Below are 72,089 nucleotides of genomic sequence, written 5' to 3'. Positions count from 1 at the left end.
CACAGATTCACTCTCTGATACGTCCCCCTGATGAGCACTGCCGTGCCCTCCGGGCACACGGCCTACTTGGGGGGCCATGCGAGTTTGGAATACCGTACACACCCCACCCGTTGAGCAATACTCCTGTTATCTGATGAACTCATTGTACCCGTTGTCAGCTCCACGTGCGTGCGTCGTGTTTTTGCTTTGTGCCGCTGCTTTCGTTCGCTGCAGCTTCCCTCACCCATTAGCACAGATCCCGTACTATCTGTTCCATTGTACACCCTGCCACTTACCTGTATATTGGCTAAGTGGCACAAATGGGACTCAAAGCTCATCCAGTCAGTGAGGCCGCCGGGTCAGGTGCGTCCTCTGCAGACCCACAGACAGACAGATACAGATAAACGTGCTTTTTCGTTTCTCGAAAACCGTTGATCTGATCAAATTGCCAATTGATAGATAGGTGAGACGGTGATCCACTCTGAATCATTATTTGAGTGGTATCAGACAGCATGAGATTGAGGATGTGAACAGACTATATGCACATGGTTGGGGGACTGCGATGTGAGCATCGCATAGAAGCTTCCGTACTGGTGCGCCTGTATGTTTGAAGCTCCATTTGTGGCATTTCCAATACGCAAGCTTGCTTGTGTCCAGTTTCAAATGCTCAAGGACCCCTGTCAGCAACTTCACAAAGGACTGTCCAGTGCACAGTTTTCCAGAATTTGTGTAGTGTGTAACTTCGATTTTTTGGTAATCCTTTTGGTGACACCTCTGGAAGCTACATGGTCCATTCAAATCGAGACCTTGGAAGCCAGTGGTGGACTGATCTGTTGACACAGTGGTCATATGCCCGGTGGGGTGACCAATAAATGGGCCGGTGGCCGACACATAAAAATAAAACACGTCGGATCCCTGTCTTAGGTTCATTACAGCAATTTGCGGCCCGCACTGGTAATTACGGTAATCGGCTTCGTTCCCCTTTTGGGGCTGGGCGGCCTACAAACTAAAGAGAACTCATCTCATTGTCCCACTGGCTTGTCTATCATCTGAATACCGGCCATAGTGGCCCAATCACAGGCTACAGTGGCCTGGAGGTTCGTGAGCAGAGAGAAAGAGAGAGAGTGAGGGAGAAACAGCGTCTGACGCTATAGCTCACACTTGTACTTGTAGGGGGGAAAGTTAACCCCCATGTGAAGGTGCCAAAGAGGTGATGTGGTAAGCAAGCACAACAGAAGGACTGCATGTCTTAATTCCTTATCCAACATCTAGCATGGATAAGCATGCTAGATAAAAAATGGTTTCTATCATAAAAGGGTTCAGAATGGTTGCGTAGCTATCTGAAGAACGTTCAGCCCTGCTGGAAGCACCGCCACACAACAAACAAAGCATGATAAAGAGAGCGGAGAATATTTTGGACAACATTAAAAAAAACATAAATGTACGGTTCCAAACCACTTTCTGCCAGGACCTGCGTCATTTTGGCGCAGGTGTCAGGATTATACCGACTCACGAGTAAACATTATTTAGAGAAAGTGGTAGAAAAGAATAAAACATAATAATAATAATATCTCAAATTTATATAGCGCTTTTCTGAGAACCCAAAGACGCTTCACATGGGGGGCATGAGAAAACAACAAATAAAAACAACTTTATTAGGGGGAAAAAAACACTAAGACTAAGGAATAAAATCAGTAAAAACAGTGGAATGAAGAGGGGGGGGGCTAGCTGGGGTAAGCGATATTGAAGAGGTGGGTTTTGAAGGTTCTGAGGGTGGGGGCATCTCTGAGAGTTTGTAAAACATGTTTTATGTGGAATGGTTATTGTGAACAAAAACAAAACAATTGTCCATGTTCGATGCCATCATGGTCCAAGGTATATACACAGCCTCCTCCTGTATGTATAGGCCCCTCTTCCCTAGAACCCTTACGACCTCCACTACCCATTCCACAACCTGACACCTTCTTGACCTGATCCCTGTGCGCTGTCAGCTGTCTGCCGAGCCCCCCCCACCCCCCACCCCCCCCAGCAGCTTGTTGATGTCAGCTTTTGAGCGGTTTCAAAAACAATCTTCGGCACAACTTCTGTGTCAAATTTAGAATGTTTAATCGTAATGTGTTTTATGTTTTTGTAATTGTACTTACGTAATTATATTGGCAACATGACGTGTCCAAGGTGTGTCGGCTCACCGGAAAAATTCCCGGTATACCAGATCAGCAATTTATTGCTGATCTGGAGGCGGTGTGGCTCGTTAATTACTTCACCGTGATCCTTCAGCAGTGAGCTAAATGCCTCATCTTTAATACTGGTACAGGGAGCATGGTTATACTGAGTTCAAGCAGGAGACAATAAATGACTAAACCTACATATATACTGTATATGTATATCTCCTTCTAACCCCCCAAAAAAGATTGCAAAGAAGTCTGCGTTTGTGGGATATACAGCCAAAGACATCATATCATTGATGGCGGGGCAGAAACCTCTTCTCTCCGTATTGTAACTTTTTGTGTTTTTTCGTAAATCAACACCCTACTTGAAAAGCAGCAGATCCGCAAGCTCGAAACGCGGTGCGAAGCGACGCGTTTTGAGCTTACAGATCTGCTACTTTTACTATTTTTGAATGTATGAATCCTGAAAAGTAACAGTTTTGGACATATGAGGTTTCCACCTCGAGTCAATATCGGTCCAAAATACTATCTCGGTGTAAAATGCTTTAGGCTCTCCCCAAACTCCCATGCAAGCGCTCAAAAAGACATTGGAAGGAATGAGAAAATGACACCTGCGAAAACATTCCGCGAGGGGACCCGGGCTCATGCTCGGGCTAGCGTCCGCGGCATTCTTTGCACGTCTGATGAAGCTGTACGAGGGCAGATTAGCATTTTAGTGACATGGGGAGGTAACGGGACACGGGGCTGCGCCTGTGCATCTGTAACCAGAGTTGGTAAACATTTATTCCTCCGGCATTCTCGTGCCACTGCCAGAGATGGGGCGATATGCTGCGCGGCTCCTTGGGGCCTCTCTCCAAGGATAGTGTGGCAGCCGAGTGCCAGCGCTGGCACGACCTGCGGCGTTGTGTGTGTGTGTGTGTGTGTGTGTGTGTGTGTGTGTGTGTGTGTGTGTGTGTGTGTGTGTGTGTGTGTGTGCGTGTGTGTGTGTGTGTGTGTGTGTGTGTGTGTGTGTGTGTGTGTGTGTGTGTGTGTGTGTGTGTGTGTGTGTGTGTGTGTGTGTGTGTGTGTGTGTGTGTGTGAGTAGAGAACTGTATGTGCTCTTGAAAAAAAAGAAAAAAGAAAAGAACAATCAACATAATATTTTGCAAATTGTCTCTGTTGGAGTGGAAAAACCTCATATGTCGAAAACTGTTACTTTTCAGGATTCAAATAAAAATAAAAATTGCTATTGTAGCAGATTTGACAACCTCAAAATAGTATACTGTAGGGGCTCAAGTGGTTCATAATGTACTTTTTCCCTTACTACAAATATAGTGGAGTCACGTCATATCCAAAAATATAAATGCTCAAAATATGTACTTAAGTACAGTACTCAAGTAAATGTACGTCGTTACACTGTCCAATACTGTTTGTAAGACTTTAGGAAAATTGATATCAAGGACCCATGTGGGTTCTTTGTACTGAGTCAAGTAGACACAAGTTACTCTGTGACCTGTGAAGTCAGCAGGTTTAGATTCCTAATGGTTTTGTTGTGTGGGAAGGAACCATAGTCACTTCAATTTGTATACTCTCAGTGTTAAACACTGAGGATTGTGTAGATTGATTGTGTGGATTGATGTCCCAGAAACACAAATCGTATGGAATGGGGGTCCTTGGCTTAACCCTTTAAGACCTGGAACGCATCTCTGTCATTTTAGATTTCTTTGGCTATTCAAAAATAGCAGATATACAAGCTCGTAGCGCGGCACCGAGTGCCGCGCTACGAGCTTGTAGATCTGCTATTTTTGAAAAATCGAGAGCAAATCTTTCAATATATATAAAAACTGTTTTAGAAGACATTTTGTAGAATCGGAACCTCAGGCCTTAAGCATATCAAACTGGGGGAACTTGAAATTAAAATAAAAAGTTGAGAATCACTGAAATGTAGTATATTTCATGTAAAAAAAAAAAAAACGTCAACATTGGGGAGTGCAAGTTGATTACTGGTTAGTGGCCAACCATGCAATAATGTCCCAGATTGGATTCCATTGGGAAGGGATGGTTATAGACAACAGCTCTTTTGGTTTTGTTTACCACCAGTGACAAGCAGCAGAATGCTACTCAGTACATCTTTAAAAAAAAAAAAAATACTCCAATATTGCCAACGTTTTGGACACAAAGAACTGACACGCATTCAAGAGGAGAAGAAAAAAGGAGATCAATGTGTGTCGACGGGGTATCAGTTCTTCTTGCCTTTTTGGCAGGCTTCACCGAGTACTTTAGCCCTGGTATCTCTGCCATGCTCCAGGGCCTCTGTCAGCTCTGCGGCCCCCCAAAACATTCCAGCCCCCTTCTCCGTCCCCCCCCCCCCCATCCCACCCCAGCCACCCACCCACCCATCCACCCACCTTACTGTGCCCCTGATGGAGTGCTTTATCTGTAATACTGTAGCACTTAACCCAGTTGTTTTGGTTGAGATTTGAGATATTAGAAACCAAATATGTTGCCATTTGTTAGCAACACTGGAGTGTAAACACACTCTGTCGCCTTGGGCAATTATCTCGGTACCTATTTAAAAAGGAAAAAAAAAATCTTCTTCGGGCCTGTTCCAAGTTTATGACAATACCCCTCACTGAGGTAGATAAATAGGTATGTTTTCTGGCAGCGCTCTGTTTATCTACCTACATTGTGCCACAGTAAAACAGCTTATTGCTCTGGGCCCAGCACTGCCGTTCGGTCTGAAACCACCCAGTGCATATAGTCGCTGTCGATATACGCTGTCGGGGCAGAAACCTCTTATCTCCATATTTTAAAGGTTTCATGACATTCCGTTTTCAGGTTTCAGACTTTTAACACATTAAAAGTCTTTGTCATGATCCTTCAAATGTGTAGAAAAAGTTTTAACTGACAATTCCACTCCAGTGAGCCATTGCAGGTGTTTTTCTCTCACATTTCTAAAGCCTTTTATTAAAAAAAAAAAACAGACCACAGAAAATCCACTGAATGTTCAGTTTTTTGGGTGTAATTGAGGTCATAAAACCCTCGAAAAAAAAAAAAAAAGTGAAAATGAATGTCATAGAACCTTTAAGTTTATAGTTTTTTCTTGAATGTATGCCCTACTTGATCATACTACAGCGTCACTCAAAAGCATCATAAGTAGCAGATCCACAAGCTCGAACTGCGGCGCGAAGCGGCGCGCTTCAAGCATGTAGATCTGCTACTTTTGATGCTTTTGAGTTTGAATCCTGAAAAGTAACAGTTTTGGACATGAGGTTTCCACCGCACAGAGACGATATTATGTTCACATGCAGTGGTGTGAAGTATCTTACTCAAGTACTGTACTTTAAGTACGCTGTTGTTGAGGTTCTTCTACTTCACTTACCGGTATTTCCATTTTTCAGTACTTTATACTTCTACTCCATCTATGCATCTCAGGGGCAAATATTGTACTTTTTTACTCCACTACAATTAATTGACAGGCTTAGTTACGAGTTACTTTGTAGATTTAGATTTATGAATACAAAACATACCAATTTAGCCCTATTTTTGAAAAGGCGACCCCCCCAAAACAATGTTGCACATTAAGCTAATCTTCTGGGGACCCCCCAAATCATTTGGGACCCCACCCTGGCGGTCCCGATCCCTAGTTTGGGAACCACTGAACTAGGGCATTATTAAAGGGATAGTTCATCCCCAAAATGACTTTTTTCCTATCGATTAGTCACCCCATGGAGACTTGAATTCATGGATATTCTTTTGTTTTTGTCGCATTCCTAAGCCAATCATTTGAGTTCCCTTTGTGTCTCCTACCGGAACCGCTGCCTATACCGGTTCGCTGGTCATCAAATAATTGGTTTAGGAATGTGACAAAAACAAAAAAATATCCATGAATTCAAGTCTCCATGGGATGACTAATCGATAGAATTTTTTGGGTGAACTATCCCTTTAATTTACAATAAAACACCAAAAAGTTAAAATTTTAAGAGCGGTATCTGCCCGACAACGACGATTATATTCACGCGCACATTTCTCAAGACTGTTTAAATGACGCAATGCCAAAAACACTCCATGCAGGCTCCTCCATTACCCCGGCCCCTATCCTATCCACCACACTACATGCTTGCATGGCCTTACTCATGTACAGTATTGTACATCACATTTTCCTTGCAGCGGGGGTGGGTGCAATAACATTTAATAGCATGGGAGCGGGACGCTCTCCAAAAAAAATCCTGTGCGGTGAAGTTTGAGGGACGGCTTGCGCAGGGTGTCATACGTCTAGCCTAGCGAGTTTGATGCACAGGGGCCACGATCCCGGGGCCCCACGCGTGACAGCTTTCTCATCAATCATTCCCCTATACTCTTAAGTAAACTTTTGACTCATAATCTCCGCCCCTGCCTTTTTGCCGTTGCTATCTCTTTTTTTTTTTTCTCCCGTGTGTCGAAACATGTTTGCGTTTCTTCCTCCCCTTTCAGGCGGCTTTGTCACGTTTCAGCCGTTTACGGAGGAGTCACATAGGTCCGCTGCCTCCTCTTGATGGAAGAAGCCGGTTCGAGGCTTTTCTTGCTACTCCTCTGCAGCTGGCCCATTGTTCTTCGACAGAGGCTGGAGGTTTTAAGTGGGAGGGCTTCGCCTTTTGTTTTTGGTTCCGCGTTGGCTCACAGGAATGGGAGAGCACTCTGATCAAGCTGAATGGTTTTTGCAGTTTTCCAACCAAAAGGGCCTGACGCTTTGTTTCCGAGCAGCCGTTCTCGCCACACCTCACCCCCCCCCCCGCCCCCCCCCCCCCCCCCACACACACACACACACACACACACACACACACACACAGACACACAACACACACACAACACACACACACACACACACACACACACACACACACACACACACACACCTCAGCACACCTTTCCCTTCCTTTGTTCCAGGTACCAACACCACCACCAAGGACCCCTCGTCCGTCTACATGGGAGTATCAGTCGGTGGCTATAGCAGTGGTGGACGCAGAGCCGTCTGGGAGAAATGCGGGGCCCGGTGCGGAGTTGGCGGCGCGTGCGTGCGTGGAGTACCCGCGCGCGCGATTTTTTTGCGGTTTCTGTTGGATATATCCGAGTTTTGGGTGGTTATTTGCGGTTATTTTTGCCCTCAAAACATTAAGTTGGGTGTCATGTTGGGTGTCATGTTTAAAAAAAAATGTTCCCGTTTTTTTGCGAGGCCCCCCGTAGCGCGGGGCCCGGTGCGGCCGCACCGTTCGCACCACCCTTCCTGCGGCTCTGGGTGGACGTGGTATTATACCTTTACCTGAGTACTGCACTTTAGTACATTGTTTGAGTATCTGAACTTTACTTGAGTTATTGAGTTTTGTTGGAAACGTATATGACTTTCAGTCTACTGGGCTACGTTTCAAAGACAAATATTGTACTTTGGGGGCGACCAAAACTTTTTTCAGAAGCGGTGACATTAGCCGATCTACAAGCTGTGAGCTTGTAGATCTGCTATTTTCACTATTTTTTTAAAAGTCTGACATTGTTTAGCATTTTTAGAAAACTTCAATACAGCAGTGCATTGATATCAGTGACCACATTTGACTGAGAGACAGCCATTTAGTATTTTTTTCATTTAATTTCTTCATGTCATCTGAAAGCAGGGAATCATAACAAAATAATGATATACATTATTGGTTAATAAGATTGAGTGATTTGTTTTGAAACTACAGCTTATAGAACTGAGGTCAAGTTAAAACTCTTAAGTAGAGAAAACACCACTTGCATTAGAGGTTGCTAGCCATAACCTTATATCTTAGCTACATGTTTGTGCATTTATTTCAAATGTACATGTCGATTTAAGCTCTGACATTTATGTCAGACATACTCTAGTATGTGAAGAGTCTAACTGGGCTATTAACTCATTTTAGAAAAAATCCTGAAGAATGGGCAAAAGCGAGATGATTGTCTCCCAGACAAAAACAGTCACTGTACTTTGTACTTTGAATTTCTCAATACTAAAATATTTTTAAAAGCAATTTCTCCAGTACTTTAACTCAAGTGCAAATATTGACCGAAAAACTTTCGCTTGTACTTGAGTAATATTAATGTCCACCAGGAGTATCCATATACTTCTAGTCTCAAGTACTGACCTTGGACACTTTGTCCACTGGTGGTTATAGACAGACAGATGGATATTGTGACTCTGACCTTAGCCCATCCTATCTCATCCTTGGATTTGAGTGGGTGAAATCAATGGGGCTTTCTCCCCCCCCCCCTCTCCCCTCCCCTCCAGGGTTGCCAGATTCTGTGAGAGAAACAAGCAACCAGGTCTAGGAAAACCAGCCCAAAAGAAGCGACTAGGGACCACATAAGCACTGTAACATATACATCAGCTATTTGTCGCGATGCGACGCATTGTGAGCTTGTAGATCGGCTATTTTCAAATAAAATCGTGCAGGGAAATTATAATAAGCAAGGCTTATAAGGCTTATAAGGCAACCCTGCTCCCCTCCCCTCCCCTCTGCCGATGACCTCACGGCACAGAGATGCCATGACGTCATGGTGGGAGCTTCCCCCGGACTGCATGGAGGGAGAAATCCCTACAGGTTTCTGATTGACGCTTGCCAGGTTTCGATCAAGGAGGTTCCATCTCCCCGCCCTGGTGTCCGTTGAGACAAGAGACTGACTAATAAAAATAGCTTGGCTGCTCTGTTTACTCTGAGTGGGGTATTATGTTATGTTCCCTGCCTACGGTATCGATCTATGTATCTATGGGTCTGTCTGTCTGTCTGTCTGTCTGTCTGTCTGTCTGTCTACAGTATTTATCTACAGTATCGATCTATCGATCGATCGATCTATCTATCAAGAAAGAATCACTTTATTTGTCAATGTACTTACATACACAAAGAATATGAAATACCATTCCCCCTCAGCGTCTTGATATACATAAAACATCAAACCTATCTAAGAAACATAAAAAGACCGAAACTAAAACACAACATAAACAAACATTTTAGCCCATTTAGACCTGGAACGCATCTGTGTCGCTTTTTCATTTGAGCTAAAAAGCATTATTTTACACTTTGGCTATTCAAAAATAGCAGATCTACAAGATTCATTGAAAAATCATGAAAATGTGTGCAAATCTTTGAATATATATTGTTTAAAGCGAACATTTTTAACTCTATTCTTTGCTTCTGGGGGTCCCTGGAACAAAATATTTTGAGATGGGGGTCGGCGGCCAAACACATATACATTTTGGGGGTCCTTGACACGAAAAAGTTTGAGAACCACTGATATAGAAACATACGTTTTTCAGGAAACTGTTAGGATTTAGAAGACATTTGTAGAATCGGCTTCAGGTCTTAATGGGTTAAAAAAATCTCTCCCTCTCTCTGTTTGTCTGTCTGTTTATAGTTACAGCTGTAGTGTATGTATCCAGTAGCAGCACTGGATGTACTGTTCAACTATGTTGAACAGTACATCCCAGATCCCATCTATCCATCCATCCATCTTCACCCACGCATTGGCTCTTAATGTCTCTCCATCTCCATCTCATTGCACATGTCCCAACTCTCTTGTTGCTGCACCCATCCCTCCGATCATCCCCCAACCCTCCTCTCTCTCTCTCTCTCTCTCTCTCTCTCTCACGTACGTTGGAGGTGAAGAGAACACACACAGAACCTCCCTTTGGAAAAAATCTTTATGAGCTGCAGCTCAAGGCAAATCCATCACGGTTCAGGATCATGGAGAAACTAAAGAAAAGCCGGGATCTTGTGGATTAAGATATCTGGTCTTGGGAGAAAGAGAGTCACCGGTTTGTGCGTGACTCCCATATTCTCTGTGAATAGAAATATCAGCAAACTATCCCTGACATAATCCCTTTACTAGATGTCAACATTTAGCCACTAAGAGCTCTGTTTTCTAGGAGCTTATAACCGATTTGGCTCCACTGGCGGCCTAGCATGGTGTGTCTTATGTTTATGTGTGTCTGAACCATTGGTTCTCAAAGTGGGGTCCGGGGACCCCTAGGGGTCCTTGGGGGGGCGGAGTACCAGGGGGTTCTCAGCAACATTTGTTGAAATAGCGTCACAATCATTTTAACCACTTTAACCATATTTTATACTTTGCCGTTTCAAAAATAGCAGATATACAACTTAAGCTCATGGTGCGTCACTTCATGCCACTTCATGTTCTGCTATTTTTGAAAAATCGCGAACGTTTGTGAAAATCTTTATATTGATATATTTTAAGCTCAAAGCTCAAATTTTTGCTTCTTGAGATCCTGGCAAAACATATTAGGGATATCCAATATTATCGGCCTCCCAATGTTATTGGACGATATTAGCATAAAAATGTTATATCGGAAAATATTGTTGTTTGGGACGGGAGGGCGAGGGCTAGTGAAAGTTACAGGAGTTCTTACTGTATGTGTGTGTGTGATATGAAATGTGAGTTTACCATAATCACAGTAATCATTAATCATATTCCATCATATTCAAGGGCTTTTGGAGAGAAATGAGACAGATTCCAGTCACTTTCAAATTAGAGCACTGCAGAGGGCAGGTGTGTGTGTCTGTGTCCAGCTGATGCTTGTTGATGCTCGTTAATGTTATATGCATCAAGGCAGTTATGCTTCTGCACTGTCAAATAGGCCAACATCTAAGATTAGTGGGACTCATTGAAATTACCACCAGTTGAAAGCCTAACAACATCACTGTATTACTGTATATTACATTTATTAGATATTTATCAGATATTATATTGATAATATAGCCAATTTATTTTATTAGATATGTGATGTTGTTACCTGACAATTAGTTGACTTTTGGTGAAAAAGACGGCGCATATCGGTATCGGAAAATATGAGTCGGACAATATCGGAATATCGGATCTCGGTAAAAAAGCCAATATCGGACATCCCTAGTTTGAGATGGAGGGGTCCGCAGCCAAATATATATCAATTTGGGCGTCCTTGGCATGAAAAACGTTTGAGAACCACTGGTCTGAAAACCTGTGAACTGTTGAACAAAGGGCCGGTGTGTTAGCGATCGGGCCAAAGGCTCAGAGAGCAGCGCAGAACAACGAGAGCCAGATGGCCGCATCATACGGCAGCTCTCTCTCCATGATCAATCCCTTGCTCCTTTCTCCCTCAGAATGGACGGGGAAGATGGGCCCTAAACATCAGGGCGGACCAATAAACGTCAGCTTGAGGAGGAAAATTATAGGCGGCAGGTGGGAGTTTCGCGGAGGTGTGGATGATGCTTTTGTTCTGCTAAAAAACGCAAAGAGACAGACACAAGGGCGTCACTGACTCTGCATCTTCTGGCGAACACGTGGCACGCTCAGAATGTTAACCCTTTAAGAACGCGAACGCATCGGTGTCACTTTTTGATTTGAGCTAAAAAAGCATTATTTTACACGTTGGCTAATAGCAGATATGCAAGCTCATAGCGCCGCACCGAGTGCCGCGCTACGAGCTTGTAGATCTGCTATTCATGAAAAATCGTGAACATGTGTGCAAAACATGTGTGCAAATCTTTGAATATATATTATTATTAACTCAAATCTTTGCTTCTGGGGGTCCCTGGAACTGAATATTTTGAGATGGGGTCGGCGGCCAAACACATATCATTTTGGGGGTCCTTGACATGAAAAGGTTCGAGCACCGCTGATATAGAAACATACGTTTTTCAGAAAAGTGTTGAGATTTAGAAGACATTTGTAGAATCGGCTTCAGGTCTTAATGGGTTAACGTGGGCTTTGCTTTGTTCAGAGAGAAGGCCTTTGACTTACGGGGTGATAAAACTGGATGCTTTTTCGTCTTCCATTTATCATGAGTGCTAGGCTTCCATTCTCTATAGCTCAGGAGTTGGGTGGTTCCGTGTTTGTTCAAGTGTCAAGGCTATGAACGTTCTCGGTTTAATGTGGGAAGTTACAGTGAAATAATGTCAAATCAAAGCATTACTTGTCAGATAAACTTAAAGTCATAGGCTGCAAGAATGTTGTGATGTGAGAGACTAAGATATGATGATGTCTGTTGTGGCAGCCCCACTCTTCATTAATTAATAAACCCTTCCATAAGTACAACATTTGAAATGGAACATTAGCAGACACATCATGTAGGACATAATGAAATGACATAATGATGAAAAACGCACACACGCGCGTGTGCGTGCGTGCGCAGCACATTTGATATTTTAACTCAAATGATTGTGAAATTCACTTTACAGCAGCATTTTATCATTGTCGCCACGTTGTAACTGTCCATGTTCAGTTGTAATTATTCCTGTGAGAACACTGGGAACCAAAGCATTCTGTCTCTTTAGCAGAGAATTGATGCACATCTGGCGGGGTGTGAATTGTGCCATTAACCTCTGTCTTTGGTTTTCTTTAGTACCCCCTAAAAAAGCAGCGTGCTACTGCAGCGATAGTGACAGACACCAGAGAGAGATTGGCCTGAGATCAGCTCATACAGCTACATGGGCTAATAAATCGTTGCTGTCGGACAGAAACCTCTTATCTCCGTATTTTAACTTTTTTTGGTGTTTTTTCGTAAATTAAACGCCGTACTTGATCATACTACAGCGTCACACAAAAAGCATCAAAAGTATATTATTTTATGTGCTAAAACAAACACATAAATATGAATAACAGTGCATGACGTGAAGCCATTACATCCCCACCCTCTCTCCTCTCGTCCTCCCTTTTGGTTGTGTGGGTTTGTGTCCCACTGGTGCAATTGTAATTAACACTGTACGCTTGTAAGGCCTGCCACTAATTCCACATCTGGGGACCCGCTACCCCGGAGTTTCTTTCATCTCCCACTTCGTAGTTCCATGGACTGTCACTACGGACCCCCAGCTGCAGATCAAGAGTGTGACTGCGGACCGGGCCTCTCCATGGAGCACGACCGTGGATTTACACTGTTATATTTGCTTCTATTGTTATTGTTACTACTTGTATCTCTCTCTGTCTCTCCTCTGTCTTTCCCTCTCTCTCTCTCTTCTTTCCCCCCGACACGGTCGAGGCAGAAGGCCGCCCACCATAGAGCCTAGGTGGGCCAGTTAAGGGGGAGTTGCCACTGTCGCAAAATTGCTTGCTCAGGCTGGGACTGTCGGGTCTCTGCTACATGTAAAGTGTCTTGAGACAACTTGTTGTGATTTGACACTTTCATGAAATTGAATTGAATTGAATCTGCTCTGCTCTGCTACTTTTCATGCTTTTTATCCTGAAAAGTAACAGTTTTTTGGACGTGAGGTTTCCACCCGACAGAGATGAAATGGTAGTGAACATTTCCCATGCTGGATTGGACACCTTCGCCGGGCCGGATTTGGCTCGCTGGCCCGCCGGTTTCGAGACCCCTGGTTTAGTGGAAAGGGTATAGTACTAGTATAGGGGTTCATCCTCATTTAATTGCACCCCGCCCGTAAGATTTTTTTTTAAAAACTATCTTGTGTGCAAGTAGTGTCCATTTTGGCCTATGGGTGTCACTAAGGTAAAGGCCATGTGGTCACCAAACTCAGTTTGGGTTCACCCTCTGAGGACAATGAAGGCACACAGCAAATCCCAGGGCAATCCAGCTCAGCGTTTTCCAATTTTTCTGGTTTGGGACCAAAGCATTGGACGGACAGACAGACATGTGACAGACAGACAGACCGACAGACAGACAGACAGACAGATGGACGGACTAACCTCAACATTGCCATATTTAGGCCCCGCCTCTAAGTGGGCTAAAACAAACACATAAATATGAATAACAGTGCATGACGTGAAGCCATAAACAGCCAAAAGCTTAGGAACCGGTTGACTGGATGGATGGTGCCAAGTACACTCTATGTTTCTCACTCCCCTGATGTTCTTGGAAAAGTGTCAAGCCATCAGCGTTTGAAACACTAAGGAAACACACCCGAAGGGATGCATCATATAAGTTGAATGGACAACAGAGGCCGTGCTGTGGAAGCTGTAAATTCAATCCACTAACCAACATCTGTCCACTTGCCAAAGCTGCCCCCAGAGCGCCTCTGGACAGATGTTTGGACAGCTACACCTCGGTAGTATAGCCATCTAGGCTCAGTTGGTTGGGGCGGTATGAGCGCGTGCCTCGATGGGTTAACGTGGACTTATTCATAGGGCATTAGTAAGATTACATTGTGTACCTTCAGCATCCTTTGCAGTTCAAGGTTCTCTAGTTCAAAAGCATTGAAAAATAATCGACCAAAGTGTTTTTTAAGATGCAAACAAGCATATAATCACAAAAGGGCTTGATGTCTTTGGATTGGCTCGCTCCATACAATTACGTCAGAGATCAGAAATTGAGCTTGATAAATGCTTTTTTTTTCTTTCTTTTTTTCCTCGTGTGTAAATTTGGGAACAAAGCTGTTTGTCTGTGCTGATGGTGTGGAGAAAGGGCGCTATTGTCAAGGCAATTCTTGATCATGGGCCAAATCAAATAGTGTATGCTTCTCGTCATCGGTATGCTCCTTGGCAAATGCACTTGTCTTTACTCTATGTGTGTGTGTGTGTGTGTGTGTGTGGGGGTGTGTGTGCGTATTATCACATATGTTCTCCCCATTGTACGTGGGGCACACGTGTTCATGGGGCGACTAGCTTGCATTGTAGCCTATTCTCTCCCTTCAAACATCTTCCACACGTCGTGACCCCCGACCCCAAAGAAGATCAAATAAAAGACTGCACACACACACACACACACACACACACACACACACACACACACACACACACACACACACACACACACACACACACACACACACACACACACACACACTCTGCAACGAAACCGAATGACTCAGCTCATTATTTACATCTGATCCACAACATTGTACTGTACTATGCAACGTAATGGAATACTCCTCCTAAACTGACACAGCCCAATATTGTTCTATTTACTCTGTGAGCCATGCCAGCGCGCACACACACACACACACACACGCAAACTTTTGACTGGAATCCAATCAGTCATTCAAACGAGGGCGCCAGCCAAGAACCTGTCCGCACTGGAACAACCGTCTTTCTTTGGGAGTGCAGGACCTTGTCGTAATGTTTACATGCTCTGTCTTTGGCTTGCTAAGTCAAGTTTTCAACACACCCCAAAACGCGTTATCATTGTAAAAACCAGAAGGTTCTCAAACTTTGCTCATGTACTCTGTTTTTAGACCCCTATCTAAAAAAATGTTTTGTGCCCGGAACCCCCAGAAGAGAAGATTTGTGTAAATGTATAATAATCTAAGTTATTCAAAAATATTCCAAACATTTTCAATATTTTTTTCAAATATTTTCCATTTTTGAATAGTCAACACATAAATGGATACACATGAAAATTATTGTTTTTGACAATCTACAAGCACACAACGCGTCGCGATGCGACGCGTTGTGAGCTTGTAGATCTGCTATTTTCAAATATTTAGCACTTTTACTTTTGGTACTTTAAGTACATTTTGATGCCAATACTTTTGTACTTTTACTCAAGTAGATTTTGAATTACGGACTTTTACTTGTAACGGAGTACTTCTACATTGCATTATTGGTACTTTTACTTAAGTAAAGAATTTGAGTACTTTTTCCACCACCGCTGGGTTGGGATGCTGTCCGGTTCGGGGTTCGTGTTAGCATGTAGCATCCTAGAGGAGATTGTTGGATGTGTTGTGTGTAAAAATATTTTTTAGCTTGTCTGCGTGTAATCATTGGGTCTGTATCTGCACCGGCACGGCACTAGCCACATTTTAATGCCGGTGTCCCTGTTTTTGACAGATTTTCAAACTTTCTAAATATTCCCTTTCTAATCATGAAAATAGCAGATCTAGAAGCTCTCTCACAATGCGTGAGCTTATGTAGACAAACTATTTTGCCATTCGTCATATGATTAAGTATATATAGGGCTTAAGTGGTAAATTGATTTATAACTCCCCCAAAGTGTACAAATGAAATCAAACGGACCCTTATTCACGGGTTCACCTCTCGGCGTTACAATTCACACTGAGAATTGTGTTGTGTGGTCTCTCCCACACAAATCTTGATTTTTTTGCTTCATGGAATTCATTACGTTTTGGTCTCTGTGCCCTAAGCCACGTGGTGCAGAAGGCACCCAAACGCTGTGTGTTTGAAAGAGAGCGAGAGAGAGAGAGACACACACACACACACACACACACACACACACACACACACACACACACACACACACACACACACACACACACACACATACACACACACAGTGGTGGAAAAAGTACCTTTTTTACTTAGTAAAAGTATCAATACTGCAATGCAGAAATACTCTGTTACAAGTAAGTACCAGTATTCAAATTTTACTTGAGTAAAAGTACAAAAGTGTTGGTATCAAAATACACTTAAGTACTAAAAGTAAAAGTAGGCCTACTCATTATGCACAATGTCCCATTTCACAAGTTTACAAATGTATGAAATCCTTTGAAAATAGCAGATCAACAAGCTCACAATGCGTTGCATATGTGAGCAAATGTAAATAGGGCTGAAGTGGTTAATGTACGTTTTGTAATAATACAAATCTACAAACTAGTAAAGTTTTTAAATAATTGTAGTGGAGTAAAAGTATAATATTTGCCTCTGAGATGTAGTGGAGTAGAAGTAAAAGTACTGAAAATTGGAAATACTCCCGTAAAGTAAAAATACCTCAAAATTGTACTTGTACCTGACTGACAGACAGACAGACAGACAGACAGACATGCGTAATGCTTGTCATCAAAGAAGAAATGTGTGGATGGGTTCACACACAGACTGAAAGGCATAGCTGAAACGCAGAATTCCTCACGCTCGTCGTTCTATATTAGGCAACCCTGTGGCAAGGGCACAGTGACAACAAGAGCTAGAAGAGGCAACCACCGTCCCGGATCAATGCGAGAACACACTACCCGTCTTCAGTGAGATCAAACATGCACATCGAAACCACGGAAATAGCCCCACAAAATTCTGTGTTTTCCATTTAGAGCTGCCCTGGCAGGTCAGAGAAAACCTCACCGGGGTTGGGAGAGGTGGTGATGACACGGTACCGAAGTACTGTTTGTTTGGACTTCCCCCCCTGTAAACATCCTGTTGAAAGTTGAGCGACAGAATAAAGTCACATCCTCTCCTATGATCACATTTACCGGACACGACGGTATAACGGTCAAGGCTGTGAACTTCAAATAAACAGGGGATTCTTCAGAAAACCGTGAAAAAGCTTTCCCCCTTGTGAAAATCTAATTTAAGGGAATGCTTACGCAAGCCTCGGGTGTCACCAACCTGAGCAGCCAGAAACTGTGGCTGTGTTATTTTAATACACCCCCCCCCCCCCCCCACACACACACACACACACACACACACACACACACGAGCGCACACGCACATGCACACGCGCGCACACTTCTGATCCAGTTGAAGTATTTATAGAATGAAAACAAAGAGCTGTCGGGGAGTGTCAACATATCGCCTACGAGAGAGCAGGTGAACTTAAAGTTGAGTCAATAAAGTGTCAACCAAACACAATGGTTCAAACCTGAAAGCTCAGTGCTTTGCCATCATACTCAACGCCCGAACCGCTTCCTAAAACATACGTGCAGTCAGGCAAAGTGAATTCATGGCTGGCATGGCTGGGTAGGCTATAACTTGTTTCTTTTTTTTTATAAACAAATATTACAAAGAAAATAATACATCCACAGAGATTTTTAAAATATACAACATTTTTGCCGGTCTGGCAAAACTCCATTATCTATGTTTGCTTCTGTTTTTGATGGGCACGGCAGTTTCCCCATCCCTCATCCCATTACGATGTTTGTGAATTACCTCATTACTGCCTTATAGACATGACGACGGGCGAAATAACGTACCTCATGCAGTGGTGTTGTAAAAGTGTGACATCTACTGCTGTATGTTGTCTATTGCTCCTTAAAATGCGGTTGCCCATGATCAGCACTCACAGTAAACATCTTCAACCTCTATTCTGCTATATGCTCACTCACACCATGCATTCCTGTGCCCTGCTGCCACTCATGCTAACTTTATACTCTGTTGTACCATGGTGTCGTGCACCAAAAGTACAGCTGTTTTGGACACTAATTCTGCTTTAGAATTGTCGGGCAGAAACCTCTTATGTCCATATTTTAGCGTTGTTTTTTTTGTAAATTAACGCCCTACTTGATCACACTACAGCGCCACACAAAAGCATTAAAAGTAGCAGATCCACAAAACGCGTCGCTTCACGCCGCGTTTTGAGCTTGTGTCCAAACATCATGATTTGCATGATGTTTGGACACAATTTGTAGGAGTAATATAAAAAAGAAACATCGGCCTCCTGGTGGCGCTATAATAGGGCAATGTTAAAAGGGTGGCGTTTGTTCTTCAACGTTGTGCGAATGTGCATGCAAAGTTCCACCACAATTGGACGCTGTGTTCATGATTTGCGGCATTTTGTTCAAAACGGGCCACTCCTGCAAACTTTAGATGTCAATGTTAGCCAATCAGGATGGAATATGAAAAATCAAACAGATGCATCTTGATCACATGACTATAGAGATCATGTGTACCGATTTGCGTGAAATTTGGATAAAATGTGAGGGCTTAATCTAAAAAAAAAAGTTGTACATAAGTCGGCCTCTTGGTGGCGCTATAAAAGGCTAATGTGAAAAATGCAGGGCAGATGTTTTTCCTTGGCCTCTAGGGAGTACAGTATGTGTGCAAAGTTTCACGCAGATCGGTGCAGTTATAGTTAAAAACACAAATCGGCCTTTTATAGCGCCACCATGAGGCTGATTTGAACATTTTCAAGTGGCATTTCTTCCGCGGCCTAGTGGGAACGTGCGTGTTAAATTTCACATAAATCGCAAGCTGCGTTCATTATTTGAGGCATTTAGTTCAAAACGGACCAATCCTGCAAACTTTGGAAGCCAACCTTAGCCAATCAGGATGGAATATGGAGAATCAGACAGATCCGTGTTGATCACATGACTATAGAGATACTGTGCACCGATTTGCGCGATGTTTGGATAAAATCTGTAGGAGTACTGTAAAAAAATATGTTTTGCACAAATCGGCCTCCTGGTGGCGCTATAACAGGCCCATGTGAAAGATTTGGGGCAGAGGTTCTGAATTGGCATCCAGGGAGTGTGTGTGCACAGTTTCGCTGCGATCCACCAAACGGTGCGGGAGATTAGCTGTTCACAGACGGACGGACATACACACACACACACACACACACACACACACACACACACACACACACACACACACACACACACACACACACACATAACACGGACAAACGGACGGACGGACAGAGGGTAAAACATACTCTCTCGCCATGCCTTCGGCCTGGCAGAGACAATAACTGCTCATAATGTAATACATTTACAGTAATAAAAGCTCATAATGTAATAAACTAAATGTAATAAAGCTCATAATGTAATAATCAGCTCATAATGTAATTGTTGTTTTTATTACATTATGAGCTAATTATTACATTATGAGCTTTTATTACTGTAAATTTATTACATTATGAGCCGTTATTACATTTTGAGTTGAGCCGTTATTACATTATGAGTTGCTACAGCAACTCATAATGTAATAACGGCTCATAATGTAATAAACTAAATGTAATAAAAGCTCATAATGTAATAAACTAAATGTAATAAAAGCTCATAATGTAATAATCAGCTCATAATGTAATAAAATCATGAGCCCATAATGTAATAATGTGTTACATTAAGAACCTTGCGTAGCCACTCATAATGTAATAACACTGCATAATGTAACTAGAAAAAGTGCTCCTCGGAGCACAGGTCTCCGCCAGGTCAGGTAGGTTATTGTGGCCTCCTGGTGGCGCTATAATAGGCCAATGTGAAAAGGGCGCCATTTCTTCTTAGGCCTTTCAATCGGACACTGCATTCATGATTTGAGGCATTTTGTACCAAAAATGTGTTTTGCTAAATTAGACCTGCTAAATTAGACCAAAACAACCACTTCATGAAAAATCTGCCAAAGACTCCTCTTATGCAGTACTCTCTCCCCAGGCAAAATGTGCAAACTGAAAATGTACAGCTTCATGAGAAAAATAATGTTCAAGGTCATGTCACTCACACTACACCCCCTGCAGGTGATATTTGTAATGTGCTACGAAGACAGAATGAAAAAACTGCTTTACTGGTTAAGCAAAATCTGTATTCCACTTTATCACCAAGAGACATTCCAGTTTATGATGGTGACCCATTGCAATATGAAATGTGTATCAGGGAATTTGAGAGAGGAGTGGAGAAAAAGACTGACGATTACAGTGACTGCTTACATTACTTTGAACAATATACAAAAGGCCATCCAAAAGACCTGATTCAAAGCTGCCAACAATATGCCTCCATCTCAGGGCTATCAAAGAGCAAAAGAGCTGCTCAAAGAGCATTTTGGGAATGAGCACAAGATAGCAACGGCATATATGGAAAAGGATTCTGCCTGGGCAGCTATCAAAATGGGAGGATGTGAAAGGATTGCAGGCATTTTCTCTCTTCCTCAGAGGCTGCTGCAATGTGATGGAAAATAAGGCTTATATGGAGGAGATGAACGTTGTTTCAAATATGGGGACCATTCTCATGAAGCTGCCATACAAGCTCAGATAAACCTGGAGGAACAAGGCATACGAGCTACAGGAGAGGCATGGACATCGTGCTAAGCTTTCTGACCTTGTATAGAGAGACAGGTAAAAATACTGTCTGACCCGCTGTTTGGAAACATCCAAGATGCTAAGCAAACTACAACTGTCAAAACCTCAACCATCATCAAACCAAGAGACACAAGAGACATTCCAAGAAGAAGCAGTTTTGCCACAACAGTAACACCCATAGAAACGGCAGTGCAGTCAAATGGAGTGGAAAGAAGTGTATTCATCAGCTATCATAATTATTGTCTTTTCTGCGATAAAGGTGGTCACACATTGGAGCGGTGTCCACAGATGAAAGAGAGAAGACACAGAGAGAAGATGGACTACTTAAAGGAAAAGGGAGTCTGTTTTGGCTGTTTGAAAAGAGGACACTTAAGCAGAGACTGCACAAGTCGTTTAACCTGTGATACGTGTGAACAAAACCATCCTGATATACTCCACATTGAAGAAACAGAAAAGAAATCAATAGGAAACAATGCTGTCGCCTCACCTCACACATGTGGTCATATTGGGGCCGGTGATGAAACCTCCATCTTCTCCATAGTACCCGTTCAAGTGAAGAGCCACAGGGAGACAGTGTTGCAAACATATGCATTTTTGGACCATGGAAGCACATCCACATTCTGCACTGAAAACTTAATGAGAAGGCTAAACATTACCGGACAAAAAACAAATATTCTTCTCCGCACAATGAACCAAGTGAAGCCTGAGACCAGTCACCATATCTCAGGTTTAGAAATAGCCAAGTTGGACAAAAAATATTTCATACAACTCCCTAATGTGTTCACTCATTAAACCATGCCTGTTTCACAACACACTATTCCAAAAACAACAGGGCTTGTCACCATGGCCTTATTTGAAATACATCAAATTGCAAGAAAAAGACTCTGGTGTTGACCTACTGATCGGCAGAAATGCTTCAAAGTTATTGGAACCTTTGGAGGTGGTTAACAGCCAGGCAGATGGACCATATGCTTTGATGACCCTATTGGGGTGGGTCATCTATGGTCCCTTGATAGGAGACAACAATGTCAGGGATGAGACTGGTTGCACTGCTGTGGCTGTCAATCATATCATATATCCAGAAAAACAATCAGGACTTCAGTGAAAGAACAAGCAAGGATGAAACGGATCTGTTCCGCAAGGTGGCTTGCCTCCCACAAGAAACGTTGGTGGTTATGTCCTCATACCCTTTCGCCATGGTCTAGAACAGCAATATTAAAGGTTACATTTTCTTTTTCTTTCTGCTAGTTCCCATCACGGCTGCACCTTCCTCGATCATCACCTGCTTGTCTCTCTCAGCACACCCTAAATCTGCTATTTGTCTTGCGTTTCAGCATCCTTCTCCCAATGTCACCTCCCTCCGCGGCAGATAAACCATCTCTACCTCACCTCTCGCTTTATCCACCTCTCTTGCTTTATCGTCTAACCTTCTAACCTGGGCTTATACTCAAATGTAGTCATTTCAGTTATCATCCCTCCAGGTTGCTTCTAATGAGAATAGCATTTTCAATCCGGCCGCCTCTAGTTCTTTGCCCTCTACTAACATGACCACTTGCCCGGTGATTTATTGACTATGGTTCACGCAATTTATTTTCTGATATTGCATTAACATGTTTGTGCTGTCTTTTTCAGGTCATGTATGCCAGGGATGTGTGGTTGGAGGATGGAAAGGAGACAGAGGGTACAATTCCTAATAATTGGATCGACAGGGGTAAGGGAACCATTAGATGGCCAAATGCCAAACAAACACAACTTACAAGATGAGAAAGGACCCCCAGGAGGACTGGCTGACGTTCCAGTTAGTCAATATAAAGATGACTTCAGGCAGGTTTTGTTTTTGGATCATTTACTCAATAACTCAAGTACAAATAGTTGAATCAATGTTTACAGTTGAATTGTATAACTTCTAGTTAAGCTTGTGAATGTGACAACCTGACCAGCCAAGCAGAGGAGGAAGAGGCGGATGTGGATGTGGTGATAAGAGGGAAGAGGAAACCTGTTAAAAGACAAGATGATGACTGATGTAGAGTTCATATGTTTCTCAAGTAACTTCTAAATATGAAATGTGTTAACAGAAACTGGGCCTCACATTGTAGACCATTCATGTTTTATATGACTTTTTGTACTTTAACAGAATCTGATGATGATCCGGGGGAGGCGAGCATTATGGGTAACTTTCTTCTATAATCAATCCAAGTCCAATGTCAAAAATGACAATCAAATGCTTAATAAGGCTGTCTATTTTAGATATGGATATGTTTATTTTTAGCGGTGCCAACCGCTCTAAGCTTGACTTTGTCCGTATGTCCGTCCGTCCGTATCAGCACGGGATGATGAGCACGGGATTTTACACAGCTATAACTCCAGTTTGCAGCATGCCACCAAGTCCAAATATGGCATATGGACTTAGATCACCAATAGAGACGAGCATGAATTGCTGAAGTTATCAAAGAGGAATCCAGGGACCCCCAGCGTATGTTATGTCCGTCCGTCCGTGGAAGCACGGGATGCGCATGGGATTTCAAACAGCTATAACTCCAGTTTGCAGCATTCCACCAAGTCCAAATATGGTATGTGGACTTAGACCACCAATAGGGACGAGCATGAATTGCTGAAGATAGCAAAGAGCGGTCCAGGGACCCCCAGCGTATGTTATGTTTGTCCGTCCGTGGAAGCACGGGATGAGCACGGGATTTCAAACAGCTATAACTCAAGTTTGCAGCATGCCACCAAGTCCAAATATGGCATATGGACTTAGACCACCAATAGGGACGAGCATGAATTGCTGAAGTTATCAAAGAGGAGTCCAGGGACCCCCAGTGTATGTTATGTCCGTCCGTCCGTGGAAGCACGGGATGAGCACGGGATTTCAAACAGCTATAACTCCAGTTTGCAGCATGCCACCAAGTCCAAATATGGTATGTGGACTTAGACCACCAATAGGGACGAGCATGAATTGCTGAAGTTATCAAAGAGGGGTCCAGGGACCCCCAAGCACGGGATGAGCACGGGATTTTAAACAGCTATAACTCCAGTTTGCAGCATGCCACCAAGTCCAAATCTGGTATGTGGACTTAGACCACCAATAGGGACGAGCATGAATTGCTGAAGCCCCGCCCCGTCTGTCTTCCCATTGGCTGGCCTTTAAACAGGCATAACTCAAGTTCACAGCATGCTAGGGAGTACAAATTTTGTACATGGACTAAAACCACCAATAGGGCCCCAAAGGCACCGCTTCCTTCACACAGGGTGTGATTTTTACTTATATATTGCAGCCGTATAGGTGCCCTCCTTTCCTATCGCACCAAGAAAGTTGCAGTCCAGCCAGGACAACAATGTGTTACTCAATGCTTGTTGAGTATTGATGTCAATTTATGAAATATGATAATGATGTATTGGGTACACACAACATGAAATCAGTTACAAGCTGATTGTTATGTTTCAGACTCTGAAAATCAAGCCCTGGATGACCTGGTGGATGTCGTGGTGGACACCATGTCTGTCGAGTTGGAGCATGCTGAGGGGTCTTGGCACAGGGAAAAGTCTACACACAGTGAGTATGCATCACATTTAAGCAGTCACCTTTTGTTTACAAATCAATATTTGGTATCTAAGAAAATTCTTTGTCTTTTCCAGGCTCCCGACATGCAAGTGTAGCACCTCGGAGCAGAGAAATGTCCACACCCTGTGAGTATTCACTTTCTCCATTGCACCAACAAATTTAAAGTACAGTCAGTACAAGGTGTTGCATGTTGTGCATACTAAAGAAATCATTACCATACCTAATTCATAAGCAATGAGTAAGTAGTTACAGGCTCAATGTGTTGAACTATGTGTATCAGAGGAGATGTTTGATTGTCAACATCTAAGACCAACCAGTAGGGGTAGTCTTTTTCAGTGTGACATGGTATTGTAGTAGTAGTATTACGTCCAAGTATTAAGTCTTTAGTGATGGCTCCAGCCATCAGGCACAGTGATGGCTCCAGACACAGTGTCAGATACCGGCACAGCATCAGGTCCAGGACCAGCCACGACTCCAGGTACAGCAACAGCTCGGAGGCACTCTGTCAGGTCCAGACATGATGACAGGTCCCACCGCAGTGATGGATCGAGGGACGCGGTCAGGTCCAGACATGACAGATCCAGGGACACCGTCAGGCATGGTGAGTTGTCCAAAGGCCCCAAGTAACCAAAACCTTTACAATTCAGCAAGTAGTAGCGTGCACCCCTAATTGTTACAATATGACACATTTATTATTTCTCATCTAATGTATAGTCATCTGCATTAAATTAAAGTTAAAGTTTTAATGCAAACATATCACTTTGTAATTTCTAAAATGTACTTTTGTTCTTCTTACAGGTGCTATGCAGTGACTGAGAGGCCAACATGGGCAACACAAGGTAAGTTCTGAGCTATTTCAATGAAGACAGGACACTGGCCAAGAAAACTGGGGGACACTTAATTTGCAACCCTTCTCTCTTCTGCCCTTTCTCTCCTTTCTTCCTTTACTGTTCTCTCTCTCTCCTCTCCTATCGGGACACAAACACTGCTCTTCAATTATAGCAGTGTTTTGTATCATTGTAGGGTGGTGTCATTTATTTCAGTTAATTCGTTGTCTTGACATATCCCAGTGAGCCATAGTCGGTTATTAGACCTCCGTCTAAAACCGGGTTATAAATGGTCTAACAGTGAGGCCTCACCCCAGATGTTTAAAAGGACCTCAATCTCAAGCAAAAACAACTTTGTTCACACAGGTGCAAAGCCGGATCATTTTCAACAAACAAAGGAACAAACAAGCTAAACTGTGCAAATAAGCTCAGTGGGAAATAACAATTTTATGTATTCAAACGCAATCAAAAAGGGAACATTTGCAATTTCAATATGGCAAATTTTGATGGAAACTTGCGGGACTTTGATGAAATGGAAACTCAACACCCGTGTTGGTGTCAAACCCACCACCCTCAAACAAATCACCACCACCCTCAAACAAATCAGCCTCAAACAATGTCAACTCAAGCTAACCAGCCTCAAATACATGAACCGGATGGCAATGCACCTGCAATAAGTGAAATAAATGAGATCAATGAACCGGATGGACATTCAAGTGCAATGAGTGAAATAATTCAAATTAATTAACAGGATGGACATTCAACTGCAATGAGTGAAATAATTCAAATCAATGAACCGGATCAAATCCACGAGCCAGATGGACAATCAATCAATTACAGTATAATTGATATGGACATTTGCGGCAATGTCACACCCGACCTTGCGGCCGACCTCTTTTATAGCACCGGGACCCACATTGGTGGAACTGCCCACATTGGTGGAACTGGCTGATGCTATGGAAGGAATGCGTATTGCCCATCACCACCTGGAAACAATGGTCAAAATTTCCAACAAATAAAGAGATAGCGAGTCACTGAGAGATGTCAAGTACAGCCTCACTCACACATTACAATCACTGAGTTCTCAAAATCTCACCAAAATGCAGGATGAAATGAGAGCATTTAAGGACACCATGGTACACACAATAACCACAACAGTGGAACGAGGTCCACCAGACTGCATAAAGAAATGACTACTGTAGAGTTCATCTGTTTCTCAAGTCATTTCTATGTGTTAACAGAAACTGTGAAATGTGTTAACAGAAACTGGGCCTCACATTGTAGACCATGTGTTGTACTTTAACAGAATCTGATGTTGATCTGTACCTTTTTTCAATAATCAATTTATAAATCCAATGTCAATCAAATGCTTTAAGGCTGTCTATTTTTGATATGTTTATTTTTACTTTATAGTGCATCCGTATAGGTGATCTCCTTTCCTATTGCACCATGGAAGTTGCAGTCCAGCCAGGACAACAATGTGTTACTCAACGCTTGTTGAGTATTGATGTCAATTTATGAAATATGATACTGATGTATTGGGTCCACACAACAATGAAATCAGTTATAAGCTGATTGTTTTGTTTCAGACTCTAAAAATCAAGCCCTGGTGGATGTCGTGGTGGACACCATGTCTGTCGAGTCTACACACAGTGAGTATGCATCACATTTAAATAGGCTCCAGGCTCCAGACATGCAAGTTTAGCACCTCGGAGCAGAGAAATGTCTACGACCCTTTCTCCATTGCACCAACACATTTAAAGTAATTCAGTACAAGGTGTTACATGTTGTGTATACTAAAAAAAAGCATTACCATACCTAATTCACAAGCAGTGAGTAAGTAGTTACAGGCTCAATCACGTGTTTCAGACTTGCCTCTCCCGGTGGAGCGTGCTGAGGGATCGCGGTGCAGGGAAATGTCTACACACAGTGAGTATGCATCACATTTAAACGTTTACCTTTTTGTTTACAAATCAATATTTGGAATCTAAGCATATTTTTTGTCTTTTCCAGCCTCTGGACATGCAAGCCTAGCACCTCGGACCAGAGAAACGTCCTCCACACCCAGTGAGTATTCGTCACATTTTAAAAGGTCACCTTTTTACTTACTAACGGAGCCATGTTAAATCTAAGAACATGTGTGTTCTTCAAGAGCTCAACAAGCAAACCAAAAAGCAGCTAGAGGTCCTCCAAGGCATGGCTATCGCTCCAGGTAAGTTTAGGGCACAGCATCAGTAGCGACTGACTTCTACTGGTTTGTCTCCAGCCCTTATCGCTGACCTAGTGATTTCCTACAGCTTGGTCTAGGCCACCTGTCAGCAGAGGACATGTGTGATTGTCAACATCTAAGACCAACCAGTAGGGGTGAGTCTCTTTCAGTGTAACATGGTATTGTAGTGGTATGTCCAAAAATGAAATGGCCACAAATGTTCTAGGTCCAGTGATAGATCCATCATCAGGTCCAGGCACGGTGATGGCTTCAGACACAGTGTCAGATACCGGCACAGCATCAGGTCCAGGACCAGCCACGACTCCAGGTACAGCAACAGCAGTGGCTCGAGGCACTCTGTCAGGTCCAGACAGGATGACCGGCCCCAAGTAATGAAGACATTTATAATTCAACAAGTAGTATTGTGCACCCCTAATTGTTACAATATGACAGATTTATTATTTCTCCTGGGTACGATTTATAGTCATCTGTCTTGGAAAGTTGTAATGCTAAAAATATCGCTTTGTAATTTCTAAGACATACTTTTTGTTCTTATTACAGGTGCTATGCAGAGACTGAGAGGCCAACATGGGCATTGCCAACACAAGGTAAGTTCTGAGCTATTTCAATGAAGACAGGACACTGGCCAAGAAAACTGGGGGACACTTTTAATTTGCAACCCTTCTCTCTTCTGCCCTTTCTCTCCTTTCTTCCTTTACTGTTCTCTCTGTCCTTGTCTCCTCTCCTATCGGGACACAAAAACTGCTCTTCAATTGTAGCAGTGTTTTGTATTATTGTAGGGTGGTGTCTATAATGTCAGATAACATTTATTTGTGTTAATATACACTTACTTATGTTTCAGTATACCAGAAGAAAGTCCTAACCATATTAATAAACATTAAAGAACCTGCCTCTTCAGCGGCCAGTCTCCAGAGAGAGGAGCAACTCCTCAGTGATGTCCAAGCTTTTAATACCCTGGTAGGCTTTACAAAAGTCTGGAAGTAATGAACAGCATAAGATGCACACTTTTTATGTTCTTCTGGGGTATGTCAGTGAAAGTTTTCATGGACTTCCAACAGGTGCTGCAACTTTCCCGTAATGGAGGGAAGGACATTAAGGACTGTGTCCACAAAGTTATTGACCGGTATGTTTCAACATGCACTATGAATTAACCCCTGTGTGATGTTTGGGTGCGCTATGGTTTTCAATGTCTGAACACTTATTTGGTTAATTCTTCTAGATGAGGGCCTGACTGCATGTTTCTATTAATTTGCCTTTTGTTTAGCTTAACACCTGAACCCTCTGTTATGTCATGTCAATGACATAATGGTTGAACATTAAGTTAAAATTAGTAGTATAAACGGTTTATACCATGTTTTACAATAAATCCTAGTCCTACTACATTATTAACATAAATGTCATTTGTTTTTCTTTTTCTTTCTTTTTCATCAGGCTCTTCAGTAACAGCCTGATGGCACAGTTGAACATGAAGGGGAAGGGGAAAAAAGAGAAGACTGCTTTGGAGAAGACTAAGAGGACCTTTTAGAGCAATACAAGGTAAGCCCATATTTCATGTTGACCAAGGACAGACAAGTGGCACCCGCCAATCTCTAAATTTAATTGGGTAAAACATGTCCTTCCATGTTGACATAAAAAAATACAATGCCAACTGTCTACCGTTACCTTTGCTATCATAATATTTTAAATAACTGTGGTGGTTAGGTGTAGAAGGGAGATGGCTTTGTATTAAACTAGTTGTGGATGTACAAGCATTTTTGCATGTCAATATGGAGACTCACAATCAGTTTTATTGTCACTTCCACAATACACACTAGGCAAACAGGGGAGCAAAATACCATTCTCCACAACTCATGGTGCACATTAAAAAGAGGCAAACATTAAAAAGTAAAGAGCAGACAACATTGGTAAAAAGTGCTGATGCATTCCATCTTTCAAGATGTTGGTTTTGGGGGCAATATATGGCGAGCATGGGTTCAGGGTTCTGATGGTTTGGGGCAGCTGTTGGATGACCTGCTGGTGCTTCCCCCTGAGCTCTTGAACCTCCTACCAGATGGCAGGAGTTCAATCGAGCTGTGTATTATGTCAGATAGGGACTAGGACAGCATGTTGCCGTTGCACATTTTTTATTGTCTTTTTCTACTATGCAGATGCAGTCATGAAATTCGACCCAGAAGCCACAGAGGACCTCATAAGGCAGCATGCCGCAGACTACCTCAAGCATGCTCCAGCGAGAAGGGGAGGCGGAGGACACACAGCAGGCACTCAGGACTGATTTAACTTGAACTTTCACTGTCCATTGTGGGGGATCTTAGTGTCACAGTATTGTACAGTATTGTGTAATTTGAACTTGTGTTCTGTTCAACGAAGTAGCTCTGGTTGGACCGAACCCTGGTAGCTCACTGGCTATTCAGTACAGCACTTGTTTAATATTTTTCAGTTGTTGTGGAACCGGCCCAAGCAAAAAGGGTGTCCCTGCAAAGTAGGCTGTGCTATTATGTTTTATTATTATTTTATTTTCATTCGACTAGTGACGTGTAAAAAAAAAAGAAAAGATAAGTTAACTGTTCTGTTCTGGATCAAGCTTAATCAGCCCAGTGTGTGTGTGTGTGTGTGTGTGTGTGTGTGTGTGTGTGTGTGTGTGTGTGTGTGTGTGTCCTTCTGTATGACCTTCTGTATTCAGTCTTGAAGTAGACTGCATGGAACAACATTGTGGGAGTTAAGTGTCTGTCCCGCTTCTGTTCTGTCAAAAATAATTCAAAGCTGGCTTGATCTGCTGTTTGTTTGAATACTTAATTAATCAGAAAGGTAAACGTCATGAGGTACGTTAAGGCTAAAAGGATAACACAAGTCCTGGGGACTTGTTTCCATTGTGGTCCTATGAACTAGATTCCCTTTCAGGGGGTCTAGTTCCAGTCCACAAATATTCCACAATCATATGGAATATTTGTGGAATACTGTAATTGTGGAACATTTGCAAGAAAAATAAAGAGATAATAAGGAAATAAGTGTGTATTGAATTGTGATTTATTTGTAAACCTCTGTGTACTGTATTCCCAGTTTTCAGAAGGTGGCATAACCATTTGATCCTGTTCATTTTCCTGTAGCTTTGTTTGATTAGCTTAGCAGCATGTTAACTACTAACTATGTTAAAGCTACAGGAACATGAACAGGAAATGGGGATTACAGTTATGCACCGAGCCTAGAAAAAGTGTACAAAAGATGTCTATAATTAGTCTAAATTTGACGTAGAAAAGATGACCACATTTGGACTAGAATAAGCCCTTATGTAGAGGTTTGGACGTTCAGAAGACGTCAGACAAAGACGCAATAAAAACTTTCATTCTGCACCCTCCAGGGACCAAAATGGGACGTTCAAAAATGACCTCTCATTGCACAGTGGGAATAAAATAATATACTGTATATGTGAAAACATCTGTTCCATTCCTGTTGTCCCCTGAAGATGAAAAGGTCGAGCTTGTTTCCCTGACCCCTAATTGTTATAATCGATCGAGTTTTTAAATTGCCTGAAACGTACTCCTAACAGTGTTTTGGGGGGACGATTTTGGCCTCCACACTTAGTGATTTTTTCGGATTTAACTTTCGTTTCTGTAAAATAAATTTTACCGAAACGAAAATTACCAATCGACTCTAAATTGCCTGAAACGTACTCCTAACAGGTTTTTGGGGGGACGATTTTGGCCTCCACACTTAGTGATTTTTTCGGATTTAACTTTCGTTTCGGTGGTGACCAACTTTCGTTTCGGTAGTTTGACTACAAAATGTAAGTTGTGTAAAAAAAAAAGTCTGACTATACTAAGTTGTTATTTGTTTGTTTAAGTCAGAGTCATAAGTTTACAAAATGTACTAAAGTACAGTGAACGTCTTTGCGGTTTGTCTTCATCACTGAAAACAACGTACATGTAAACAGATATAAAACTGCTGTCATGTGCAGTTGGGGTGAAGAAACACAACCATTTCACTCCTAATAGTACCTATTTGATTTGACATCCTGAACTTGCTGCTGTGGCTGAGGCTTGAACCTGTTTCCTGCGGCTCACTAGTCAGTGACTCTATCCATTCATCTACAGCTGTTTCCTTGGAATCCGTGGTTCTAAAATGTTTTGTTGTCAACCCCCCAAATTGACATGTATTTGGGCAGTGGACCCCAATGTGAAAAGATGTAGTGTCAGGGCCCCCCATGAAAAAGATTTATATTTATGCTGTAACACATTTTTTTAAAGTTATTTGTCTTGTTTGTTATTCAAGTCAAAGGACCAGGAAGGCTGTACTTGTCAGCCATCTGTTAGCTCAATGGGTTGAGACGCAGTACTCATGATCCAGAGGCCATGAGTTCAAATCCCATTGATGTCTTTCCTATGAGTCTTTCCTTTGCAGACTGGCTTCCAGAAGATCAACTGAAAACCACCAGGAAGGCTGTATTTGTCATCCAACTGTTAGCTCAATGGGTTGAGACGCAGTATACATGATCCAGAGGCCATGAGTTCAAATCCCACTGGTGTCTTTACTGTGATGCTTTCCTTTGCAGACTAACTTCTAGAAAAACAACTTAATTCTAAAAAGAAAAAAAAAAAAAGTTATAACCACCAGGAAACCTGTAACTCTCAGCCAACAGCATAGCTCAACTGGTAGAGCGTCTGTCCAATAACATGACTTGACTTGACTGGGTTCGATTCCCACTGGAGTCAAGTGTCCCCGGTAACTTGGGGCAACGGATAAATTGACTGATATCCTTAGTGATGCTTCCCTTTGCAGACTAACTTCTAGAAAAACAACTTAATTCTAAAAAAAACAAAACAAGTTATAACCACCAGGAAACCTGTGACTCTTAGCCAACAGCATAGCTCAACTGGTAGAGCGTCTGTCCAATAACATGACTTGACTTGACTTGACTGGGTTCGATTCCCACTGGAGTCAAGTGTCCCCGGTAACTTGGGGCAACGGATAAATTGACTGATATCCTTAGTGATGCTTCCCTTTCCAGACTAACTTCTAGAAAAACAACTTAATTCTAAAAAAAACAAAAAACAAGTTATAACCACGAGGAAACCTGTAACTCTCAGCCAACAGCATAGCTCAACTGGTAGAGCGTCTGTCCAATAACATGACTTGACTTGACTTGACTGGGTTCGATTCCCACTGGAGTCAAGTGTCCCCGGTAACTTGGGGCAACGGATAAATTGACTGATATCCTTAGTGATGCTTCCCTTTGCAGACTAACTTCTAGAAAAACAACTTAATTCTAAAAAAAAAAAAAAAAGTTATAACCACCAGGAAACCTGTGACTCTTAGCCAACAGCATAGCTCAACTGGTAGAGCGTCTGTCCAATAACATGACTTGACTTGACTTGACTGGGTTCGATTCCCACTGGAGTCAAGTGTCCCCGGTAACTTGGGGCAACGGATAAATTGACTGATATCCTTAGTGATGCTTCCCTTTGCAGACTAACTTCTAGAAAAACAACTTAATTCTAAAAAAAACAAAACAAGTTATAACCACCAGGAAACCTGTGACTCTTAGCCAACAGCATAGCTCAACTGGTAGAGCGTCTGTCCAATAACATGACTTGACTTGACTTGACTGGGTTCGATTCCCACTGGAGTCAAGTGTCCCCGGTAACTTGGGGCAACGGATAAATTGACTGATATCCTTAGTGATGCTTCCCTTTGCAGACTAACTTCTAGAAAAACAACTTAATTCTAAAAAAAACAAAAAACAAGTTATAACCACCAGGAAACCTGTAACTCTCAGCCAACAGCATAGCTCAACTGGTAGAGCGTCTGTCCAATAACATGACTTGACTTGACTGGGTTCGATTCCCACTGGAGTCAAGTGTCCCCGGTAAGTTGGGGCAACGGGAAGCATCACTAAGGATATCAGTCAATTTATCCGTTGCCCCAAGTTACCGGGGACACTTGACTCCAGTGGGAATCGAACCCAGTCAAGTCAAGTCAAGTCATGTTATTGGACAGACGCTCTACCAGTTGAGCTATGCTGTTGGCTGAGAGTTACAGGTTTCCTGGTGGTTATAACTTGTTTTTTGTTTTTTTTAGAATTAAGTTGTTTTTCTAGAAGTTAGTCTGGAAAGGGAAGCATCACTAAGGATATCAGTCAATTTATCCGTTGCCCCAAGTTACCGGGGACACTTGACTCCAGTGGGAATCGAACCCAGTCAAGTCAAGTCAAGTCATGTTATTGGACAGACGCTCTACCAGTTGAGCTATGCTGTTGGCTGAGAGTTACAGGTTTCCTGGTGGTTATAACTTTTTTTTGGTTTTTTTTAGAATTAAGTTGTTTTTCTAGAAGTTAGTCTGCAAAGGGAAGCATCACTAAGGATATCAGTCAATTTATCCGTTGCCCCAAGTTACCGGGGACACTTGACTCCAGTGGGAATCGAACCCAGTCAAGTCAAGTCAAGTCATGTTATTGGACAGACGCTCTACCAGTTGAGCTATGCTGTTGGCTAAGAGTCACAGGTTTCCTGGTGGTTATAACTTGTTTTGTTTTTTTTAGAATTAAGTTGTTTTTCTAGAAGTTAGTCTGCAAAGGGAAGCATCACTAAGGATATCAGTCAATTTATCCGTTGCCCCAAGTTACCGGGGACACTTGACTCCAGTGGGAATCGAACCCAGTCAAGTCAAGTCATGTTATTGGACAGACGCTCTACCAGTTGAGCTATGCTGTTGGCTGAGAGTTACAGGTTTCCTGGTGGTTATAACTTTTTTTTTTTTTTTTTTTAGAATTAAGTTGTTTTTCTAGAAGTTAGTCTGCAAAGGAAAGCATCACAGTAAAGACACCAGTGGGATTTGAACTCATGGCCTCTGGATCATGTATACTGCGTCTCAACCCATTGAGCTAACAGTTGGATGACAAATACAGCCTTCCTGGTGGTTTTCAGTTGATCTTCTGGAAGCCAGTCTGCAAAGGAAAGACTCATAGGAAAGACATCAATGGGATTTGTACTCATGGCCTCTGGATCATGAGTACTGCGTCTCAACCCATTGAGCTAACAGATGGCTGACAAGTACAGCCTTCCTGGTCCTTTGACTTGAACAACAAACAAGACAAATAACTTTAAAAAAATGTGTTACAGCATAAATATAAATCTATTTCATGGGGGGCCCTGACACTACATCTTTTCACATTGGGGTCCACTGCCCAAATACATGTCAATTTGGGGGGTTGACAACAAAACATTTTAGAACCACGGATTCCAAGGAAACAGCTGTAGATGAATGGATAGAGTCACTGACTAGTGAGCCGCAGGAAACAGGTTCAAGCCTCAGCCACAGCAGCAAGTTCAGGATGTCAAATCAAATAGGTACTATTAGGAGTGAAATGGTTGTGTTTCTTCACCCCAACTGCACATGACAGCAGTTTTATATCTGTTTACATGTACGTTGTTTTCAGTGATGAAGACAAACCGCAAAGACGTTCACTGTACTTTAGTACATTTTGTAAACTTATGACTCTGACTTAAACAAACAAATAACAACTTAGTATAGTCAGACTTTTTTTTTTACACAACTTACATTTTGTAGTCAAACTACCGAAACGAAAGTTGGTCACCACCGAAACGAAAGTTAAAACCGAAAAAATCACTAAGTGTGGAGGCCAAAATCGTCCCCCCAAAAACCTGTTAGGAGTACGTTTCAGGCAATTTAGAGTCGATTGGTAATTTTCGTTTCGGTAAAATTTATTTTACAGAAACGAAAGTTAAATCCGAAAAAATCACTAAGTGTGGAGGCCAAAATCGTCCCCCCAAAACACTGTTAGGAGTACGTTTCAGGCAATTTAAAAACTCGATCGATTATAACAATTAGGGGTCAGGGAAACAAGCTCGACCTTTTCATCTTCAGGGGACAACAGGAATGGAACAGATGTTTTCACATATACAGTATATTATTTTATTCCCACTGTGCAATGAGAGGTCATTTTTGAACGTCCCATTTTGGTCCCTGGAGGGTGCAGAATGAAAGTTTTTATTGCGTCTTTGTCTGACGTCTTCTGAACGTCCAAACCTCTACATAAGGGCTTATTCTAGTCCAAATGTGGTCATCTTTTCTACGTCAAATTTAGACTAATTATAGACATCTTTTGTACACTTTTTCTAGGCTCGGTGCATAACTGTAATCCCCATTTCCTGTTCATGTTCCTGTAGCTTTAACATAGTTAGTAGTTAACATGCTGCTAAGCTAATCAAACAAAGCTACAGGAAAATGAACAGGATCAAATGGTTATGCCACCTTCTGAAAACTGGGAATACAGTACACAGAGGTTTACAAATAAATCACAATTCAATACACACTTATTTCCTTATTATCTCTTTATTTTTCTTGCAAATGTTCCACAATTACAGTATTCCACAAATATTCCATATGATTGTGGAATATTTGTGGACTGGAACTAGACCCCCTGAAAGGGAATCTAGTTCATAGGACCACAATGGAAACAAGTCCCCAGGACTTGTGTTATCCTTTTAGCCTTAACGTACCTCATGACGTTTACCTTTCTGATTAATTAAGTATTCAAACAAACAGCAGATCAAGCCAGCTTTGAATTATTTTTGACAGAACAGAAGCGGGACAGACACTTAACTCCCACAATGTTGTTCCATGCAGTCTACTTCAAGACTGAATACAGAAGGTCATACAGAAGGACACACACACACACACACACACACACACACACACACACACACACACACACACACACACACACACACACACACACACACACACACACACACACTGGGCTGATTAAGCTTGATCCAGAACAGAACAGTTAACTTATCTTTTCTTTTTTTTTTACACGTCACTAGTCGAATGAAAATAAAATAATAATAAAACATAATAGCACAGCCTACTTTGCAGGGACACCCTTTTTGCTTGGGCCGGTTCCACAACAACTGAAAAATATTAAACAAGTGCTGTACTGAATAGCCAGTGAGCTACCAGGGTTCGGTCCAACCAGAGCTACTTCGTTGAACAGAACACAAGTTCAAATTACACAATACTGTACAATACTGTGACACTAAGATCCCCCACAATGGACAGTGAAAGTTCAAGTTAAATCAGTCCTGAGTGCCTGCTGTGTGTCCTCCGCCTCCCCTTCTCGCTGGAGCATGCTTGAGGTGGTCTGCGGCATGCTGCCTTATGAGGTCCTCTGTGGCTTCTGGGTCGAATTTCATGACTGCATCTGCATAGTAGAAAAAGACAATAACAAATGTGCAACGGCAACATGCTGTCCTAGTCCCTATCTGACATAATACACAGCTCGATTGAACTCCTGCCATCTGGTAGGAGGTTCAAGAGCTCAGGGGGAAGCACCAGCAGGTCATCCAACAGCTGCCCCAAACCATCAGAACCCTGAACCCATGCTCGCCATATATTGCCCCCAAAACCAACATCTTGAAAGATGGATTGCACTTTGAATGCATCAGCACTTTTTTTTACCAATGTTGTCTGCTCTTTACTTTTTAATGTTTGCCTCTTTTTAATGTGCACCATGAGTTGTGGAGAATGGTATTTTGCTCCCCTGTTTGCCTAGTGTGTATTGTGGAAGTGACAATAAAACTGATCTCCCTTCTACACCTAACCACCAGTTATTTAAAATGTTATGATAGCAACGGTAACGGTAGACAGTTGGCATTGTATTTTTTTATGTCAACAGGGAAGGACATGTTTTACCCAATTACATTTAGATTTGTCCTCGGTCAACATGAAATATGGGCTTACCTTGTATTGCGCTGAAAGTCGCAGTCTTCTTTTTCCCCCTTCATGTTCAACTGTGCCATCAGACTGTTACTGAAGAGCCTTAAGAAAAACAAATTACATTTAATAATGTAGTAGGATTAGGATTTATTGCAAAACATGGTATAAACCCTTTATACTACTAATTTTCACTTAACACATCGGGTGCCAGCATTCTCCCCATTGACTGCGCTTTGCTGTTTAAAGCTTCCGTGTGCGTTACAAGCAAATCCACGCAAAAAAAAGCATCGATTCATGTTGTGCCATGAGTCTGGCTACAGCCTGGAACCATAACATTCCCCTCGGAGTTACAAGGGGGGGGGGGATCGCGCATCGCGCATGACCGGTTTTCCCCCACAGGAAACAGATTCGGAGATATAGGCGTTTCAAAGTAGGAAATAGTCAGGAAGCGGATGGGGAAAAAAAATGTGTTTCCGGTGAGCGATCTGGCACTTCCTTCGCAGGATTACAATGGGTGCTCCCAGAACTGCTCTAGCCCCGCCCGCGCGGAGAAAAACGAAAAAAACAAAAAGACTAAACTCACGGTTCAGACCGTGTTCGGCACCGAAGCAGCGGAACCGCCACTATGTAAACACACGGTTCAGTTGTTTGGCACCCGATGTGTTAATGTTCAACCATTATGTCATTGACATGACATAACAGAGGATTCAGGTGTTAAGCTAAAAAAAAAAAGGCAAATTAATGGAAACATGCAGTCAGGCGCTCATCTAGAAGAATTAACCAAATAAGTGTTCACGCATTGAAAACCACAGCGCACCCAAACATCACACAGGGGTAAATTCATAGTGTATGTTGAAACATACCTGTCAAGAACTTTGTGGACACAGTCCTTAACGTCCTTCCCTCTATAACGGGAAAGTTGCAGCACCTGTTGGAATAAGTCCATGAAAACTTTCACGGACATATCCCAGAGCAACGTAAAAAGTGTGCGAGTGCATCTTATACTGTTCATTACTTCCAGACTCTTGAAAATCCTACCAGGGTATTAAAAGCTTGGACATCACTGAGGAGTTGCTCCTCTCTCTGGAAGTCCTCCATTCTCTCAACATGTCTGGCCGCTGAAGAGGCAGGTTCTTTAATGAATATTGATATGGTCAGGACTTTCTTCTGGTATACTGAAAAATAAGTAAGTGTACATTAACACAGAAAATTTTTATAGACACCATCCTACAATGATAAAAAACACTGATATAATTGAAGAGCAGTTTTTGTGTCCCGATAGGAGACAGAGAGAACAGTAAAGGAAGAAAGGAGAGAATGGGCAGAAGAGAGAAGGGTTGTAAATTAAGTGTCCCCCAGTTTTTTGGGGGTCTTCATTGAAATAGCTCAGAACTTACCTTGTGTTGGCAATGGGAATGCCCATGTTGGCCTCTCAGTCACTGCATAGCACCTGTAATAAGAACAAAAGTACATTTTAGAAATTACAAAGTGATATCTTTGCATTAAAACTTTCCAAGACAGATGACTATACATTAGATGAGAAATAATAAATATGTCATATTGTAACAATTAGGGGTGCACGATACTACTTGCTGAATTGTAAAAGTTTTGATTACTTGGGGCCTTTGGACAACTCACCATGCCTGACCGTGTCCCTGGATCTGTCATGTCTGGACCTGACCGTGTTCCTCGACCCATCACTGCGGTGGGACCTGTCATCATGTCTGGACCTGACAGAGTGCCTCCGAGCTGTTGCTGTACCTGGAGTCGTGGCTGGTCCTGGACCTGATGCTGTGCCGGTATCTGACACTGTGTCTGGAGCCATCACTGTGCCTGATGGCTGGAGCCATCACTAAAGACTTAATACTTGGACATAATACTACTACTACAATACCATGTCACACTGAAAAAGTGAATTAGGTATGGTAATGATTTCTTTAGTATGCACAACATGTAACACCTTGTACTGACTGTACTTAAAATGTGTTGGTGCAATGGAGAAAGTGAATACTCACGGGGTGTGGACATTTCTCTGCTCCGAGGTGCTACACTTGCATGTCGGGAGCCTGGAAAAGACAAAGAATGTTCTTAGATACCAAATATTGATTTGTAAACAAAAGGTGACTGCTTAAATGTGATTCATACTCACTGTGTGTAGACATTTCCCTGTGCCAAGACCCCTCAGCATGCTCCAACTCGACAGACATGGTGTCCACCACGACATCCACCAGGCCATCCAGGGCTTGATTTTCAGAGTCTGAAACATAACAATCAGCTTGTAACTGATTTCATGTTGTGTGTACCCAATACATCATTATCATATTTCATAAATTGACATCAATACTCAACAAGCATTGAGTAACACATTGTTGTCCTGGCTGGACTGCAACTTCCTTGGTGCGATAGGAAAGGAGGGCACCTATACGACTGCAATATAAAGTAAAAATAAACAAATCCATATCTAATAGACAGCCTTATTAAAGCATTTGATTGTCATTTTTGACATTGGACTTATAAATTGATTATAGAAGAAAGTTACCCATAATGCTCCAAAACGTCATATAAAGCATGAATGGTCTACAATGTGAGGCCCAGTTTCTGTTAACACATTTCATATTTAGAAGTTACTTGAGAAACATATGAACTCTACATCAGTCATCATCTTGTCTTTTAACAGGTTTCCTCTTCCCTCTTATCACCACATCCACATCCTCCTCTTCCTCCTCTGCTTGGCTGGTCAGGTTGTAGTTGTCACATTCACAAGCTTTAACTAGAAGTTATACAATTCAACTGTAAACATTGATTCAACTATTTGTACTTGAATTATTGAGTAAATGATCCAAAACCTGCCTGAAGTCATCTTTATCTTGACTAACTGGGACGTCAGCCAGTCCTCCTGGGGGTCCTTTCTCATCTTGTAAGTTGTGTTTGTTTGGCATTTGGCCATCTAATGGTTCCCTTACCCCTGTCGATCCAATTATTAGGAATTGTACCCTCTGTCTCCTTTCCATCCTCCAACCACACATCCCTGGCATACATGACCTGAAAAAGACAGCACAAACATGTTAGTGCAATATCAGAAAATAAATTATGTGAACCATAGTCAATAAATCACCGGGCATGTTTGTAGAGGGCAAAGAACTAGAGGCGGCCGGATTGAAAATGCTACGATTCTCATTAGAAGCAACATGGAGGGATGAGAACAGAAATGACTACATTTGAGTATAAGCCCAGGTTAGAAGGTTAGACGATAAAGCAAGAGAGGTGGATAAAGCGAGAGGTGAGGTAGAGATGGTTTATCTGCGGCGGAGGGAGAAGGATGCTGAAACGCAAGAAAAATAGCAAATTTAGGGTGTGCTGAGAGAGACAAGCAGGTGATGATCGAGGAAGGTGCAGCCGTGCCGGGAACTAGCTGAAAGAAAAAGAAAATGTAACCTTTAATATTGCTGTTCCAGACCATGGCGAAAGGGTATGAGGACATAACCACCAACGTTTCTTGTGGGAGGCAAGGCAACTTGCGGAACAGATCCGTTTCACACAGTAGTCCATCTTTCATCCTACCGTGACTTGGCTTCCATTTCCTTGCTTGTTCTTTCACTGAAGTCCTGATTGTTTTTCTGGATACGTATATGATATGATTGACAGCCGCAGCAGTGCAGCCAGTCTCATCCCTGACATTGTTGTCTCTTATCAAGGGACCATAGATGACCCACCCCAATAGGGTCCTCACAGCATATGGTCCATCTACCTGGCTGTTAACCACCTCCAAAGGTTCCAATAACTTTGAAGCATTTCTGCCAATCAGTAGGTCAACACCAGAGTCTATTTCTTGCAGTTTGATGTGTTTCAAATAAGGCCATGGTGACAAGCCCTGTTGTTTTTGGAATATTGTGTTGTGAGACAGGCATGGTTTTATGAGTGAACACATTAGGGAGTTGTATGAAATCATTTTTGTCCAACTTGGCTATTTCCAAACCTGAGATATGGTGACTGGTCTCAGGCTTCACTTGGTTCATTGTGCGGAGAAGAATATTTGTTTTTTGTCCGGTAATGTTTAGCCTTCTCATTAAGTTTTCAGTGCAGAATGTGGATGTGCTTCCATGGTCCAAAAATGCATATGTTTGCAACACTGTCTCCCTGTGGCTCTTCACTTGAACGGGTACTATGGAGAAGATGGAGGTTTCATCACCGGCCCCAATATGACCACATGTGTGAGGTGAGACGACAGCATTGTTTCCTATTGATTTCTTTTCTGTTTCTTCAATGTGGAGTATATCAGGATGGTTTTGTTCACACGTATCACAGGTTAAACGACTTGTGCAGTCCCTGCTTAAGTGTCCTCTTTTCAAACAGCCAAAACAGACTCCCTTTTCCTTTAAGTAGTCCATCTTCTCTCTGTGTCTTCTCTCTTTCATCTGTGGACACCGCTCCAATGTGTGACCACTTTTATTGCAGAAAAGACAATAATTATGATAGCTGATGAATACACTTCTTTCCACTCCATTTGACTGCACTGCTGTTTCTATGGGTGTTACTGTTGTGGCAAAACTGCTTCTTGGAATGTCTCTTGGTTTGATGATGGTTGAGGTTTTGACAGTTGTAGTTTGCTTAGCATCTTTCCATGTTTCCAAACAGTGGGTCAGACAGTATTTTTACCTGTCTCTCTATGAATTGTACAAGGTCAGAAAGCTTAGCACGATGTCCATGCCTCTCCTGTAGCTTGCATGCCTTGTTCCTCCAGGTTTATCTGAGCTTGTATGGATGGCCTTTTGTATTACATTTAGTTTATTACATTATGAGCTTTTATTACTGTAAATGTATTACATTATGAGCAGTTATTACATTATGAGTTGCTACAGCAACTCATAATGTAATAATGAGTTGAGATGCACAGTTTCGCAGCGGCCGGGCTAACGGTGCCGGAGAGGAGATTAGCTGTTCACAGACAGACACACGGACGGACGGATGGACGGACAGGGGTAAAACATACTCTCTCGCCAGGCCGAAAGGAGACAATAACGGCTCAAATTGTTGTTTCCTGGCAAGTATGATGGTCAGTATCATGGTCGGTATAATGTCAGTATCTGCTGGTGACGAAAAAATGCTGGTGACGAAAAATGACGAAAAATGCTGGTGACGAAAAAATGCTGGTGACGAAAAATGAAGAAAAATGCTGGTGACGAAAAAATGCTGGTGACGAAAAAATGCTGGTGACGAAAAATGACAAAAAATGCTGGTGACGAAAAAATGCTGGTGACGAAAAAATGCTGGTGACGAAAAATGACAGAAAAATGACGAAAAATGACAGAAAATGCTGGTGACGAAAAATGCTGGTGACAAAAAAATGCTGGTGACGAAAAATGACAAAAAATGCTGGTGACGAAAAATGACGAAAAATGCTGGTGACGAAAAAATGCTGGTGACGAAAAATGACAAAAAAATGCTGGTGACGAAAAAATGCTGGTGACAAAAAAATGCTGGTGACGAAAAATGACGAAAAATTCTGGTGACGAAAAATGACGAAAAATGACAAAAAATACTGGTGACGAAAAATGACGAAAAATGCTGGTGACGAAAAATGACGAAAAATGCTGGTGACGAAAAAATGCTGGTGACGAAAAATGCTGGTGACGAAAAATGACGAAAAATGCTGGTGACGAAAAAATGCTGGTGACGAAAAATGACAAAAAATGCTGGTGACGAAAAATGCTGGTGACGAAAATTGACGAAAAATGCTGGTGACGAAAAAATGCTGGTGACGAAAAATGCTGGTGACGAAAAAATGCTGGTGTGCTGGTGACGAATTTTTCGTCACCAGCATTTTTCGTCATTTTTCGTCACCAGCATTTTTCGTCACCAGCATTTTTTCGTCACCAGCATTTTTTCGTCACCAGTATTTTTTGTCATTTTTCGTCACCAGAATTTTTCGTAATTTTTCGTCACCAGCATTTTTTTGTCATTTTTCGTCACCAGCATTTTTTTGTCATTTTTCGTCACCAGCATTTTTTCGTCACCAGCATTTTTCGTCATTTTTCGTCTGGTGACGAAAAATGACGAAAAATGCTGGTGACGAAAAAATGCTGGTGACGAAAAATGCTGGTGACGAAAAATGACGAAAAATGCTGGTGACGAAAAAATGCTGGTGACGAAAAATGACAAAAAATGACGAAAAATGCTGGTGACGAAAAAATGCTGGTGACGAAAAATGCTGGTGACGAAAAATGACGAAAAATGCTGGTGACGAAAAAATGCTGGTGACGAAAAATGACAAAAAATGCTGGTGACGAAAAATGCTGGTGACGAATGACGAAAAATGCTGGTGACGAAAAAATGCTGGTGACGAAAAATGCTGGTGACGAAAAATGACGAAAAATGCTGGTGACGAAAAAATGCTGGTGACGAAAAATGACAAAAAATGCTGGTGACGAAAAATGCTGGTGACGAAAAATGACGAAAAATGCTGGTGACGAAAAAATGCTGGTGACGAAAAATGACGAAAAATGCTGGTGACGAAAAAATGCTGGTGACGAAAAATGACAAAAAATGCTGGTGACGAAAAATGACGAAAAATGCTGGTGACGAAAAAATGCTGGTGACGAAAAATGACGAAAAATGCTGGTGACGAAAAATGACAAAAAATGCTGGTGACGAAAAAATGCTGGCGACAAAAAATGCTGGTGACGAAAAATGCTAGTGACGAAAAATGACGAAAAATGCTGGTGACGAAAAAATGCTACTGACAAAAAATGACGAAAAATGCTGGTGACGAAAAAATGCTGGTGACGAAAAATGACAAAAAAATGCTGGTGACGAAAAAATGCTGGTGACAAAAAAATGCTGGTGACGAAAAATGACGAAAAATTCTGGTGACGAAAAATGACGAAAAATGACAAAAAATACTGGTGACGAAAAATGACGAAAAATGCTGGTGACGAAAAATGACGAAAAATGCTGGTGACGAAAAAATGCTGGTGACGAAAAATGCTGGTGACGAAAAATGACGAAAAATGCTGGTGACGAAAAAATGCTGGTGACGAAAAATGACAAAAAATGCTGGTGACGAAAAATGCTGGTGACGAAAATTGACGAAAAATGCTGGTGACGAAAAAATGCTGGTGACGAAAAATGCTGGTGACGAAAAAATGCTGGTGTGCTGGTGACGAATTTTTCGTCACCAGCATTTTTCGTCATTTTTCGTCACCAGCATTTTTCGTCACCAGCATTTTTTCGTCACCAGCATTTTTTCGTCACCAGTATTTTTTGTCATTTTTCGTCACCAGAATTTTTCGTAATTTTTCGTCACCAGCATTTTTTTGTCATTTTTCGTCACCAGCATTTTTTTGTCATTTTTCGTCACCAGCATTTTTTCGTCACCAGCATTTTTCGTCATTTTTCGTCTGGTGACGAAAAATGACGAAAAATGCTGGTGACGAAAAAATGCTGGTGACGAAAAATGCTGGTGACGAAAAATGACGAAAAATGCTGGTGACGAAAAAATGCTGGTGACGAAAAATGACAAAAAATGACGAAAAATGCTGGTGACGAAAAAATGCTGGTGACGAAAAATGCTGGTGACGAAAAATGACGAAAAATGCTGGTGACGAAAAAATGCTGGTGACGAAAAATGACAAAAAATGCTGGTGACGAAAAATGCTGGTGACGAATGACGAAAAATGCTGGTGACGAAAAAATGCTGGTGACGAAAAATGCTGGTGACGAAAAATGACGAAAAATGCTGGTGACGAAAAAATGCTGGTGACGAAAAATGACAAAAAATGCTGGTGACGAAAAATGCTGGTGACGAAAAATGACGAAAAATGCTGGTGACGAAAAAATGCTGGTGACGAAAAATGACGAAAAATGCTGGTGACGAAAAAATGCTGGTGACGAAAAATGACAAAAAATGCTGGTGACGAAAAATGACGAAAAATGCTGGTGACGAAAAAATGCTGGTGACGAAAAATGACGAAAAATGCTGGTGACGAAAAATGACAAAAAATGCTGGTGACGAAAAAATGCTGGCGACAAAAAATGCTGGTGACGAAAAATGCTAGTGACGAAAAATGACGAAAAATGCTGGTGACGAAAAAATGCTACTGACAAAAAATGACGAAAAATGCTGGTGACGAAAAAATGCTGGTGACGAAAAATGACAAAAAATGCTGGTGACGAAAAAATGCTGGTGACGAAAAATGCTGGTGACGAAAAATGACAAAAAAATACTGGTGACGAAAAAATGCTGGTGACGAAAAATGCTGGTGACGAAAAATGACGAAAAATGCTGGTGACGAAAAAATGCTGGTGACGAAAAATGACAAAAAATGCTGGTGACGAAAAATGACGAAAAATGCTGGTGACGAAAACATGCTGGTGACGAAAAAATGCTGGTGACGAAAAATGACAGAAAAATTACAGAAAAATGGCGAAAAATGACAGAAAATGCTGGTGACGAAAAATGCTGGTGACGAAAAAATGCTGGTGACGAAAAATGACAAAAAATGCTGGTGACGAAAAATGCTGGTGACGAAAAATGACGAAAAATGCTGGTGACGAAAAAATGCTGGTGACGAAAAATGCTGGTGACGAAAAATGCTAGTGACGAAAAATGACGAAAAATGCTGGTGACGAAAAAATGCTGCTGACAAAAAATGACGAAAAATGCTGGTGACGAAAAAATGCTGGTGACGAAAAATGACAAAAAATGCTGGTGACGAAAAATGCTGGTGACGAAAAATGACGAAAAATGCTGGTGACGAAAAAATGCTGGTGACGAAAAAATGCTGGTGACGAAAAATGACAGAAAAATGGCGAAAAATGACAGAAAATGCTGGTGACGAAAAATGCTGGTGACGAAAAAATGCTGGTGACAAAAAAATGCTGGTGACGAAAAATGACGAAAAATGCTGGTGACGAAAAATGACGAAAAATGCTGGTGACGAAAAAATGCTGGTGAGGAAAAATGACGAAAAATGCTGGTGACGAAAAAATGCTGGTGACGAAAAATGACAAAAAATGCTGGTGACGAAAAATGCTGGTGACAAAAAATGACGAAAAATGCTGGTGACGAAAAAATGCTGGTGACGAAAAATGACAAAAAATGCTGGTGACGAAAAATGCTGGTGACGAAAAAATTGCTGGTGACGAAAAATGACGAAAAATGCTGGTGACGAAAAAATGCTGTTGTGCTGGTGACGAATTTTTTGTCACCAGCATTTTTCGTCATTTTTCGTCACCAGCATTTTTCGTCACCAGCATTTTTTCGTCACCAGCATTTTTTCGTCACCAGTATTTTTTGTCATTTTTCGTCACCAGCATTTTTTGTCATTTTTCGTCACCAGCATTTTTTCGTCACCAGCATTTTTTTGTCATTTTTCGTCACCAGCATTTTTTCGTCACCAGCATTTTTGGTCATTTTTCGTCACCAGCATTTTTCGTCACCAGCATTTTTTCGTCACCAGTATTTTTTGTCATTTTTCGTCACCAGCATTTTTCGTCATTTTTCGTCACCAGCATTTTTTCGTCACCAGCATTTTTTCGTCACCAGCATTTTTCGTCATTTTTCCTCACCAGCATTTTTCGTCACCAGCATTTTTTGTCATTTTTCGTCACCAGCATATTTTCGTCACCAGCATTTTTCGTCATTTTTCGTCACCAGCATTTTTCGTCATTTTTCGTCACCAGCATTTTTTCGTCACCAGCATTTTTTTGTCATTTTTCGTCACCAGCATTTTTTCGTCACCAGCATTTTTCGTCACCAGCATTTTTTCGTCACCAGTATTTTTTGTCATTTTTCGTCACCAGCATTTTTCGTCATTTTTCGTCACCAGCATTTTTTCGTCACCAGCATTTTTTCGTCACCAGCATTTTTCGTCATTTTTCCTCACCAGCATTTTTCGTCACCAGCATTTTTTGTCATTTTTCGTCACCAGCATATTTTCGTCACCAGCATTTTTCGTCATTTTTCGTCACCAGCATTTTTCGTCATTTTTCGTCACCAGCATTTTTTCGTCACCAGTATTTTTTGTCATTTTTCGTCACCAGCATTTTTCGTCATTTTTCGTCACCAGCATTTTTTCGTCACCAGCATTTTTTCGTCATTTTTCCTCACCAGCATTTTTCGTCACCAGCATTTTTTGTCATTTTTCGTCACCAGCATATTTTCGTCACCAGCATTTTTCGTCATTTTTCGTCACCAGCATTTTTCGTCATTTTTCGTCACCAGCATTTTTTCGTCACCAGCATTTTTTTGTCATTTTTCGTCACCAGCATTTTTTCGTCACCAGCATTTTTCGTCACCAGCATTTTTTCGTCACCAGTATTTTTTGTCATTTTTCGTCACCAGCATTTTTCGTCATTTTTCGTCACCAGCATTTTTTCGTCACCAGCATTTTTTCGTCACCAGCATTTTTCGTCATTTTTCCTCACCAGCATTTTTCGTCACCAGCATTTTTTGTCATTTTTCGTCACCAGCATATTTTCGTCACCAGCATTTTTCGTCATTTTTCGTCACCAGCATTTTTCGTCATTTTTCGTCACCAGCATTTTTCGTCACCAGCATTTTTTGTCATTTTTCGTCACCAGCATATTTTCGTCACCAGCATTTTTCGTCATTTTTCGTCACCAGCATTTTTCGTCATTTTTCGTCACCAGCATTTTTTCGTCACCAGCATTTTTCGTCATTTTTCGTCACCAGCATTTTTTCGTCACCAGTATTTTTTGTCATTTTTCGTCACCAGCATTTTTCGTCATTTTTCGTCACCAGCATTTTTCGTCACCAGCATTTTTTCGTCACCAGCATTTTTTCGTCACCAGTATTTTTTGTCATTTTTCGTCACCAGCATTTTTCGTCATTTTTCGTCACCAGCATTTTTCGTCACCAGCATTTTTTCGTCACCAGCATTTTTTCGTCACCAGCATTTTTTCGTCACAAGTATTTTTCGTTATTTTTCGTCACCAGCATTTTTTCGTCACCAGCATTTTTTGTCATTTTTCGTCACCAGCATTTTTTCGTCACCAGCATTTTTTCGTCACCAGCATTTTTTGTCATTTTTCGTCACCAGTATTTTTTCGTCACCAGCATTTTTCGTCATTTTTCGTCACCAGCATTTTTTCGTCACCAGCATTTTTCGTCATTTTTCGTCACCAGCATTTTTCGTCATTTTTCGTCACCAGCTTTTTTTCGTCACCAGCATTTTTTCGTCACCAGCATTTTTCGTCATTTTTCGTCACCAGCATTTTTCCGTCATTTTTCGTCACCAGCGAAAAATGCTGGTGACGAAAAATGACAAAAAATGCTGGTGACGAAAAATGACAAAAAATGCTGGTGACGAAAAATGACAAAAAATACTGGTGACGAAAAAATGCTGGTGACGAAAAAATGCTGGTGACGAAAAATGCTGGTGACGAAAAATGACGAAAAATGCTGGTGACGAAAAAATGCTGTTGTGCTGGTGACGAATTTTTCGTCACCAGCATTTTTCGTCATTTTTCGTCACCAGCATTTTTCGTCACCAGCATTTTTTCGTCACCAGCATTTTTTCGTCACCAGTATTTTTTGTCATTTTTCGTCACCAGCATTTTTTGTCATTTTTCGTCACCAGCATTTTTTCGTCACCAGCATTTTTTTGTCATTTTTCGTCACCAGCATTTTTTCGTCACCAGCATTTTTGGTCATTTTTCGTCACCAGCATTTTTCGTCACCAGCATTTTTTCGTCACCAGTATTTTTTGTCATTTTTCGTCACCAGCATTTTTCGTCATTTTTCGTCACCAGCATTTTTTCGTCACCAGCATTTTTTCGTCACCAGCATTTTTCGTCATTTTTCCTCACCAGCATTTTTCGTCACCAGCATTTTTTGTCATTTTTCGTCACCAGCATATTTTCGTCACCAGCATTTTTCGTCATTTTTCGTCACCAGCATTTTTCGTCATTTTTCGTCACCAGCATTTTTTCGTCACCAGCATTTTTTTGTCATTTTTCGTCACCAGCATTTTTTCGTCACCAGCATTTTTCGTCACCAGCATTTTTTCGTCACCAGTATTTTTTGTCATTTTTCGTCACCAGCATTTTTCGTCATTTTTCGTCACCAGCATTTTTTCGTCACCAGCATTTTTTCGTCACCAGCATTTTTCGTCATTTTTCCTCACCAGCATTTTTCGTCACCAGCATTTTTTGTCATTTTTCGTCACCAGCATATTTTCGTCACCAGCATTTTTCGTCATTTTTCGTCACCAGCATTTTTCGTCATTTTTCGTCACCAGCATTTTTTCGTCACCAGTATTTTTTGTCATTTTTCGTCACCAGCATTTTTCGTCATTTTTCGTCACCAGCATTTTTTCGTCACCAGCATTTTTCGTCATTTTTCCTCACCAGCATTTTTCGTCACCAGCATTTTTTGTCATTTTTCGTCACCAGCATATTTTCGTCACCAGCATTTTTCGTCATTTTTCGTCACCAGCATTTTTCGTCATTTTTCGTCACCAGCATTTTTTCGTCACCAGCATTTTTTTGTCATTTTTCGTAACCAGCATTTTTTCGTCACCAGCATTTTTCGTCACCAGCATTTTTTCGTCACCAGTATTTTTTGTCATTTTTCGTCACCAGCATTTTTCGTCATTTTTCGTCACCAGCATTTTTTCGTCACCAGCATTTTTTCGTCACCAGCATTTTTCGTCATTTTTCCTCACCAGCATTTTTCGTCACCAGCATTTTTTGTCATTTTTCGTCACCAGCATATTTTCGTCACCAGCATTTTTCGTCATTTTTCGTCACCAGCATTTTTCGTCATTTTTCGTCACCAGCATTTTTCGTCACCAGCATTTTTTGTCATTTTTCGTCACCAGCATATTTTCGTCACCAGCATTTTTCGTCATTTTTCGTCACCAGCATTTTTCGTCATTTTTCGTCACCAGCATTTTTTCGTCACCAGCATTTTTCGTCATTTTTCGTCACCAGCATTTTTTCGTCACCAGTATTTTTTGTCATTTTTCGTCACCAGCATTTTTCGTCATTTTTCGTCACCAGCATTTTTCGTCACCAGCATTTTTTCGTCACCAGCATTTTTTCGTCACCAGTATTTTTTGTCATTTTTCGTCACCAGCATTTTTCGTCATTTTTCGTCACCAGCATTTTTCGTCACCAGCATTTTTTCGTCACCAGCATTTTTTCGTCACCAGCATTTTTTCGTCACAAGTATTTTTCGTTATTTTTCGTCACCAGCATTTTTTCGTCACCAGCATTTTTTGTCATTTTTCGTCACCAGCATTTTTTCGTCACCAGCATTTTTTCGTCACCAGCATTTTTTGTCATTTTTCGTCACCAGTATTTTTTCGTCACCAGCATTTTTCGTCATTTTTCGTCACCAGCATTTTTTCGTCACCAGCATTTTTCGTCATTTTTCGTCACCAGCATTTTTCGTCATTTTTCGTCACCAGCTTTTTTTCGTCACCAGCATTTTTTCGTCACCAGCATTTTTCGTCATTTTTCGTCACCAGCATTTTTCCGTCATTTTTCGTCACCAGCGAAAAATGCTGGTGACGAAAAATGACAAAAAATGCTGGTGACGAAAAATGACGAAAAATGCTGGTGACGAAAATATGCTGGTGACGAAAAATGACGAAAAATGCTGGTGACGAAAAAATGCTGGTGACGAAAAATGACGAAAAATGCTGGTGACGAAAAAATGCTGGTGACGAAAAATGACAAAAAATGCTGGTGACGAAAAAATGCTGGTGACGAAAAATGCTGGTGACGAAAAATGACGAAAAATGCTGGTGACGAAAAAATGCTGCTGACAAAAAATGACGAAAAATGCTGGTGACGAAAAAATGCTGGTGACGAAAAATGACAAAAAATGCTGGTGACGAAAAAATGCTGGTGACGAAAAATGCTGGTGACGAAAAATGACGAAAAATGCTGGTGACGAAAAATGACAAAAAAATACTGGTGACGAAAAAATGCTGGTGACGAAAAAATGCTGGTGACGAAAAATGCTGGTGACGAAAAATGCTAGTGACGAAAAATGACGAAAAATGCTGGTGACGAAAAAATGCTGCTGACAAAAAATGACGAAAAATGCTGGTGACGAAAAAATGCTGGTGACGAAAAATGACAAAAAATACTGGTGACTAAAAATGCTGGTGACGAAAAATGACGAAAAATGCTGGTGACGAAAAAATGCTGGTGACGAAAAAATGCTGGTGACGAAAAATGACAGAAAAATGGCGAAAAATGACAGAAAATGCTGGTGACGAAAAATGCTGGTGACGAAAAAATGCTGGTGACAAAAAAATGCTGGTGACGAAAAATGACGAAAAATGCTGGTGACGAAAAATGACGAAAAATGCTGGTGACGAAAAAATGCTGGTGAGGAAAAATGACGAAAAATGCTGGTGACGAAAAAATGCTGGTGACGAAAAATGACAAAAAATGCTGGTGACGAAAAATGCTGGTGACAAAAAATGACGAAAAATGCTGGTGACAAAAAAATGCTGGTGACGAAAAATGACAAAAAATGCTGGTGACGAAAAATGCTGGTGACGAAAAATGCTGGTGACGAAAAATGCTGGTGACGAAAAAATTGCTGGTGACGAAAAATGACGAAAAATGCTGGTGACGAAAAAATGCTGTTGTGCTGGTGACGAATTTTTCGTCACCAGTATTTTTCGTCATTTTTCGTCACCAGCATTTTTCGTCACCAGCATTTTTTCGTCACCAGCATTTTTTCGTCACCAGTATTTTTTGTCATTTTTCGTCACCAGCATTTTTCGTCATTTTTCGTCACCAGCATTTTTTCGTCACCAGCATTTTTTTGTCATTTTTCGTCACCAGCATTTTTTCGTCACCAGCATTTTTGGTCATTTTTCGTCACCAGCATTTTTCGTCACCAGCATTTTTTCGTCACCAGTATTTTTTGTCATTTTTCGTCACCAGCATTTTTCGTCACCAGCATTTTTTCGTCACCAGCATTTTTTCGTCACCAGCATTTTTCGTCATTTTTCCTCACCAGCATTTTTCGTCACCAGCATTTTTTGTCATTTTTCGTCACCAGCATATTTTCGTCACCAGCATTTTTCGTCATTTTTCGTCACCAGCATTTTTCGTCATTTTTCGTCACCAGCATTTTTTCGTCACCAGCATTTTTTTGTCATTTTTCGTCACCAACATTTTTTCGTCACCAGCATTTTTCGTCACCAGCATTTTTTCGTCACCAGTATTTTTTGTCATTTTTCGTCACCAGCATTTTTCGTCATTTTTCGTCACCAGCATTTTTTCGTCACCAGCATTTTTTCGTCACCAGCATTTTTCGTCATTTTTCCTCACCAGCATTTTTCGTCACCAGCATTTTTTGTCATTTTTCGTCACCAGCATATTTTCGTCACCAGCATTTTTCGTCATTTTTCGTCACCAGCATTTTTCGTCATTTTTCGTCACCAGCATTTTTTCGTCACCAGCATTTTTCGTCATTTTTCGTCACCAGCATTTTTTCGTCACCAGTATTTTTTGTCATTTTTCGTCACCAGCATTTTTCGTCATTTTTCGTCACCAGCATTTTTTCGTCACCAGCATTTTTTCGTCACCAGCATTTTTCGTCATTTTTCCTCACCAGCATTTTTCGTCACCAGCATTTTTTGTCATTTTTCGTCACCAGCATATTTTCGTCACCAGCATTTTTCGTCATTTTTCGTCACCAGCATTTTTCGTCATTTTTCGTCACCAGCATTTTTTCGTCACCAGCATTTTTCGTCATTTTTCGTCACCAGCATTTTTTCGTCACCAGTATTTTTTGTCATTTTTCGTCACCAGCATTTTTCGTCATTTTTCGTCACCAGCATTTTTTCGTCACCAGCATTTTTTCGTCACCAGTATTTTTTGTCATTTTTCGTCACCAGCATTTTTCGTCATTTTTCATCACCAGCATTTTTCGTCACCAGCATTTTTTCGTCACCAGCATTTTTTCGTCACCAGCATTTTTTCGTCACAAGTATTTTTCGTTATTTTTCGTCACCAGCATTTTTTCGTCACCAGCATTTTTTGTCATTTTTCGTCACCAGCATTTTTTCGTCACCAGCATTTTTTCGTCACCAGCATTTTTTGTCATTTTTCGTCACCAGTATTTTTTCGTCACCAGCATTTTTCGTCATTTTTCGTCACCAGCATTTTTTCGTCACCAGCATTTTTCGTCATTTTTCGTCACCAGCATTTTTCGTCATTTTTCGTCACCAGCTTTTTTTCGTCACCAGCATTTTTTCGTCACCAGCATTTTTCGTCATTTTTCGTCACCAGCATTTTTCCGTCATTTTTCGTCACCAGCGAAAAATGCTGGTGACGAAAAATGACAAAAAATGCTGGTGACGAAAAATGACGAAAAATGCTGGTGACGAAAAAATGCTGGTGACGAAAAATGACGAAAAATGCTGGTGACGAAAAAATGCTGGTGACGAAAAATGACGAAAAATGCTGGTGACGAAAAAATGCTGGTGACGAAAAATGACAAAAAATGCTGGTGACGAAAAAATGCTGGTGACAAAAAATGCTGGTGACGAAAAATGCTGGTGACGAAAAATGACGAAAAATGCTGGTGACGAAAAAATGCTGCTGACAAAAAATGACGAAAAATGCTGGTGACGAAAAAATGCTGGTGACGAAAAATGACAAAAAATGCTGGTGACGAAAAAATGCTGGTGACGAAAAATGCTGGTGACGAAAAATGACGAAAAATGCTGGTGACGAAAAATGACAAAAAAATACTGGTGACGAAAAAATGCTGGTGACGAAAAAATGCTGGTGACGAAAAATGCTGGTGACGAAAAATGACGAAAAATGCTGGTGACGAAAAAATGCTGGTGACGAAAAATGACAAAAAATGCTGGTGACGAAAAATGCCGAAAAATGCTGGTGACGAAAAAATGCTGGTGACGAAAAAATGCTGGTGACGAAAAATGACAGAAAAATGACAGAAAAATGGCGAAAAATGACAGAAAATGCTGGTGACGAAAAATGCTGGTGACGAAAAAATGCTGGTGACGAAAAATGACAAAAAATGCTGGTGACGAAAAATGCTGGTGACGAAAAATGACGAAAAATGCTGGTGACGAAAAAATGCTGGTGACGAAAAAATGCTGGTGACGAAAAATGCTGGTGACGAAAAATGACGAAAAATGCTGGTGACGAAAAAATGCTGGTGACGAAAAATGACAAAAAATGCTGGTGACGAAAAATGCCGAAAAATGCTGGTGACGAAAAAATGCTGGTGACGAAAAATGACAGAAAAATGGCGAAAAATGACAGAAAATGCTGGTGACGAAAAATGCTGGTGACGAAAAAATGCTGGTGACGAAAAATGACAAAAAATGCTGGTGACGAAAAATGCTGGTGACGAAAAATGACGAAAAATGCTGGTGACGAAAAAATGCTGGTGATGAAAAAATGCTGGTGACAAAAAAATGCTGGTGACGAAAAATGACGAAAAATGCTAGTGACGAAAAATGACGAAAAATGCTGGTGACGAAAAATGACAAAAAAAACTGGTGACGAAAAAATGCTGGTGACTAAAAAAATGCTGGTGACGAAAAATGACAAAAAATGCTGGTGACGAAAAATGCTGGTGACGAAAAATGACGAAAAATGCTGGTGACGAAAAAATTGCTGGAGACGAAAAATGACGAAAAATGCTGGTGACGAAAAAATGCTGGTGTGCTGGTGACGAATTTTTCGTCACCAGCATTTTTCGTCATTTTTCGTCACCAGCATTTTTCGTCACCAGCATTTTTTCATCACCAGCATTTTTTCGTCACCAGTATTTTTTGTCATTTTTCGTCACCAGCATTTTTCGTCATTTTTCGTCACCAGCATTTTTTCGTCACCAGCATTTTTTTGTCATTTTTCGTCACCAGCATTTTTTCGTCACCAGCATTTTTCGGCATTTTTCGTCACCAGCATTTTTCGTCATTTTTCGTCACCAGCATTTTTTCGTCACCAGTATTTTTTGTCATTTTTAGTCACTAGCATTTTTCGTCATTTTTCGTCACCAGCATTTTTTCGTCACCAGCATTTTTCGTCATTTTTCGTCACCAGCATTTTTTCGTCACCAGCATTTTTTCGTCACCAGCATTTTTTCGTCACCAGCATTTTTCGTCATTTTTCCTCACCAGCATTTTTCGTCACCAGCATTTTTTGTCATTTTTCGTCACCAGCATTTTTCGTCATTTTTCGTCACCAGCATTTTTTTAGTCACCAGCATTTTTCGTCATTTTTCGTCACCAGCATTTTTTCGTCACCAGTATTTTTTGTCATTTTTCGTCACCAGCATTTTTCGTCATTTTTCGTCACCAGCATTTTTCGTCACCAGCATTTTTTCGTCACCAGCATTTTTTCGTCACCAGTATTTTTTGTCATTTTTCGTCACCAGCATTTTTCGTCATTTTTCGTCACCAGCATTTTTCGTCACCAGCATTTTTTCGTCACCAGCATTTTTTCGTCACCAGCATTTTTTCGTCACAAGTATTTTTCGTTATTTTTCGTCACTGGTGACGAAAAAATGCTGGTGACGAAAAATGCTGGTGACGAAAAATGACAAAAAATACTGGTGACGAAAAAATGCTGGTGACGAAAAATGACGAAAAATGCTGGTGACGAAAAATGACGAAAAATGCTGGTGACGAAAAATTCGTCACCAGCACACCAGCATTTTTTCGTCACCAGCATTTTTCGTCATTTTTCGTCTCCAGCAATTTTTTCGTCACCAGCATTTTTCGTCATTTTTCGTCACCAGCATTTTTTCGTCACCAGCATTTTTCGTCATTTTTCCTCACCAGCATTTTTCGTCACCAGCATTTTTTGTCATTTTTCGTCACCAGCATATTTTCGTCACCAGTATTTTTTGTCATTTTTCGTCACCAGCATTTTTTGTCATTTTTCGTCACCAGCATTTTTTCGTCACCAGCATTTTTCGTCATTTTTCGTCACCAGCATTTTTTCGTCACCAGTATTTTTTGTCATTTTTCGTCACCAGCATTTTTTGTCATTTTTCGTCACCAGCATTTTTCGTCACCAGCATTTTTTCGTCACCAGCATTTTTTCGTCACCAGTATTTTTTGTCATTTTTCGTCACCAGCATTTTTCGTCATTTTTCGTCATTTTTCGTCACCAGCATTTTTCGTCACCAGCATTTTTCGTCATTTTTCGTCACCAGCATTTTTTCGTCACCAGCATTTTTCGTCATTTTTCGTCACCAGCATTTTTCGTCATTTTTCGTCACCAGCTTTTTTTCGTCACCAGCATTTTTTCGTCACCAGCATTTTTCGTCATTTTTTCGTCACAAGTATTTTTCGTTATTTTTCGTCACCAGCATTTTTTCGTCATCAGCATTTTTTGTCATTTTTCGTCACCAGCATTTTTTCGTCACCAGCATTTTTTGTCATTTTTCGTCACCAGTATTTTTTCGTCACCAGCATTTTTCGTCATTTTTCGTCACCAGCATTTTTTCGTCACCAGCATTTTTCGTCATTTTTCGTCACCAGCATTTTTCGTCATTTTTCGTCACCAGCTTTTTTTCGTCACCAGCATTTTTTCGTCACCAGCATTTTTCGTCATTTTTCGTCACCAGCATTTTTCCGTCATTTTTCGTCACCAGCATTTTTTCGTCACCAGCATTTTTTCGTCACCAGCATTTTTCGTCATTTTTCGTCACCAGCATTTTTTCGTCACCAGCATTTTTCGTCATTTTTCGTCACCAGCATTTTTCGTCATTTTTCCTCACCAGCATTTTTCGTCATTTTTCGTCACCAGCGAAAAATGCTGGTGACGAAAAATGACGAAAAATGCTGGTGACGAAAAATGACAAAAAATGCTGGTGACGAAAAATGACGAAAAATGCTGGTGACGAAAAAATGCTGGTGACGAAAAATGACGAAAAATGCTGGTGACGAAAAAATGCTGGTGACGAAAAATGACGAAAAATGCTGGTGACGAAAAAATGCTGGTGACGAAAAATGACAAAAAATGCTGGTGACAAAAAATGCTGGTGACGAAAAATGCTGGTGACGAAAAAATGCTGCTGACAAAAAATGACGAAAAATGCTGGTGACGAAAAAATGCTGGTGACGAAAAATGACAAAAAATGCTGGTGACGAAAAAATGCTGTTGACGAAAAATGCTGGTGACGAAAAATGACGAAAAATGCTGGTGACGAAAAATGACAAAAAAATACTGGTGACGAAAAAATGCTGGTGACGAAAAATGACAAAAAATGCTGGTGACGAAAAATGCCGAAAAATGCTGGTGACGAAAAAATGCTGGTGACGAAAAAATGCTGGTGACGAAAAATGACAGAAAAATGACAGAAAAATGGCGAAAAATGACAGAAAATGCTGGTGACGAAAAATGCTGGTGACGAAAAAATGCTGGTGACGAAAAATGACAAAAAATGCTGGTGACGAAAAATGCTGGTGACGAAAAATGACGAAAAATGCTGGTGACGAAAAAATGCTGGTGACAAAAAAATGCTGGTGACGAAAAATGACGAAAAATGCTGGTGACGAAAAATGACGAAAAATGCTGGTGACGAAAAATGACAAAAAATACTGGTGACGAAAAAATGCTGGTGACGAAAAATGACGAAAAATGCTGGTGACGAAAAATGCTGGTGACGAAAAATGACGAAAAATGCTGGTGACGAAAAAATGCTGGTGACGAAAAATGACAAAAAATGCTGGTGACGAAAAATGCTGGTGACAAAAAATGACGAAAAATGCTGGTGACGAAAAAATGCTGGTGACGAAAAATGACAAAAAATGCTGGTGACGAAAAATGCTGGTGACGAAAAATGACGAAAAATGCTGGTGACGAAAAAAATGCTGGAGACGAAAAATGACGAAAAATGCTGGTGACGAAAAAATGCTGGTGTGCTGGTGACGAATTTTTCGTCACCAGCATTTTTCGTCATTTTTCGTCACCAGCATTTTTCGTCACCAGCATTTTTTCGTCACCAGCATTTTTTCGTCACCAGTATTTTTTGTCATTTTTCGTCACCAGCATTTTTCGTCATTTTTCGTCACCAGCATTTTTTCGTCACCAGCATTTTTTTGTCATTTTTCGTCACCAGCATTTTTTCGTCACCAGCATTTTTCGTCATTTTTCGTCACCAGCATTTTTCGTCATTTTTCGTCACCAGCATTTTTTCGTCACCAGTATTTTTTGTCATTTTTCGTCACCAGCATTTTTCGTCATTTTTCGTCACCAGCATTTTTTCGTCACCAGCATTTTTCGTCACCAGCATTTTTTCGTCACCAGCATTTTTTCGTCACCAGCATTTTTCGTCATTTTTCCTCACCAGCATTTTTCGTCACCAGCATTTTTTGTCATTTTTCGTCACCAGCATTTTTTCGTCACCAGCATTTTTTGTCATTTTTCGTCACCAGCATTTTTCGTCATTTTTCGTCACCAGCATTTTTTCGTCAAAATGCTGGTGACGAAAAAATTTTGGTGACGAAAAATGACGAAAAATGCTGGTGACGAAAAATGACAAAAAATACCGGTGACGAAAAAATGCTGGTGACGAAAAATGCTGGTGCCGAAAAATGACGAAAAATGCTGGTGACGAAAAAATGCTGGTGACGAAAAATGACAAAAAATGCTGGTGACGAAAAAATGCTGGTGACGAAAAATGACGAAAAATGCTGGTGACGAAAAATGACGAAAAATGCTGGTGACGAAAAATGACAAAAAATGCTGGTGACGAAAAATGACAAAAAATGCTGGTGACGAAAAATGCTGGTGACGAAAAATGACGAAAAATGCTGGTGACGAAAAATTACAAAAAATGCTGGTGACGAAAAATGCTGGTGACGAAAAATGACGAAAAATGCTGGTGACGAAAAAATGCTGGTGACGAAAAATGCTGGTGACGAAAAATGACGAAAAATGCTGGTGACGAAAAAATGCTGGTGACGAAAAATGACAAAAAATGCTGGTTACGAAAAAATGCTGGTGACGAAAAATGACAAAAAATGCTGGTGACGAAAAATGCTGGTGACGAAAAATGACGAAAAATGCTGGTGACGAAAAAATGCTGGTGACGAAAAATGACGAAAAATGCTGGTGACGAAAAAATGCTGGTGACGAAAAATGACGAAAAATGCTGGTGACGAAAAATGACAAAAAATGCTGGTGACGAAAAAATGCTGGTGACGAAAAATGCTGGTGACGAAAAATGACGAAAAATGCTGGTGACGAAAAATGACGAAAAATGCTGGTGACGAAAAAATGCTGGTGACGAAAAATGACGAAAAATGCTGGTGACGAAAAATGACAAAAAATACTGGTGACGAAAAAATGCTGGTGACGAAAAATGCTGGTGACGAAAAATGACGAAAAATGCTGGTGACTAAAAAATGCTGGTGACGAAAAATGACAAAAAATGCTGGTGACGAAAAAATGCTGGTGACGAAAAATGACGAAAAATGCTGGTGACGAAAAATGACGAAAAATGCTGGTGACGAAAAATGACAAAAAATGCTGGTGACGAAAAAATGCTGGTGACGAAAAAATGCTGGTGACGAAAAATGCTGGTGACGAAAAATGACGAAAAATGCTGGTGACGAAAAAATGCTGGTGACGAAAAATGTCAAAAAATGCTGTTGACGAAAAATGCTGGTGACGAAAAATGCTGGTGACGAAAAATGACGAAAAATGCTGGTGACGAAAAAATGCTGGTGACGAAAAATGACAAAAAATGCTGGTGACGAAAAATGACCAAAAAAATGGTCAGTATCATGTCAGTATCATGTCAGTATCATGTCAGTATCATGTCAATATCATGACAGTATTATGGTCAGTTTAATGTCAGTATCATGGTCAGTATCATGGTCAGTTTAATGTCAGTATCATGGTCAGTATCATGGTTAGTATCATGGCCAGTTTAATGTCAGTATCATGGTCAGTATCATGTCAATATAATGTCAGTATCATATAAGTATCATGGTTAGTATCATGTCAGTATCATGGCCAATATCATGGTCACTGGTCAGTTTAATGTCAGTATCATGGCCAGTATCATGGTCGGTATCATGGCCAGATCATGGTCAGTATCATGGTCGGTATCATGGCCAGTATCATGGCCAGTATCATGGTTAATTATGGTCAGTATCTTATCAATATCATGGTCAGTATCTTATCAATATCATGGTCAGTATCATGGTGACCATGATACTGACCATGATATGCCCCATGCGCGTCCATGATATGCCCCATGCGCGTGCATGGGGCATGGGGGGGGGCCCACTTTCGAAAAACTGTCCCCCCACCCAAGAATCCTGTCATCGGCCCTGTACCCCCCTGTGCAATTTTTGCTTCATGCTGTCTCATTCTTTTGTTTACAGCAATCATTAACAGTAATGATTGCAGCTCATAAATATATTTCTGATACACTGTCCCCTCTTATTTTTTACTACTGCCATAAAAACAACATGAAGGCCCCAATGTTTGCACAACAGATCTTTTCCTATAAGCGCTCGACTGCGTTGCCAGACGATTGTCACCGTGCGTCATCGGTCCCCCATCGACCCTGCGGTCGGAGTTTACTGCCATTGTCTGGCTGTGGGAATCTGGTACAGGCAGGGTGAGTCAGAGGCTGGCAGTGGCTAATGAGCTGTTACCCATACTCCCCCCCCCCCCCTCCCCCCAAAAGAAAAAAATGACATTGAGAAGCTTGGTACAGATATCGTGCCACCAGGAGGAGAGGGGTAAATCGTCTGAGCCGGAATTAAAGTTCCCCGTCATCTGGTGTGTGTGTTACTTAAGCAAAGGATGATGAAGTCCATTTGGTTCCAGTTGTACACTGTCAGAGTTGAAATGTAAACGTTTAAGAACCATTGGTTTAGATGACACTATGAGCCATTGGAACAGAGTGTAGATTGAAAGAGTTTCTCTTCACTCTGTTATAAAATATAATGCCTCATAATTTTCAATGTCATTAATTCACACACACACACACACACACACACACACACACACACACACACACACACACACACACACACACACACACACACACACACACACACACACACACACACACACACACACACACACACACACATGAAATATTTATTTATGTCCACATAATAAGAAGTACAGGAGGTAGAAAGGACATAAACACTGCCAGTGCAGTCAGATGAAGGGAAAACAGTTAGTTACAAAGCGCATGTAAAGCAGAGAAATGTTACATACAAAACAAAAGATGGCATACTTGTCAAACACAGTGGACAACAATCATGGGTAAATGAAGCAACGCCTCCTCCAAATTGAGCGGCTTCCTATAATAGCTGACATTGAGCAGTACCTTGCTAATTGTTTAGCCCTCCTTTTGGAGAGGCCGGCCATTTGCAGGCCCCTCACAACCAACTTGTGCACGTGTCCTAGACTACCAAAGATAAAAACCAAAAGTTTACATCTGTAGCCTAGCTGAGAGATGGTCTGGTCTAGCTGTTGATATTTTAGCACTCTGGTTAGGAAGGCTTCCTCTAAGCTGTAATCAAAAGTACAGCCGACCTCGAGAATGAACACCTCCCTATGGTTTTCGTTAACAACAATGACATCAGGGGTGTTAGCTGAAATGTTAGAGAACACAGAATCATCGTTACACAGGTTAAACATGCTCGGCTTCACAGTAGAATGCTTATACAGCATGATGGAGGACCTGTTCAGTTTAGATGGTAAAAACCTCGCTTTCAGAGTAAAGACAACAATGCATTCGTCTAAAGCAACATTTTTGAGCACAGAGTGTGAGACAGAATGGTCCGCAGCGGGGAGACATGCAGTCTTCCCTTGCAACCTCAGTTCAGTCCAATGCTGCCGCTGCCTTTGTTGTTGTGCCCATAAGAGGCGACCTCGGGCATTAGTCAGTGGGAGATGGTGTTCTGTTCCACACACAGTCATAGATGCTCTGACAGAGATACTAGGGTCAGATATAAAGTCCTCCGAGACAGCCATCGCCTCTGAGTTAGACCCTACCCACTTCAAGGTAACATCAGCCCAACAGCACAGATCGTTTAAGTCCGGCCAGTCTAACCACACACCGAAGCCGGGAGAGCGACTGTCTAGCTTTCCACTCGGTTTCCTCCTGAAGCCTAGGAAGCTAGGATCCGAGCCACACACACACACACGCACACGCACACACACACACACACACACACACACACACACACACACACACACACACACACACACACACACGCACACACACACACACGACTATACTTGTGAGGACATCAGCATGTGCGGGTGGCAAATGCCGCTCTTAAGATGTTTTGCCATTTTTAACCGTGAGCTTAAAAGCCGAAAAATAGCAGATCCACAAGCTCACAACAAGCTTACAGATCAGCTATTTCGTGGAAATAAAGGATACAAATAGGAGAAAATCTTAAAATCTAGTATGACCACCCGGGCATTGCATAATGTATGAACTATTAGATATAAATGTTGGCAAGGAAAAGTGTCAATGTTGAGTCTATCACCAGTGGTAGGCATATGAGGACATAAACGGTCAATCTACAGTTAACATTACGAGGAATATACAATCTATCAGCGGTACGACATTTACAGCAGTTAGCCTATCTATCACCATTAGTATGAGCATATGATTTGAGCATATATGTATCCATTTGTAACTCAGAGTGTGTGCAGATCTAACCAAATGGACCCGTATTTGTACACATGACGCATTAGTACATGTGATACATGCACTGATTTGAAGCTGGGGCTGTCCAAGTATTTGGCCTCCAGATTGACCCCTCTTTGATCCCTCAAAATTGGCCAAATTGTCAAAGTATTCACATGGTATGTACAGGCGAATGTGTGTGTATGTACAGAATAAACGGTGGCTTATATGGCCCTCAAAATGAATGTCCACCATAAAAATATGTTTCATGTTACTCTAGCGATCCTTGAAAAGCCAAATAATGTTTGTGGATGTGAGCAGCTGTCTCTTTAGCCAGGTAAGCCCTACATGTATATAATGTCATACGACGAATAGCTAAATTAGCCGATCCACAATCTCATAACGGGCAGAGACGTATGACGTAGATCTGCTATTTTTTTTTTATATTTGAATAATTAAAACGTTCACCTACTGTATTGACCAAAACAGAGACACAGGGTTGGAAGTGGGTTAACCCATTTAGACCTGAGGCCGATTCTAATAACGCCTTCTAAATCCTGACCCACGTGTTCTGAAAAACTTCAAATATTTATTCAAAAATTACAAAAAAATACAAAATGACTGTTTTTAGAATGTCTTCTAAAACTGTTTTTTTTAAAACTTATGTTACTATGTCAGTGGTTCTCAAACTTTTTCATGTCAAGGACCCCAAAATGTATATGTATTTGGCAAAGGACCCCCATCTCAAATTGTTTTGTTCCAGGGACCGCCAGAAGCAAAGATGTGAGTTCCAAATGTTCGCTTGAAAAAAAATATTATTCAAAGATTTGCACACATTTTTACGATTTCTCAAAAATAGCCAAAGTGTAAAATGATGCTTTTTAGCTCAAATCTAAAAATGACACAGATGCGTCCCAGGTGTATGGGTGTAGGGGTTAAGGTACGAGCCGTAGCAGCTAATATTCCATTGTCCAACATCAAGCAACGCCTCTTAAATTACTCCACTGACAGCGAATGGCAAACCCGCTGAGCTTTCACACCCAGATCGTTATAGTAGCACCAGTTACTCCCGTGTCTCTGCCTCTGCACAAAATCACCTTGGATGATCTCAAGGCAAATCACTCTCGCGTCAAACTCACTTATCGGGGGACTTTGGCCTAATAAATCAAATGACTGTCCGCAGTTATGAGAAACTGCGTTGTAATGTGATACGTGATAGAGTCCAGACCCGAAGCCAGTGAACAAGAGCGCCTTTCATTGAAAAGTGTGTTTGCGTTAGGGTTAGTATTCCATTGAGCTTTGATAGGAATCGTTTGAATCAATCAAATCGAATATAACGGAAACTGGAAGGGTGGAGACACTGCGGCATTGTGAAGATAAGGCCTTTTTCTCGAGTCCAGATATACAGTCTTGGCTTTGTGTGGGAAATACTCGCTTCACGGGCATTTACCTTGAAATCACCTATGCAGTTATGCACAAATGTTGTGAATTACTTAATCCATTAAGACCGGGAAAGCATCTGCCATTATTTTACACTTTAGCTATTCAAAAATAGCAGATATACAAGCTCATAGCGCGGCACCGAGTGCCGCGCTACGAGCTTGTAGATCTGCTATTTTTTTTAAATCTTGAAACTTTGTGCAAAAAAATATTTTAAAGCAAACATTTGTTAACCCAAATCTTTGCTTCTGGGGGGTCCCTGGAACAACATATTTTATGTATGTATCAAATACATATCATTTTGGGGGGGTCCTTGACATGAAAAAGTTTGAGAACCACTGATATTATAGCAACAACACATATATATATACAGTATATTCAAAGATTTGCACAAATGTTCACGATTTTTCAAAAATTAGCAGATCTACAAGAGCTTGTATATCTGCTATTTTTGAATATAGCCCAAAGAAATGTTAAAATGTCACAGATGCGTACCCGGTCCTAGAGGATTAATCATTACAATAATAATGTTGACTGCTGACTAAAGAATGTGCGCTGGATGTTTTTGTGACCCCGTGTTGAAAATGAAAAGGCCTTCCGAGGTTATAACTGTCACAATTCCGTTAGATTGACATATTTGCCTTTTTCTTCTGTGTCGAGCAGCACTGATCCGTCAGTGACTTTCACACACTCACTCACATGCAGTACACAACTTGTGCGCGTGTGTGTGTGTGTGTGTGTGTGTGTGTGTGTGTGTGTGTGTGTTGTAAAGTAACTAACTACATTTACTCAACTACTGTACTTATAAGTACAATTTTGAGGTACTTTTACTTTACTGGAGTATTTCCAATTGTCTATACTTTTACTTCAACTCCACTGTATCTCAGAGGCAAATACTTTTACTCCACTACAATTATTTGAAAACTTTAGTTACTAGTTACTTTGCAGATATACATTATTACATTATTAAACACTAGAGGGTCGGGGCGCTGCGCGCCCCTCCCCCCTATCCGCTGCGCGGTGCTTTGTGTTTGTTGGTCTCTATAATATATAAAGCCATAATAGGAGATGTTCCCAATGGAGCTATGCCCAAATATGGAGTGTGTTGTCTGACCTCACTTGGGTCTCGTTGGGCGGTGGTCGGCGATGACGCTAAGGAACAACATGGCCGACTGTAATGTTGTGAGTTTGTGTTGGCCGCAATTAATTATGCTGCGAGGGGGCAGATGTGTGCTGAGCAGTATGAAGTGGCCTACAGACTGCGCGTAGTAATTCTGCACGTTGTGGCGTGTCTTGTTAGTGACATTGATATGTTGTTTTTGTGTTTAGTCCCACACAGTGGCAGTTTTTTTGGGGGGGTTTTGGGTTTAGAAATGTATTATAGGATACATTAACCACTTTAGCCCCGTTTTATCCCTATAGGCTATTTGAAAATAGCAGATCTACAAGCTCACAACGCGTCGCATCGCGACGCGTTGTGAGCTTGTAGATCGGCTATTTTCAAACATTTTACTTTTGGTACTTTAAGTACATTTTGATACCAATACTTTTGTAATTTTACTCAAGTACATTTTTAATTCCGGACTTTTACTTGTAACAGAGTACTTCTGCATTGCAGTATTGATACTTTTACTTAAGTCAAACATTTTAGTACTTTTTCCACCACTGGTGTGTGTGTGTGTGTGTGTGTGTGTGTGTGTGTGTGTGTGTGTGTGTGTGTGTGTGTGTGTGTGTGTGTGTACGAAGGCACGTGCGTTGCAAACCTCTGCATTCTGCCATGACAGACAGCTGTGACAGGCCGTGCGCTCTGCTCTGCTCCAGGAGGTGAGGAGCATGATTGATGGGGCGTCCGGGTACCAACACATATCTGTCTGCCATCGCCGCCCCCCCCCCCCCCCGAGGCTGCTGGGACTTGAGAGGCGCTGAACCCTTCATTTTGGTTCATGATGGCGGATCACACCTCGGCGAACGCGATGCCATCTGGCAACAGTCGCTTGATTTACTGTGTGTTGTGTATACTGTGTGTCACACTAACAACATAGGGCTGGGCACTTAACCAAAACATATATCGAAACCGATATTTAGAACCACTAACTGACTTATTATTGCTCAATATCGCTATTGTTAATTGAATAATCTGGACGCACACACACACACACACACACACACACACACACACACACACACACACACACACACACACACACACACACACACACACACACACACACACACACACACACACACACACACACACACACACACACAAACACCAACGAATGGACTTTTTTTTTAAAATAATCCACTAAATCCATTAGTCTGATGCACTTAACCCTGTTGTCAAGGATTTTCAAAGTAGGACCCAAATGCAAGGGAAGACGGGCATAAACTTGACATGGACGTCTTGGTTCATTTCTCCAATAGCAAACAAGCAACAGGAACAGACTACTACACCAGACTACAGGAAACAAACGATCCAACAAACATTTAGGGAAACAGACTTGTATAAATACACTTGGAAATTAACTAGGCACAGGTGAACTGAAGGACAATCAATATAGGGATTTGCCGGAACTAAACAGGACACAGGTGAACCAAATGAACCATAAATCATGGAAGGTGAGACAAGACAAGACAAGACAAGACAAGACAAGACAGGTAACAACCACAATGGATGACAGGAAACACAAGACCATTACTTCAAAATAAGATTCAAGAACACACTTCAAAAACAACACACGCAATGCAGAGCCTGACAATTTATACTTTGTTGTACAATGGCGGCGTGCGAGAATCCACAAGCTCACACCGTAACTATGACTGCTATAAGAGACCCAATCGGGAAGTGAATGTCTGTGTCTGCGTCAACATAGGTCAAAAGGTCGCCGCCGCCCGTCCGCATTACAAAGCAATGGGTCAGCACAGCAGTGCTTTCAAATGTCTCTGGACTGGAACCACAGGATAGTGTGTATGACATGAGCAAACATGAGGCATATGTTTTCAAATACTTCTGAACCATATACATTTGTGTGGTAACTGCATATTTATCAGTATAGTGCACACTACAGTATACAGTAAAAATCCACAGTGTATTGAAACACCACATGATGTACCCACAAGCATTCATGTTTACGTTCGACCACTTATAGCTTTTTGCAGCGTGTGTTATCTTAACCACTTAAACCCTATATGGTTGACCATGAGTCCCTCAGGGATCTATACTAGTGAATTTTCTGTTATTGTGGGGAAAGCTTTCGTTGAAAATAGCCGATCGACAAGTTCACAACGCATTGTGAGCTACTGTAAGTACACTGCACAGCTTTTGTAGCTGCACAATCTGCTTAATGTATGGATATCGAGGTTTAACACATTGACTGCCATTAAATAATTAATACCTGGCAAAGAATGTGTTAATAGGGATTCTGGGGTTCCTCTATTTTTTGAAAATGCATTTATCTCTTGATTTATTCTTCCATCTTGCCTTGCCGTTGTATCCCCCTTTTGGCTACTGAAATAACCAAATGTTTTTCTTACTGCGCAACACTTGGACGTTCGGAGCCTCAGACATTCGTATCCAAGCGCTATCTCACTCACACATGCACACACAAAGATCACCAATTAGTCATCATGGCTACTGGGGCGCCAACTGGATTACCCCAGGGGAATAATCTTTCAAACAACCTCCCCCTTGCCAATATGACTGTGTTACAGAATGCTGCGTTGGTCCATGACATCATGCTGGTGGTGTCAGTGATATTGAAAGAGCAATACAAAGTGGAGTGAAAAAAAAATCAAACACGTCTTGCAGGGGAGATGATCTCACGAGCGGAGATCATTTTCTGCTTCTGACAAGTTTTAAGGGGGAATTAAGGGGAAATATATGGGATTTAACAGGAATGAAAGGAAAGCGGTGGGGTTATTGTACGGGCTGTTTATCAACGTAATGGGTTGAGAACCAGTGGTGTAAATTAACTAAGTACATTCAAGTACTGTTACTAAAGTACACTTTTGAGGACATTTTACTTTACTGGAGTATTTCCCATTTCCAATACTTTTACTTTGCGACGCGTTGTGAGCTTGTAGATCTGCTATTTTCAAAAAATGTTAGTACTTTTGGTACTTTAAGTATATTTTGATGCCAATACTTTTGTACTTTTACTCAAGTAAGATTTTTTGAACACAGGCCTTTTACTTCTGCATTGTGGTATTGATACTTTTACTTAGGTAAACAATGTCAGTATTTTTTCCACCACCGTTGAAAACATTATGCAGATTGAAACATGAACGTAAAGATGACATGTCTGCAAACTCTTCTAATTGAAAAACAATCAATTTACAGTGGTTGTGAGTTGAACTTCAATTACTGTACGTTAATGAGTTGACTCTTTTCACCATGAATCGGTAAAACTGTAACTGTGACACCAGAAATCAGACTGGACATCCTCGATGTCCACATATCAATCCCCCATTTTCCTTTGTTCAGGATGACAGGCTCAAACACCCCGAATAGTTTAGCTATTCAAAAATAGCAGATCTACAAGCTCATAGCGCGGCACCGAGTGCCACGCTATGAGCTCGTAGATCTGCTATTTTTTTTAAATCATGAAAATGTGTGCAAATCTTTGAATATATATATTCTTAAAGCGAACATTTTTAACTTAAATCTTTTCTTCTGGGGGTCCCTGGAACAAAAATATTTTGAGATGGGGGTCCGCGGCCAAATACATATAATTTTGGGGGTCCTTGACATGAAAAAGATTGAGCACCACTGATATAGTTTTTTCAGAATACTCATTTTATAGAATCGGCCTCAGGTCTTAATGGGTTAAGGCTCTGCTATTCGCTACGAATGAAATATCATACGTCACATTGTAAAATATTATTCATTTTCCATGGCCTCAGTAGCACTAAACTATAGAGTGCACGATGCTCAGAATCTTCTGTACATGTGATGGAAGAGTTGTGCTCTGCACATGATTCTACTGAATTCCTGTTTAAATTGCTCACCAAAGCAAGGCCCAAACCTTGGGACAAAGCAGCTGCATCCCCATAACCTTAGAGAAGCTTATCGTCTCTGTCGGGTGGAAACCGCATCATGTCCAAAAACGGTCACTTTTCACTATTCAAATTCAAAGAAAGCAAAGAGTAGCAGATCTACAAGCTTTCGTATTTTTTATTTTACTTGAGTATTTCCAGTTTTCAGTACTTTTACTTCTACTCCATTACATCTCAGAGGTAAATATAGAACTTTTACTCCACTACAATTATTTGACAACTTTATATAGTTACTAGTTACTTTTCAGATATAAATTATGACATTATGAAACAAACATTTACCACTTTAGCCCTATTTTATACCCAGGCTATTTGAAAATAGCCTGCTATTTTCAATTTTGAGTACTTTTACTTTTATTTTGATACCAATACTTTTATACTTTTACTCAAGTAAATTTTGAATTCCAGACTTTTACTTGTAACGGAGTACTTCTACATTGCAGTATTGATACTTTTACTTAAGTAAAACATTTGAGTACTTTTTCCACCACTGGGATTGTCAAGTATAAAGACATACAACCCCACATATACCCCACCCTCCCCGGTTCCCTCACAAAAAAGCACCAATAAATAATAAATGGGATGAAAAAAAGGTGGGGAAAAAGAAGAGTATGAACTTTCTTTTAACGGTCAGTCCGCTTCTATCTAGTAGTCCCAAGTTGTTGCTTCAAATATTCTTACTCAACCTACCTGTTGAGTGATAAATAAATGCGGTCAAATGAACACAACCAATCTAAAAACATGTCAAGGGTTTTAATTGGTGACAAGCCCCATGGGCTTGGCAAGAGGCGGAAAGAAAACATTGATTGACATGTTACGAAAATGTCTAGACTAGTTACAAACTAATCACTAGCCGCAAGCTGCTCGCAGTGGTAAATCACTGCTGTCGCCGGGCAGAAACCTCTTATCTCCATATTCTTAAACCGTTTTTAAATGAATGCCCTACAGTTAATGTCCTACATCAGTGGTTTTCAACCGGTGGTCCGGGGACCGCCAGTGGTCCTTGAGGGAGTACCAGGGGGTCCCCAAGTTAACATAACGTCCAAGTTAACATAACGTCCAAGTTAACATAACGTCACAATCATTTTTAAACCACTTAGCTTTGGCTATTTTTGAAAAACCTTGAAAAAGTGTGCATATCTTTGAATATTTATATTTTTTCAAAGCGAAAATTAACTGATATCTTTGCTTCTGGGGGTCCCTGGCACAAAACATTTTCAAATGGGGGTCCGCGGGCCAAATGTATATCAATTTAGGGGTCCTTGGCATGAAAAAGGTTGAAAACCGCTGTCCTACATCATACCACGGTGTCACACAAAATAATCAAAACTAGCTGATCCACAAGCTTTAAGCCCCTTACACACCGGGGGCGATTTTTTCATGCGAATAATACGTTTTTTTTTAAAAATCCTTATAAAGTCAATGCAAGCTTACATGGAGCGAAAAAGCGAAGCGAAAAAGCGTCTTTTAATTATTCGGAACGAGTCCGAATTTTGCGTATATTCGCATATTCGCCGGTGTGTAATGACCTTTACTTTTTACTCCACTACAATTATTTGGAAAGTGACTTTGTAGCTGATCTACAAGCTCACACCTTGTGAGCTTAGTATATTTGCGAAAGATTTGGACACATTTTGAAGTTAAATGAGTCATTCTGCGTAATGACACTTTTTTTGTTAAGTTTCAATATTTTTATGCCAATACTAACTGTGCTTTTTTACTCAAAGTCAAAGTTTGAATACAGGGCTTTTACTAGAGTATTTCTACATTTTGGTATTGATACTTTTATTTTATTTTATTTTACCGGGAACGCATCTGTGTCATTTTTAGATTTGAGCTAAAAAAGCATTATTTTACACTTTGGGCTATTCAAAAATAGCAGATATACAAGCTCATAGCGCGGCACCGAGTGCCACGCTACGAGCTTGTAGATCTGCTATTTTTGAAAAATGTATGAAAATGTATGCAAATCTTTGAAAATACTGTATATCGTTTAAAGCGAACATTTTTAACTCTATTCTTTGCTTCTGGGGGGTCCCTGGAACAAAACATTTTGAGATGGGGGTCGGCGGCCAAATACATATCATTTTGGGGGTCCTTGACATGAAAAAGCTTGAGCACCACTGATATAGAAACATACTTTTTTTTTCAGAAAACTGTTTCTATGTTTCTAACAAACATTTTGTAGAATCGGCCTCAGGTCTTAATGGGTTTTAAAAAATGAAACTAAATCCCACCACTGTGGATTTAAGGGTATGCAGCATGCCATGCCCACATCAAATGGCTTGTTGTTTTGATTAGTTGGACTAGTTTGCATAATGTGAGACAGTACAAAGCCTTAGGCGGGCTTGCTGTCAGGTGGGGGGGGTTCTCTGTATTCCTTATATTCTAGGAAGAGGAACGCTATTCATTCTCTGGGTTGAGGTTTGGTTAACCCATTAAGACCCGAGGTCGATTCCACAAAATGCCTTCTAAAACCCCCCAGAAGAGAAGATTTAGGTAAAAGAATTCCCAAGAAAAAAAAAAAAAAATTCGGCTATTTTTTATATAGCCGACGTTGAAATAAAAAAAATGACACAGATGCTTTCCCGGTTTTATCGGGTTAATTTCAAGCGTAGGCCTATTGTGTTTTTTTTGTTAATTTCATGCTCATTTTCCATGCCTCATACCTCTTCAGGCAAAACAGTCAAAATGTTCTGATACGTTGTGGTGAATTAATTGGTCTCCCTTCAATTTCCTGACATACGTTAGATGGTTTGTGATTGTATGCTTTTCAAAACAAAATTCCAAACC

The 72,089-nt window shown here is 41.1% G+C and overlaps 1 protein-coding gene across 1 annotated transcript; it reads left to right on the top strand.

Annotated features, from left to right (window-relative positions):
* Positions 1-26,741: 26,741 nt before the first annotated feature.
* LOC311064247 (uncharacterized protein) lies at positions 26,742-28,298 on the top strand. Its single transcript, XM_084084083.1, has 6 exons — positions 26,742-26,834; positions 27,052-27,111; positions 27,196-27,249; positions 27,618-27,719; positions 27,953-27,999; positions 28,254-28,298. Exons 1-6 carry the CDS (start codon positions 26,813-26,815, stop codon positions 28,272-28,274), a joined length of 306 nt encoding a protein of 101 aa, XP_083940209.1. The 5' UTR covers positions 26,742-26,812; the 3' UTR covers positions 28,275-28,298.
* The last annotated feature ends 43,791 nt before the right edge of the window (positions 28,299-72,089 follow it).

Source organism: Gymnoscopelus microlampas (assembly GCF_963454915.1).
Source record: "Gymnoscopelus microlampas genome assembly, chromosome: 17".
NCBI lineage: Eukaryota > Metazoa > Chordata > Actinopteri > Myctophiformes > Myctophidae > Gymnoscopelus > Gymnoscopelus microlampas.
Note: the sequence above shows the minus strand (reverse complement) of the source record. Positions and strands in the feature narration are given on the sequence as shown.

Excerpts from the sequence above, each read along its gene's own strand:
- LOC311064247 (XM_084084083.1), top strand. The coding sequence starts at position 26,813 with ATGTCTGTCGAGTCTACACACA. Across the intron at positions 26,835-27,051 it reads GTCTGTCGAGTCTACACACA|ACTTGCCTCTCCCGGTGGAG; the intron begins GTGAGTATGCAT and ends CACGTGTTTCAG. Across the intron at positions 27,720-27,952 it reads AGGACCAGCCACGACTCCAG|GTGCTATGCAGAGACTGAGA; the intron begins GTACAGCAACAG and ends TTCTTATTACAG.